The following is a 70,562-nucleotide window of genomic DNA, read 5'->3' as shown; positions in this document are numbered from 1 at the left end:
CTCACGATGCGATTTATTCAAGATTTATTTTTACAAAATGAACAACTTCCCTTGTATTACTTCTTAAATACTTCACGTTTCTTTGTATAATAAATGACGGTTTATTTCAAACAACAAAACTAAACTGCAATTTTACAACAAATTAATATTAAAACAATTATTTTTATATAATCAATCTAATACTGTCTGGGCCTTTCTTGGATTTTTAGGCATTTTTATGAAATATCAGCAAGTCCACGTATAGTTTTGCAGTAAACATGTAGGCCCCTGCTGTTTAAAAATGTATTTCCATTCAGTTCACACATCAACCGATTTGAATCGTCACACATTATAATCGATTTTCTATCGGCTTACAGTGAATCGTTGGATCCCAAAATAACGTAACAAAAATAAAAGAATATTATACACATCAGATTGATTTTCATTTCTGTCTCAATTTTTGCTTACAGATGCATCAGTCAATAGTCCTAGTAGGTGTAAAGCACTGATACCAAAGTGCACTTCTCGTTACACATTGTTTCATTGCCCTTTGGACATGGATATGGAAGCCTCAATTTCGCAAAAACAGACGTGACCTCTCTCTCTCTCTCTCTCTCTCTCTATTTATTATCCTAAATCAGATGCATCTGTTTGAGGTTGTTAGCTGCATAAAGACACCTGTCCACCCCATACAATCAGTAAGAATCCAACTACTAACATGGCCAAGACCAAAGAGCTGTCCAAAGACACTAGAGACAAAATTGTACACCTCCACAAGGCTGGAAAGGGCTACGGGGAAATTGTCAAGCAGCTTGGTGAACAAAGGTCCACTGTTGGAGCAATCATTAGAAAATGGAAGAAGCTAAACATGACTGTCAATCTCCCTCAGACTGGGGCTCCATGCAAGATCTCACCTGGTGGGGTCTCAATGATCCTAAGAAAGGTGAGAAATCAGCCCAGAACTACACAGGAGGAGCTGGTCAATGACCTGAAAAGAGCTGGGACCACCGTTTCCAAGGTTACTGTTGGTAATACACTAAGACGTCATGGTTTGAAATCATGGAAGGTTCCCCATCTTAAACCAGCACATGTCCAGGCCCGTCTTAAGTCTGCCAATGACCATTTGGATGATCCAGAGGAGTCATGGGAGAAATTCATGTGGTCAGATGAGACCAAAATAGAACTTTTTGGTCATAATTCCACTAAACGTGTTTGGAGGAAAAAGAATGATGAGTACCATCCCAGGAACACCATCCCTACTGTGAAGAATGGGGGTGGTAGCATCATGTTTTGGGGTGTTTTTCTGCACATAGGACAGGGCGACTGCACTGTATTAAGGAGAGGATGACCGGGGCCATGTATTCCGAGATTTTGGGGAACAACCTCCTTCCCTCAGTTAGAGCATTGAAGATGGGTCGAGGCTGGGTCTTCCAACATGACAATGACCCGAAGCACACAGCCAGGATAACCGAGGAGTGGCTCTGGAAGAAGAATATCAAGGTTCTGGCGTGGCCTAGCCAGTCTCCAGACCTAAACCCAATAGAGAATCATTGGAGGGTGCTCAACCTCCGTGTTTCTCAGCGAAAGGCTAGAAACCTGACTGATCTAGAGAAGATCTGTGTGGAGGAGTGGGCTAAAATCCCTCCTGCAGTGTGTGCAAACCTGGTGAAAAACTACAGGAAACGTTTGACCTCTGTAATTGCAAACAAAGGCTACTGTACCAAATATTAACATTGATTTTCTCAGGTGTTCAAATACTTATTTGCAGCTGTATCATACAAATAAATAGTTAAAAAAAACATACATTGTGATTTCTGGATTTTTAGATTATGTCTCTCACAGTGGACATGCACCTGCGATGACAATTTCAGACCCCTCCAGTGGGAGAACATGCAAAATAGCAGGGTGTTCAAATACTTATTTTCCTCACTGTATATATAGTATGTCTACATAATAAAACTTTATAATTAAACCATTGATTAACAAGCACCTGTTTATTGTAGAATGAGACATTTATAATTTTAGGCCAGAAGAGTACGTGTACAAGAAAAGGTTTTATTTAGTAATGTTTTTTCATTATTAGTGTAGATGTGCAGTAATGTATTTCAGCTACAATTATAATAAATACCTGGCCTTGACCCGAACCACCAGTATTTACGGTACTATTAAAAAGCATTTTATTAATAGAATCTTTTAGTTCATCTCGTGAAATACGTTAGAACGTGCATGTGACAAGTGTGCATGCGTGGCTGAGAGTGCATGTGTCTGACAGTGCATCTCATCTGCAGACAGATGCTATTGCTCAGAACCGCGCTCGTAGCAGAAGAAACAAAACTCATCGTATCACACCATTTAATGGAAAATTTATAGAAATAATGGGTCTGTTTAAAGAAATATTAAGTGTGTCAGCACATTTTGAGATAAAAGTCCTAATAAATGAAGCACTGTCACCACAAACTCACAGTAGCAGACGTGAATAAATAGTTGCATGTCGCGCGACTGAAAGAGATGTCATGAGCTGCTGAAGGCTAAACACACGCGCACAAATACACACTTTAGTTTGTTGAATGAGTGGTTATTCTGTGTGGAACATAAAAAAATACACTTAGTAGGAATGAATCAAATTAAATATATAGATAATAAACTGCATAAACTTGAAATCTAATTATGCATAAAATCTAATTATTTATATTCTTAACACAGGAAAAAGAGTATATTTGATAAAGGCATTCATAATGTCAGAGTTTGCATGTTCTGTTATCGATGGCATCCCATCGAACACAAGTATCCGACCAGTTGTGCCACAATCTTCTTGGTTAGAAGAGTTACTATGGTAACCATGCTGGTCTTAAGAGGGGAGCTATAAGTTTAAAGTGATAGTTCACACAAAAAAGAAAATTGTGTAATTTGCTCGCTGTCTGAACAACAGCCGTGCCTTTGACTTGCTTTTTTGTGTAATTTTCTTCACAACAGAAGTGAATGGGTACCGTGAATATTTCTTTCAAATATCTTATTTTGTGATCTAATGAAAAAAATCCCAATTATGACATGAGGGGTGAGTAAATGACAGAATGTTCATTTTTGGGTGAACTATCACTTTAAGAGAGAACCGGATTAACAAAGTCACATCTACTCACATGACGACACACGCACAGGCAACACATCACAAGACAAGAGTCTGCTGCTACATCATCATCATCTTCACACACAATCTGCACAATCACAGTTAAAGCTGAACACACAGTCAACAACCCAAACAAAGACGATCATTTAATAACACACTCCATCATGTGATACAATAATGAACTGAAGGTATGATAACAGCATTGATTACAGCATTGACTGCTTTCATTTAGTATCACTTGTTACAATTAATGTTCCAGAGCAGTTTTACAAAAGTTTACAAATCCCCCAATACACAATCGAGCAACGTCATCAGTTCAAATATTTTTGAAACGAGTATGTTGTTTCTCACAAAAATGACACGTTTCAAATAATACTTGGCCCATTCATAATTAAAGAAACAACGTTTTGCATCGAGAATGCGAAGATCAGACTGTATAGTTGGATTGTATCAAACTTGTGTGTGTGTGATCACGAGATGTGCATGTGTCTCAGAGTGTGTGTACTTTGTAGTATGGATTAGCTTCTTCACATGACTCTACATCGTAATCCCAGGAACGTACCAGCTGCAAGTTTTCCCTGGCGAAAATAAGGCATGGGTTTACTATAGTAATCATTATTAACCATGGTATTTGTAGTATTTCTGTGGAATGGCTCTGTTCACTTAAACCGGTTTAGTGTGAACGCATGGTTAAATCACTCGATTCCGTCAGTAAATAATGAAAACGCAGCTCTTTTCAGCGTAAGTGTTTAACTAGAAAAAAAGAATATGATAGGGACATCTCGAAAATTATTCATTGAGGACAAAAAATTACCTAAAATAAATAAGGCAAGTGTATGTTTTCACAAGCCCTTTTGACAAAGAACTTCCCGTTACACATCAAGCAACTGCCAACTGAATGTTTGTGTACTTACAAAGGTCTTAAATTAAAGAAATTCACACTTTTATTTGGAAAAAAAGCGCAGCCAGCTCCCCGTTCACCTGTATGTGTTTGGCGGGCAGTCTTGCCCTGTGCAACATGGCGGAATGATCGACGCGTCACAGCAACAGGCCCACGCGCTCAATGCGCCATCTGTGAGATCGGTTCACTCCTCTGCTGAAATTAAACTCCTTATAAACTACGAGGATTTTGAACACCTTACCTTGAAACAAAATGTAAAGGTGAAGCAAAGAAAAACAACGCTGTGACGTATTGTTCAGGCTGATGTTCACCCTGTGACGTGATCTTTCCTGTAGCTCAGTGGCAAGAGCATGCGTTGAGGACGCAAGGTTGTGGGTTCGATCCCAGGGGACTGTACATACTTAGAAACAAAAATGTATAGGATAATGCAATGTAAGTTGCTTTGGATAAAAGCGTCTGCTAAATGTAAATGATCTTCAAGCTTGATACCTAAAATATTGAAAACATACCTGGATATGCATCCGTTACCGTGCGGTAGGGCGGAAGAGAAGAGATGAACACGTTCCCTCTGTAAAATCGCCGGTGTGAGATACGAACTCACGCGACCGGTTGTGAAGTCGATCAGCGCATGCGTCGTCCGACACCTGTGTTCGTGCGGGGCCACGTGAAGCATACTTTTATTTCATTCAAATACACGTCGATTTATAGGTTTAAACCTTCATTGCATTGAATACTGAAAAATCACCTCAGGATAAAAGTTGGCTTTACATAGGCTGATATATGATATTAACATTTTTTTTATTTATGGTCATTTTATTTAATTATGGTATTTGTAAACGCACTGTGGTCTACCTTTAAAACCGTAGCAAAATGACGAAAGCTTTCATAAATGCTAAAGACCCTTTTAAAACCATGCTTAATTTAAATGGATTGTAGGCTATTGCTTTAAAAGTTAAACATTTGTTTAAATGTTAGACATGTTGATCTTCGTGGAGAATCGGTTTTATGGTTAATGAAATGGGAGATTAGAGAAGGAAAAATGTTTGAGATGTGATGTGGTCACGAGGAGATCCCTGCAGTCACGCGCTCACGCGGTATTTAAACTCCGTGTCCAGAACAAATTTCTCTCTAAACGGGAATGACACACATAAACCAAAATCATTTGTACAATTTTGCGGTGTATAAGGCCCGTGCCCGCGGTGTTTTGTAGCTTCTGGAGTTGAATTTGAGTACCCGCCTGTCATATTTTAAAGATGGTTTCGGTGTTCTGTGAAGCTTTGTAGTTTTTGGAGATATTTTTTAAGTCACTTTCTTTTTAAATCATTTATATCTTCCAAGAAGATGTGGAGATTTTATGCCGTTTTTCTTCTGGGTTGTGCGCTCGGGCACGTGCGCGCTCAATTCCCACGCGTGTGCGTGACTCCGGAGGGACTCAGGAGCGCGCAGTGCTGCCCTTCCCCGTCAGGTCTGGAAAATGAACCGTGCGGCGCGAACTCCGGGCGCGGGCAGTGCGTGGACGTGAGCGCGGACGCGCGTGCGCACGGGCCGCAGTACCCGTACGACGGACTTGACGACCGCGAGCGCTGGCCTCTGCGCTTCTTCACGCGCGCGTGTCGGTGTAACGGGAACTTCAGCGGGTTTGACTGCGGCCGCTGCAGACACGGATTTACCGGAGACGCGTGCGAGCAGCGCGTTCCCGTGGGTCAGACAACACTTCACTTTAAAACCAGCTGTGTCGTTTTGGAAAGACCACAGGTGTCCTCGCCACCTGATCAACCAGTTTCACCTGCAAAATTGCGCGTTGACCCATCTATCGTGTGAGGTGGTCTGAGATGATCTGAGGTGGTCTTTCCAACAGGACAATGTCTGTTTTTGTTTTTATCAATGTTGCGTTTACCCTTTGGTGTCTCACCATCACATTAATTAAACCTGTTGTTATCAATTAAACTTCAGTCAGGAGGAACGTGATGCAGCTGAGCTCGGAGGAGAAACGCGCCTTCGTGAACGCGCTGGACCAAGCCAAGCGCACTCCACACCCGGACCTGGTGATCGCGGCGCGCCGTTACGCGGAGATCTTCGGGCCGGACGGGAACACGGTACAGTTCGAGAACATCACCATCTATAATCTGTTCGTGTGGACGCATTATTACTCCGTGAGAAGAACGTTCCTCGGAACCGGAGAGGACAGTTTCGGCGGGGTGGACTTCAGTCACGAGGGGCCCGGGTTCGTCACGTGGCACCGGTACCATTTACTGCAGCTGGAGCGAGACATGCAGGTGCGCGAAAGTACTGTCATCGTCAAACGCTATTGCGCATGCGCACGAGATGAGTAGAAAGTTATTTTCACGTCAATTGTTTATTAAAATATGTGTGATTTGATTCATTAAGTGAATGATTTTTCGTTATGAAATCACGTTAAGTGTGTAACGAGCCCGGCTAATCTGTAAAATCTCTCACAAAAGACCGTCTGTCTCCGAAGCCCAAGCATCGCATCTCAAGTGGCCAATTTCTGTGGAAATATAATTCATCTGTGAAATTGTTGTTAACGTCATGTTCATTTTCTGTATGTGTCTTTCAGGACATGTTGGGAGACGCGAGCTTCGCTCTGCCCTACTGGAACTTTGCGATCGGAGGCAGCGAGTGTGACATCTGTACAGATGATCTGCTGGGAGCTCGCAGCTCCTTCGACATGAACTCCATCAGCTCCAACTCCATCTTCTCCCAGTGGAGAGTCATATGTGAGAGCGTGGAGGAGTATAACTCGCTCGGAACCATCTGCAACAGTAAGATCTTTCATCTCTGATCGGCACGGTCTTCAGTGCAACACAAAAGAAGATATTTTGAGAAATGTCTCAGCTTTTTTTGTTTATACGATGAAAGGCAATGGGGTTCAGTGTTGTTTGGTTATCGACGTTCTTCGAAATATCTTCTTTTGCGTTCTGAACAAGCATGAAACTCAGAGGTTTTAGTAAATGATGAAGGAATTTATATTTTGGGTGGACTTTTCTTTTTTCTTTTCTCTGTGTGAGGTTCGGAGAGCAGTCCCATCAGAAGAAACCCTGCGGGTAATGTTGCTCGTCCGATGGTGCAGCGTCTGCCGGAGCCGCAGGATGTGGCGGCTTGTTTGGAGGTCAACACGTTTGACACGCCGCCCTTCTACTCGACGTCCTCTGACAGTTTCAGAAACACCATTGAAGGTCACACACACACACACACACACACACACACACAGACACTGTAAAAAAAACTGTAATTTATGTATTTTTGAAATACGGTCATAAAACCATAAAATCCATAAAAAGACTGCAAATTTACAAGAAACCGGGTAAAATGTAATTTTACAGTTTATTTACATTTACATTTAGTCATTTAGCAGACGCTTTTATTCAAAGCGACTTACAGGTGGGGTAGGTAATGGAAGCTATTGGGACAGCATAAGTACAACAAAAGCATAAGTGCTATCAAAAGAGAAGACTGGTCTCATATAACCTAACACAGTATACAGAATCATTCATTCATACTTCATACATTTTTTTTTTTAGAGTAGAGAAGAAAATAGAGTTAGAACAGATCAGTCAGATGTTGACGCAAGAGATGTGTTTTCAGACGTTTCTTAAAGATGGCTACAGAATCTGCAGATCTTGTAGCAGTGTGTAGATCATTCCACATACCGTAGGTGGAACAGATCCAGAGAAGGTGCGCGAGAGAGAATTTCTTGCTCTCCAGCTGCGCTCCAACTTCCAAAAATAATCAGTTTTTATACAAGCTTTCTTTTTTACAGTTTCTTTTTTAAATACGGTCATAAAAACATAAAATCGAGAAAAAGACTGCAAATTTACAAGATAAACAGGGAAATTGTAGTTTCACAGTTGCTCTCCAGCCGCGCCCCAACAACTGCCAGAAAATTTCAGATTTTTAACAAATCTTTGTACAGTGCATTTCTGAAAAACTATAAAATTACAGAAAAAACAGGGACTATTTAACGTATTTCCTTATATGCTATAATTTTACAAGGATGTTTTTTACCTTGTATTCCTGTTTTTCCAGTTTACAGAACATTTCCGTTTTTTTACGGATTTATTTTTTACAGTGAAAAAGCGTGATTGTGAATCAGGTGAATATCACGCGTGTGTTGTTTTGTGTTTGCAGGTTACAGCGCCCCTCAGGGGAATTATGATCCAGTGGTGCGTAGTCTACATAACCTTGCCCACCTGTTTCTAAACGGGACCGGCGGACAGACACACCTGTCCCCCAACGACCCTATCTTTGTCCTGCTTCACACCTTCACCGACGCCATCTTTGATGAATGGCTGCGCAGACACAGTCCGGGTAAATCTGACTCTGTTTGTGCTGTCAAGTCTGATGAAATTTGAGGAAATGTTAATGTAGGAACGCATTTGTGTGCCTTCTCCAGATTCCTCCGTCTATCCGCTGGAAAATGCCCCCATCGGTCATAACAGAGAGTTCAATATGGTTGCCTTCTGGCCACCAGTAACAAACGCAGAGATGTTCGCCACAGCGTCTGAGAACCTCGGCTACTCCTATGAGGTGGAGTGGCCAGGTGAGCATCATCTACATCTTATGTAGAGATAGTATTTGGTTTGTGCTTTGTGTGATTGTTTATTTCATCGCAGCTCGTGCTCTCACTCTGACTGAGATCATCACCGTCGGTGTGGTCGCCGCTCTCATCGCCGTTGCGGTTATTTTCGCCGCCACCACGTCTGTGGTTCGCTCGCGCTCTGACAGGAGGGAAGGCCGACAGCCGTTGCTGGGAGACCATTATCAACGCTACGATGATAAAACACAGTCTGTAGTGTAAATGTGTCGTGTTAGTGTTGTAAACACTTATTATATTATAGGCTATATTTTATTTTATCAGACCTGTCTCTGTGAAAGTTGCCTATCTGTCATTTCGTTTCAGTTTTACATTGCAAACATGTCAATATTTAAGTATAAAAAAATGTCAAACAACTAATAAAATGTGTGTTATGTGTTTCATTGGCTGCTAAAGAGCACAGAGTCTTATATTAAATTGTATGTGTATTCCGTGTTTTCCTAAATAATATTAACATAGCAATCGTCATTAGAGTGTGCTCCAAAACATTAATTCACGTTTAGAAAACTTTTACAAACATTTAACACTCGCTTTTGCAAGAATTGGCGATTTTTATGACATCATCCCGCGCTTCCGCATCTCATTAAATCGGAGTCTTTGGAGTACACTTAATGGTCAAGTATTGACTGTTTTTGAAAGTCACGCAATATGCACTATTTATTGTTTTAGAGGAAGTGAGCTTCAGTGGATCAGATGATAATAAAAAACGAAGCACAAATGTGCAATGTGTGTGATATACCGGCAGAGGGAGCCTGCACTTCACAGGTGAACGTGTTGTACCACAGTAAAGGAAGTAATCCTGTGGAAACAGGTGCACAGAACTCACATTACAGCACAGAGAGACAGAATCGAGTCGCGAGGACGCTGTTTTCACCACCACTGTGTGTATGTGTGTTTTTAATGTCTTATGGTGAGGAAAGAGACTCAATGCGAGACACGAGGTGAAAGAAGAGGGTGTGCGCATGCGCGAGGTTGAGGGCGGGAGTCACCTGTATGTGCGCGCGCACCGTCAGTCAGTCAGTCAGTCGCAGAGAGCCGCAAGAGAAAAGTCTAGAGAGGACACAACGGGAATATTTTTGTGAATTAACATTCAACAGCTCCGTATGAGGAACTCACGGACTGATGTCTCGCGTGTACGGCGTCCGCTCGAGAGTTTTAACGCGGTGATCACCTGTGGATCTGCAGTTATTTATTATCGATGACGATGGACGAGCTGCCGGACCTCAGAGACCTCGAGCATAAACTGGGCCGTAAAGTTCCGGAGAGTCTGATGAGATCATTTACAGGCGGATCTGAGATCAGATCTACAGAAACGCACGCTCGCGATCTCCACACGCTCAACGGTAAAATCATCTTCCTCAGACAACAGATGGTGAGTTTCTCTAAATAAACTACTTTGCCTTCGTGTTAAAAGTATATTGCAGTGTTTTCAATCATTAATACTTAAGAAGACTGAAGTATACATTCATCAAGAGTTGTAATTATTACAGTACATTACTACACTATTTGTATGTGATATTATACTAATGAGAATACCGTCCGTGAGACGGTTTTATTTGATTCTGTGCTCATTGACGGACTCCACACGTCATCAAACACGAGCTTACTGTGTATCCACCTTTAATACAGTCACAGTTAAACACTGTCACGATCAACAAAATTTAGCAAACAAACATTTTAGAATATTAAAGACAGTCAAAAGATACCAGTTAACTTCACACAGGTTGTAGGTCATTCATAATATGCGTACGCGTGCGTTTTTATTTATTTATTTTTATTTATGCATTTGGCAGAAGCTTTTAACCAAAGTGACTTACATTGCTTTATCCTATACATAGGTATGTGCAATATCCTGGGATACGAACCCACAACCTCATACCACTGAACTACAGGAAAAGCGTTTGTGTGTGGGTGATTGCTTGTGTGTGTGTGTTTGCGTGCGTGCGTGCGTTTGTGTGTGTGCTTGATTTAGTGCGTGCGTGCGCGCGCGTGCGTGTGCGTATGTTCTTGAGCTTTGATGATGGTCGGTCAGTTGGGTGTTAATGGCACACACAGAGTGATTAACAGCACTAGCAGATGGTCAAAGCTACACAACATTAAACACACTGCGAGATCTGCTAACCAACAACACACTAAACAACTAAAGAAGAAATACAACAATAGTCCTGTGGCTTTTACCACAGTTAACCGGTTTAATATGATTAAACACGCTACTGATTCTGTCCTCATGACTTCATCTGAACCTGCCTGCTCCCACGGGAACTATTTTACAAAACCGCTCATTTGTATAAATGCTTGCCATGTCAATTATACAAAAATGTGTAATTATGAGAAATCAAGAATGAAGACAAGTCAAAGTTGTGGTGAGAGTGTGTCGATAAGAAGAAAAAATATTTAGGACATTATGACTCATTTTAAATGAGTGACACCCAAATAAATCATGCTCATTAGTTTCAAAGTCATAATACTAGGACACTATATTTAAGCAGTTTCACAGTGAAATGATCGTCTATAAGCTGATTTTTGTAGACGCCTTTCATTGTCCCGTTTCAAAGGGTCACAGATAAACACAACCTGTGATGAGAGTCGGCTAATTCACAAGAAATTACCGTTTTAATAACACACGCCAAATTACTTCATTTTACTAAAAGTTTGGTCGTTGCCATCTTCGTAAGAATGTGAACAAGGGGACAAGTTTCAGGGGATATTTTCAAGTAGGAGGTCACCACTGAGAGAGAGAGAGAGAGATTGTTTTATTAATTGAGATTTTATATCCGTACCTTTATTAAAGCAATAATCCGTGTGAAGCAGTGAGTTACATTGCATTTTATAAATCGGGGTATTTTATAACGGTTTAGAACTCTGCTCAATTAATCAGAATCAAGGACCAGAACTGACTGTTTCATAATTTTACTTTTGTATAGGTAGTAGGGATGAGTCACGAATTTTGAATATTCGAATAGTATATTTAACTCTAGAATTTCGAATAGTGTGTGCGATCTTAAAAAACTTGCCGTGTTTTTACGTGTAACGCGTTCATGTAACCAAAGGGTGACGCTGCCAATAACGACGCACCTAAAACTTAAAGGCTGTCAATCAAGAGACAGTAGAGCAAAACATTTTCCCACAAGAATTGGTAACTAAGTTACGCACACTGTAGACCCGCGTGGCATAACGGAAACGATCAATTGAGACGATGTCAAAAATGTGTTCTGTGTGAAGGTGCTTTAATAAAATGAATGAGAATAAAGTGCAGCGCAAACTCTGCAATGTAAAGCTGGTTTATCATGAATCAACAACTACGATGCACAATCATCTGAGGGCGAAGCACCCAGCAGGTCCATCCACAGGTCAGCAGTCAGGTGCTAGTTTATGGTCAGAACAACCAATCTGGATCCCAAACGGGCGGAGCAAATAACGGCTCTAACTAGCAAGATGATCGCTAAGGATATGCTTCCGATCGGCTTTGTCGGAGGAGAGGGTTTTAAAAATCTAATGGAGTTTGTTCAGCCCGAGTTTACTGTTAGTCTAGAAAAACCATCACTGCCAGACTGGAGAAACTTTTTCATGACAATAGAAACTGAAGCCTTATGAACTATTAATGCATGAAATCGTTCCGAACTGTTAATAAATGACGTCACTCGGTTAATATGTTTTAACGCGTGTTAAGGCTTTAATATATTTTTTTGATAAATCGCACTGTTTTTAGTTGCTATAAATGTGCATGCTCATATTTTACAAGGAAATGTTCTAGCATTATGAGCGGTTGATTCTGATCGACATACTGTTAATAAGTGCCGTCATTCGGTTTTTAATATATGAATGTTTCAGCACGTTATCTTAATGTATTGCTTGATGTAAGATTTCCTATTCCATAATACATAAAGCAGTGTGCGGTTATACGGATTTAAAGCGTAAATGTTGTCTCTCTCTCTCCGTTTGTGTGTGTGTAATACTGTAAATGCGTCTATGTGGGGGAGGGGTGCGAATTTCGAATAATTTTCGAATAGTTCTCATCGATCTTCGAATATTATGTTTGCTTTAAATGCCCATCCCTAATAGGTAGTAGGGGTGGAAAAAACACCCGGACCGTTCGGTTTGCTTGTCTCTGTTCGGTTCGTGTGTGCGTCGCACGGTTCGATGCATGCGCAATGTAGCCCCGTGCTCAGAAAGTTTCGTGTGAACATACATATAGTAAAAGTGTAGTAGGGAGTGTTGCAGAAATGGCAAGAGGAGGAGATAATGAAGGCCGCCCGGAGTTGGCGGAAGTGCCCGCGCCGTCAAATCCGGTTTGTGGGAAGAATTTCGATTTCATGTTACATACGATGGCAACGGAAATAAAACAGTAGATAGAACTGCAACGGTGTGCAAGCATTGTATAAAATGCATTCAATATGTTAATAAACAATTCTAATATGAAAGTTCATTTGAGATGACATCACTCCAATGTGTCGATAAGCACAAACAGGAGAGAGCCGGTTAGGAAACAACTTCTACTGTCCGCGGCATTTAAGCGACCTCTCAGTGATAAGTCGGATTAAAGCATTGGGGATGTTTATAGCAAAATATATGCAACTGCGCAGCGTGATTGAGTGTGAAGGATTTCATCAGCTGATGTACTCGAGCTGCGGTATAATATTCCCTCTCGCCGACACTTCGGCAGTGGGGACATAGTCACTGCATGTAGGTCTCGCCTCTTTGCAGAAAATGTGAACAAACTGATATTTTTGAAGTGAACAGAGGGGTGTTTTTTTATGCATATTTTATAGCAATTTGATAGCCAGCATTTTTGTTTTTAATATGTATATATATACACAGTGGCACTTTAATGTCTAGTTTCCAAATACTGCAGTTAATTTCAAGTGAAAGAAATGTATCCTCACTCTCAGGGAATAGAAGCATTGTTTATACTGTTTTTGTGTTAAGATGGTTTAACTCATGCTTGAGTTTATGATTATGGCCTTTGCTATTGTTATAGCCTCGTTATATTATATTATGTTATTACATTATATTATTTATTTATGTTTAAAGTATTTTGACTTGTTTAAAAGACAGTGCTTGTAAGAGTTACTCTCTTTTTCTTTTAAAATATATTTTTTTGTAAGACCTACACTGAAGTTGGCAGTTTGATAAATGCAAGTTAATTTCAATCTTTGGTGTGCTAAAAAGGCACAAGTTCCTGTAGAGATAACACAACACATTCTCCTTTTTTTGCCAAATAAACAAAAAGCATGTCATCATCAATGTCTTCTCTCTTGCTGTATCAAAATCTCACCTAGCTTTTACTCAGAGATGGTCCCAATAATGTGGTTAAATTCAGTAAGTGCATGATTACATTACAAAAATGTTAATACTGTATCCTAAATTGTGGATAAATAAGCTATATATCATATGCTGAAGGACATTTCTGGAGTGTTAAAGACTAAAAGAAAAAATAACAACAAGAACCGTACAGAACCGAAAACCGTGACCCTAAAACCGTGATACGAACCGAACTGCGGGTTTCGTGAACCGTGCCACCTAGGGCTGCACGATTTGAGGAAAAAATCGAATTGTGATTTTTCTGACCAAAATTCCGATTTGCGATTTAAATGCGATTTGACAAAGCTAGGTTTTGTTGTGTTGGTTTTAACAGCATGCATCAAAGAAAGACCAAGCAAAATCACAAACTATTGAAACGTTATCCCACTGTTTATTTAAAACCACTTACACTGTGGTCTTTTTTTTAAATAAAGTTGTCATGCAAAAATGTCATGACAAATTAAGAGAATAACAGCAGTATCTTAAATACCTAAATTAACAAGTATAAATAAAACCTTACACTTTTAAGATCCCAAACACACTGTAAACAATTACAGTTATGTATGGCGTCTGTTATTTTGGCCTACCTTTGTGAAAATTTGTCGTAGAGTGTGCTTATTTCAAACGCGTGAGCAATCGTGTCGCGAGGTCGACACGGACTTTCAAAACAATTCCAAACATAAGCATTACTTTTTCTGTTAGGTACCAAGTCGTCTGCTGCTGCAGGACTTTGCGCTTCAGCAGACATAACGTTACTTTGTTGCGAATTTGAACTGCTGCTCCCGGTCGCGCTCATCTTTATCAAACGATGTTCTTTGCTAATTCAAAGCATGTAGGCTACAGTAGAGATGCGCTGATAAGCTAAAATGTCACCCGCATCCGCTGCTTCGATAAATTATCCACCCGCCCGCACGCACGTATAGTTTTCTCTGATATAGATATCCGGACCCGATCGTTACTTTAATTACTCAGCAAATTTTCTAGCACTGTATTTGTCTGTAAATGCTTTAATCTAATCTTTCGAGTGATGTACCATATAAGAGGTACCAGGCTTATGGCTTTCATATACAGACAGTGTCTCACTGTCGTTGCATATTACATACCCAGCACTTGATTCGTTAAACCACTTTGCTGAAACGCTCCCACATGGTACTTATCTTTCCTACCTTTTGTTTTGTTTTTAATTCTCCCTTTTTAAATTTCTCTCGGATCCGTTTTGCCTCCATTTCTGCTTTAAGAAATAGACCGTCATCTACCGCTGCCACGCGCGCATTTGTTTTAAATTACTGCAAATTAGCGCTTGATTAAAAATGCATTTAAAACATGTTCGTATTTTTTGAGAAATTTTGTTAATATTGTATATGATATCATCCACCCACGACCCACCCGCAATTAATCAGAATGTATTTTTTATTACCCGACCCGCGGATCATCCATCCACAGCGCCCACGGATATAACCGCCATCCGCGCATCACTAAAGTGTTAAAACGCTCCCTATTGGATAAACGTAAAATTGCTGTCAAATACTACGTAGGTGCATTATCTTATTTAAAGCCCTTTTAATCGAAATAATCGCAACTTTTGCGATTTGAACATCGCACTCCTTCAAATTGCGATTTCGGTTTAAAAACGATAATTCGTGCAGGCCCAGTGCCACCCCTAATAGGTAGAGGTTGTTAAAGATGGGGTATCATGCTATGTCATGGATTCTTCTAAACTTCTAAACACTGCAGGGCTCTAGACTACGACTAAAATGGTCACAAATGCAATCGTTTTTCTATAATGTGCGAGGTAAAATGACACAAGGGTCCCAATGGTGCTAGTGCCAACAAAAATGTTTGCCCAGCCAAAGATTTATTTTAAAGCGGCTGCGCAACAGTGTTTCATGCATTCTGAGATCGTTACAATGTTGAACGTGTTGTCTTCTCATGCTTGACATGGTCAACTTGTCAAAAAACGAGTCAGACGTATTACGTAATATTTTTAGGTTTCGGAAACTTTATTTCGAACATGAAAATCTGTTTCGTAACAACTTTTCTTAGTCCCTTATTGGACAATTCTCCTGGAGAAGCTAAAGTTTATACTCAAGCTTCGGTTTTCATTTATACTTCTATGTTGTTGCTCGCTTCGACAGGCAATGACCACTAGGCGTCAGTGTCCACGCACATGTTGCTTGTATAACCAAGACAAGATACTAAGAAGAAGCAGCTAGTTTTAGAAGCATTATCTGTGATTGCGGCATATAAACAGTCACTTTTTTTGAAGATTTGAGATGTTTAATACTGAAGCACAAATATTTTACTTGCACTAATCATTCGGAAATGCGTTTGAGAAAACTCAACTCTAACGCAGTTTTTATTTTGAGGGAGGGGTTCAAACAGACCAATCCCAGCGTGTGCAGCTCGCGTTTTTCTGGAAATAATCGCACAGCTAGATCTCTCTTTTATAAATGCATTCAAAGTAAATACTCTTTGAAGATACGACCGACATATGCAATACTGCAGTATAGGCACTCAAGATTCATGTGAGATTGGCAGAAACTGCGTGTGTAAGCCCATCTTTAAAGAGAGAGATTTCCGTGCGTCTATTTATGTGAAAATATGTTTTGGATTTTGCTGTAGGAATGTAACGACTCTTAATGCCGACGGAAGTATTTGAATCTTGGTTTTTATATACCTTTTTATACCTAAATAAGGTGGTTAACAAAGCCTATTAGGGCTGAAACGATTAATCGACATTTGCGACAACGTCGACAATAAAAAATTGTCGGCAAATATTCTTACCGTCGAGTAGTTGTTTGATCACATGACTTAATTTAAAGGCCGGCAATATCACAATTTGACCGCTACGGCACTGTAGCGCTAGATTGTAATAAAACCTTCCCGAATGCTATCGCAGTAGAAGGAATTATGTCGTAGCGAGAATTATGTCAGAGTACAAACGAATGCGAACAAGTAAAGTGTGGGAAAGATTTACCAAATTGAAGACAAAAAATGTGGTTGTGTGAAATGCATGCAAGGCGGAACTTGCCTTTCACATCAGAACAGCCTGCATGCTGGAGTATTTAAAAGGAAACATCCCGGAGAATGAGCAGAAAAGAGGTGACTGTTCTCCATCTAGAGCTAACTAACTAACTTAGCGGTAAATTTTATGAGAGAATGTTATAATAATAGTAATGATAATAACAACATTAATCATATAATTACAGTTATGTTATTATTTGTTTTGCAAAGTATAAAGCTTTGATCGAGCTTATGAGTCATGCCTGTTTTGATTATTTTAACACTATTAGGTATTACATGAGAGGAAAATGATTATAAGAGAGGGACGTTAAGTGATAGGAGTCTTATATCTTGCCTTTGTTTTTTTAAATATTTTCTTTTTCATTAACACTTTCACCACAATTGACGAGTTATCTCGTCATTTAAAAAATAAATACTGTTCCCTGCCAAAGACGAGTTATTACGGCAATCAGTGTTTATACTGTTATACACCAGGTGGCGCTGTTACACACCTTTGGGAAAAAGTACCAAATCCCAGAACCTAGAACGTATATTTCTTATCGATTTTTAATGATTGTTCTAAGTGTAATCTGGGCGGAATCTTTGACAAAAAAACATTAATCATCTCAGCTTTTTTTATCAAAGTGATGCATTTTTGAAGATACCAACCCACATCTACGGAGTGATAAAAAAAGAACAAATGAAGATTGAAGAATACGGTTTCTTTTGTTTAAAGCAGAGACTCTGTTCTTTCATTGGACATATTGTTTGTCCATATATTCTTTACAGAAAATGTACTTTGAGCCATTAAAATGTGGTGTAAATGTTAATAAACGCTGTTGTAGGCTGGCAACTTTTTTTAAAAAAGGCTGGCGGGGAAAGAGTTAAACTTTAGACTCTAGACTAATTTTTTGTACTGGTTGCACTGGTGCGGCAAACTTTTTTTCTTAGTTGTACCAGCACAAAAGTAAGGTACACCCAAATTTTCAACCGCATCGCATTTAACTGGTTTTACCACTTCACTTTTTTTTTTAAATGTCCATACAGGCAAAATTTACTTGCAAACGATTAACTAACAATCTGGTCAACACAAAGTTCTTTATTTGAAGCACAAATCTAGAAGAAAGGTAACTTACTGAAAAAGGGTTGGTGATTAAAGTACTTCACTGAACTGAAATTAAAGGTTCTGTGTGTAAGTTTCAGAGGCCACTATTGGCGATGTAGGAAATTGCAACCTTCAGCTCCTCTACCCCCCTCTCCCTCCCATTGGAGAAGCTATGGTTGCCATCACAGGACAAAAGGGTTCCGTAAATGATAGCGGCCATTATCAGTGGTGTTGATCATTGCAATCTACGTCTTACAGGCGAACAACAGAAGCTACGGACACAGGACAGAGATGTCGTCGTCTGAGACAGCAGAGAGTAACCTTTGCAAGTCAAGTGACGAGGTTTATTTACATAGAAAAATAAATAAATGAAATTGACTTAATTCATTATTTACTTAATTCATTAATCGTTATAGTGAATATTATTGTTACTTGTTTAGCATTGTGTCAGTGATGTATTCGCTTATTTTGCATAGCATTTTTTGCCACGGTAACTTGGTTCGTAACTTACAGCCTATTGAAACGGCTTGCTAATGCTAAAGGCGTGTAATCTAACAAGTCAATCAGAGGACTTAACACAGGTAGTTAGAGGGAGAGGTAGAGGTAGGGGTGTTGGAGATGCAGGCAGGGCGAGGAGAGGCAGAGGAGCTAACGTTACCCGGGAGGACCCCACAAGAGAGGATGTGGAAGCTAAGCAGTATTATAATATAATTTACACCCGATTTATACAAATTATGATTGTAAAAATGATTTCTAACTTGATTTCCACACGGCCATGCAACAAGAACTTATGATACAATTACGAAGTGCTAAAAATGTACAAGGAAAAACTCTACTTCTCTTGATGCTCATGCTCATCTATAAGCTAAAGCTATCAAACAAACAGTTCACTTATATAGCGGAAATTAGATCAATTTACCGGTCCAGCAGAAAGCTGGCAACTTCGGCGTCACTTAGCAAACCCTTGTCCTGCTTCAGTGCCCTCCATTTGGGAAAAGCCACGCTGATGTTTATTCGGGTTTTCTGCCGTTTTGTGTCTCGACTTGGCCTTGCTGCATCGCATTTTCTCTTTTTTGACGACACAGATTGACGCTCTTTCGGCTCTTGTTCAGAGTATGTGTGGTCCGCCATTAGCGCAAATTTCAGTTCTTACTGCAACAAAGAACCGTTTCTATTTCTAATAAAAACACGACAAGTAAATTTTGTTATTGTTCTTCCTCTTCTTCTGCTAATCCTTCTATGTAGTGGCTTTTACGAAACGCGCTCAGTTTGTCCGTGTAGTGCTACTATAGAAACATGGCTGTGCAATTTGATAAATTACATTTAAGGGTGTGCCCGTGGTGTATATACATAAAATGGCTCATTGTAAGATAATATAAACATTTTGGTTCATTTTGTTAGGTATTTCTTCACCACTCACAACAAAGTTTTGTATTATATATTACATTTTGGTAAATAAATCATTCAAAATGCTACACACTACACTGTACATTTAAACTTAAAAGATCTCAAGATAAATGGACCAGGGATTGGCGGCTCCGTGTCAGAGCATTGCTTATGGTTTTTGGACGGATCAGGCCTTAACTAAACATTATTCACGGAAAAGTTGTCAATCGTTCTTTTCATCTACACTAATCATCCACTCTGTTTAACTGACGGCTGCTCACCTCTCTGTCTGACTGTAGCACACACATTTTCAAAGGTACACACCAGAGGTCGCGCTACACATTTTTATTGTGCATCATTTTGACTGACAGGCCCGTAAAAATCTGTCATAATCTATAATTACCCGTCACTATGGTGCAAGGTGGCGTTAGATGGTAATTAGTATGTTTGTGACGTCATCATGCTGTACTTGCGTCTCGGAACTTGTTGTATTTTAATACAGCTGAATGTCCAATAAAGCCATTGTTATTTATATTCATTTATTTATTAAATCTTTTAATGTTTATGTTCTTATGTGATTAGATCTGAGAAAACCCAACACATGGTGCAAATTTATACCGTATTCAAGCGCTTTCAGTTTTTATTTTGCTCATATATTGTGTATGTAACTAAAGTTATGACTGAGGTCGTCTGAAGCGCTATGATGTTCAGGAACGAAATTTGGAGAAAAATGTGTTTAAAGTGATGAAAATAAAAGCCCAACAGTCCAATATCACAAGTTAAAGTCACTTTACAGTGGTAAGAAACTTACTCTCATAACTATTTAATAAAAAAAAATCCTAGTGTTGAAGTCTATAAAAATACTGTACAAACCGTTTGAATAAAACAAAAGTAATACATTAAACGTCATTGCAAATGTAAATCTCACAAATAGTGCAACTAGGACAAAAAACTCACTTAAAACTTACTAGGGAACACATTTTCAATCAAGTTTGAGAAAGTTGTCGGAGGTTTGGTGGTGTCGTTAATATCGAGAGACAGGGGCCGCTGATATTAGCTTTTAGCTTCTGCCGATTGTATTTAGGCTTCAAAATCCATTATGATTATTTGGATAAACAAAACGTGTGAACATCATAAACCTTCGTTTATCACAGCTCTTGTTTTTTGTGATCCTCCAAAAGTCCGTGGGAAAAATGCATAAGCTTTTAGTCGAGGGAACCAACACCGCGCTAACTTCCGGGTTAGCCTACGAAAATACGCCATCCCTACACCACATCAGACATTGTCAAATAATCAGTCTTAATCGGTCCACCTGAATTAAAGGGCTAGTTCTGCCAAAAATCTGAATTCTGTCATTTATTCTCTCTCCTGTGGTCATAAATCTGTATTGAAAGTCTTTCAAAAGTGAAACATAACATAAGATATTTTGAGAAATGTCTGTTCATACCATTCATGGTGTTCAGTGCTGGATTATCAACATTGTTTTGTGTTGTGGAGAAGAAAGTCATGCAGGTCTGAATAAATATTTTATTTTATTATCTGGACGGTTAAAGTTACAGGGCGAGAGAACATGATTCGCTCTCAAGTTTGTGGTTGGAGTCTTAAAGAGACAGACGCCGTTTCTCGTGTCATTAATGAAGACTGGATGGCTTTTTCCAGGTCAACAGACACGTTCACACAGCACGCACACACGCACGCACACACACACACACACACACACACACACTAGTCCTACTCCTTCACACACACTACACTTCGAGCTCAACATTCCCACACAAACCCATCACATGTTCATCTTCAGTTTGGTCTAAAGCTTCCAACAAAAGTAATACAAACTATCGTTACCAAACTGCCGTTACCATGGGGATGAGTGTCAGTATTATGGTGTTTCTGCAGGAGGAATAATTGATGATGTGCCAGTGACGGCTTCATGTTACCGGTGCCTGTTCCTCTCGTCTCGTTTGCACAACATCACGACTTGTGTTTTGCATGAACGTGTGAGGTGTGTAACGCAGATGACATGCAAATGATGGAGCTGGTTCGGCAAACAAAACTAGCTTCTCTCGCCTTCTGGATTTGTGTCGCATTGTATTTAATGTGTGCATTCGGTTTTCTTTACTTTATTGTTTTATTCCTTTTGAGGATTTGGTACTAAAAAATAATAATGTCTGGGTTCAGATTCACAAGCTTTGGGTTTATTTGGAATAAACTTTGCCTATTATATTCATAATATTTAAGGGGTCATATGACACAGCTAAAAGGAATATTATGGTATGTTTTAAATGTAATGCAATGTGTATACATGGTATGTGGAAAAAACATCGTTTGTATCTCCTCTCTGAAACGCGAGGTGTGTTATGATTGGCCAGTTCACCAGTGTGTAGTGATTGGTGGAATACTGCAAGCATGTGAGGGAAATGTTACAGCTTTGACCATATTTGGAACATCAGGTTCCACTTCAATTGTTCAGACAGGTACACCACCTTACTTACGTATACATTTGGGCATTCTTAGTCAAATCAGACCACAAACTAAAGTAGATTTGTGGGGGTGTGGTTACACGAGGCAGTTCCAGCAGGACTGGGTGAACATTCGCTTTTAGATAGAATTTATTTTTTGTTCCCACATTTACATTTTTGAAATTTTACACGTTTACTTCATGCATGGGCAACTTATTTTCAAAGATACAGAAAAAACACGAATTCCTGCAATAGGTCTGCTGTGCCTTTAACAACTAGGATAACTTCCGATACCGCTATTGGTAAATTTCATAATAGTTTATAAAACTAGCTAGTTTTTAAAGCATTAAATGAATTTTACTGAACATGATTGGATCCATTTAACATTTTAAGGTTATGACACACTGGTTATGATAAAAACATGACAATTTTCGAAGGTGATTTTTGCTATCCAATATTTCTGTTATTAATAACATTAATTTCGCACATCCTTGCAAAGCTTTTATTTGGATATACTGATGTAATTTCTAGTCATTCAGAGCAAAGGCTAGCGTAATATCATTTGGGTTTAAGCAAGTGCTTTTCTCATTGTGTGTCACTATTGAAAATTTCATTAGTGAAGAGATTACACACATTCGGTGTCTGAAATAGTCAGATTTTATGAGCTCTGGAGGAGGTTTTTGACTAATTTACACCCTTGAGAGTATAGTGTGTGCGTGTGTTTATTTATGACCGTGTGAATGTGTGTTCTGACCTGGAAATACCCCTCCTCTTAATTCATGACCCGAGAAACAGCGTCTTTCTCTTCAAATGTCCAGAATAAAACCTGCCATTGGTTTGTGTGACTGAACCCATGACCCGCGACGGATTTCATGTGCTAAGCCTGTTTTCTGCGAGGTCACATTCATTTCTACACGCTGACCGTAACAGAACGCATTCTTTCACTTAACACAGAAAGGGCTGATTTTCAGGTTCTGGCAGAAGACTGTATGTTAGTTTGTTTATAATGAGATCATTTCGGAGAGACTCGACTTAATTCCAGTTAATGCGGGATTGTGTTTCCATTCCTTTCATGCCACCTGTTACTCTGATTCTGGCACACTTTATTTCCTTCTGTAATTATACAGAAACGATCAGAGTAAGTAAACATTCTTCGACAGCCTTTATGCCGTCATCACAAAAAAAAAGTATATAAATAACTAATTAAAAGTCTTCACGTTGTTGACCAATTAAAACCGGCCTTTTATTAGTGCAGTGCAATTTGACGAAAATATATAATTGCGTTTTTTTGGGGGGGGACAGACATTGCGATTGTTATTTAATTTTCAAGCATCAGTACAATATTGTCAAATAAAGCACAGTATGGGTATAGGTACCCTGCTAAAATAAAATATTAAAAACCATTACAGAAATTCTAATTGTTTCCATTAAAAGCATTATAAAATTCCCTTTGTAGTTTGTTTTGGGCACTATTCAAATAGGGATTACTTTTGTTCTATTGGTTCTCAACTGCCAGATTACATCACATCAATAGAATTCAAATACAGTGTACACAATTTAAGTTTCCATTGATGCAAATACAACTCCCATTATAACCCCTAAATTCTTAAAGTTTTCTATTGCGTTAAATACTATTACTATTTTAATAGTACATAGGTTACATAGGCTGATTTACTTGTTTATAAAATCCCAAATACTTAAAAAACAACTAGAAAATGTGCTGAATGTTTCATTAAATTCCAAGTGAAATTAGCAAAACCGTTAGATAGTTTGATACGGTTTTCTCAATTGGAATATTCCATAGTATTTATTTGCCTTATATGATCGATGTTACAATGCAGATGCCATAATCCCTCTCTCTCTCCCACTTTCTGTTTGTTTGTATTTTTCTAATAACCGGCGTTCACGCAGTTGTCGTACTGAGGTGCACTCGCTCAATCTCAAAGCAGGCTTGGAACAGACGCGTTTCATATTTGTCAGATTCGATTTTTGATTAATCGCTCAACCCTACCTTTTATTATTTCTCAAATGCTGCACGTCTTTGTAAAATAAAAATATCTTTGATGTCAAATAACAAAACTAAACTGTAATTTTAAAATGAATTCAATTAAAATAATGAATAAATAAAATATCTCTTTAAAAAGACTGTCCGTGCTTGTCTTGGATTTTTGTATCATTGACGAAATATCAGCATATCCATGTTTTCCAAGTTTTATAGTAATCACAGCGCCCCAGCTGTTCAAAACATGTATTGCGAGTCAAATAACATCTCAACCGGCTTGAATCATCACCATATTCGAATCAGATTTCCAACCGGCTTGCGGTGAATCATAACATCCAATACCGTTTTGCATGTTTACAAGCTTTACCTTAAGTTTAAGTTTGTATTGTTTTTTTTCCAAACACAGGCTCACCTACGCGCCATTGACGTCAAACTGATGCAACAGCTGCTGTCCATCAACGAGGGAATCGAGTCCATTCGCTGGGTCATGGAGGAGAGAGGGGGTGCAGCCAGCCGGGAGAGCAGCTCAACGGGCAGCTTGTACAGCCTATCAGACAGCCAGGACTCCTCCCTGCACGGAAGCTGCAGCGACGAATTGGACGGTATTTCAGTGGGCAGTTATCTGGACACGCTGGGCGAAGATGACCCGGATCGTTCCTCGCCCTCAAACCTGCTGGACGGTTCCAACTGCAAAGCCGCTATCGAAGAGGAGATGTTTACGAAACCTCCTCTACAACCTCGCGTCGACACGGATGAGTACTACTGCTTTGCGTAACACGGAGCGTCGTCACCGAAAGACCGAAGGAAGTTCTCAATGGTTCATAGAGTTGTGATGTAGCTCATAAAAACCTTCTCGTGTTTGGGTTTGGATTATTGGACCTTTGAGAAGATGGAACGAGATTTTGAAAGAGAATCTCACAATTAGTCGTATTTTAACCGTGAGGAGGATTTCTGCCTCCCGCGACTAATTGCGTATAATCATGATCACGTTACTGTGTTATCGACAGGAACAAAACATCATTAAAAGAAATGAAGTAAAAATCGTTCTAAACTTACAGGATTGTTGCGATTATTAAACGCGCTTAAAATTGTGAGCGAAATAACCGTGATTATTATTCAACCATCATTGTGCTGCCTTATTTCCGACTTAGCTCGTCTTAGTTTGGTTATAAGGAAGGAAGTATAAGTTTACATGTTTTATATTTCCGATGTTCATGGATCATGAGTACTAATGTTCAAACGCTACGGTTAATTCTTCTCTTTCGTTTGTTTAATTTGATCGTGTGAACCTGCGCTGCACGTGTGCAGTAGATAGTTTGGCACGTGTGAGTTCTAACATAGAACTGATATACAGTTTATATTCTTGAACTTTTTTCGTGTGTTTAAGTGCAATTTATGGTCCTGCTAAAGGCTCGTCGATATTGAGATTTAAAAGATAATTTCGTCATAAATTGAACCTTTGATGTTTTCAGCCGTTCCGTTTGTAACTTTGTAAATGTAAATATATCTTCTCGCTAAAGCCGCAGCAGGTTTAACTGCTGTTAGTACTTTGTGTTGTTGTTGAAATCGAATTTTGTTCTGGACTGTAGTGATGCTGCTATTTTTACTCATTTGTTTTTGTTTTTTGTGTGTTAAGGTGCAATCCGTAATATTTTGTCTCCCTCTCTTTTTGAATTGTAAAATTGCATAAAAACAATATGTGTAATACTGCTTTCAATTCATGTTGTAAAAAATTGAAAAACGATTTTGCGTTTTTCTGAGCAAAAAATAAATATGATACATTTTTCCCCGGTTTACATACAATGCACACTAAAATCTAAAATAGTGTAACAATGTTGTCAGGCATATTTACAACAAAAATCAATTTATGACATATTGAAAGACTTATGACTTTCACCCCGAATGCTAAACATTTGTTGTTTTTTAATTTGTCACTATCCAACGTTTTGTCTAAGAATGTAGATTACATACATACAATGTAATATTCTCCCTTATTGTTTTATATATTTTAATATGTGCAAGTCAGAATAAGCATGTTGTTTGAATTTGTACAGAAATATTGGTGTACACCGTTATTTCAAGCAAATTCTGACATTTTATTCTACAAAAAGTAAGTCAAAACGATTAAGTAGAAATTTAACGTTTTTATGGACATAAAATCAGTTTTGTATATTTCTTTGATGGCGACATCTTACGTCTTTGACATACTTATGTGTACAAATGACATCAAACTATCATTAAAGCTCAAAGTATTAATCGTGATTATAAGTGGAAGCTGACTTGTGCATCAGGATGACTAGATTTAAGTTTGTCGTTGTACTTGTTTAATGACTGAGTTTTGAATAAAACCTCAAAGTTACGGATTGCAGCTTTGATTGATTGCTCCTAATTTATTTAATTAGGTCTTAATATGTGTTGTTTCTTTCTTTTAAGTGTGTCAACATCTTTTAAATTAACCAAATGAACTAAAGGGAATTTGAATAAAAAGATGAAAGATTTGCGTGCACTGTCTATTCTGCTGTTATGTGTCAATTAAGCCAATGAGATTTCACGATGGGTGGAGCTTTCCACAGTCACATCGGAATAAATATAACCAATAATATTCCGTACTGGACCAGAGAGACAGTAAATGTTTAAGTGACTTTAAAGGAGTAGTTTACTTTCAAAATCAATTGTCATGATAATCTCGTATTTATGTATGTTGTGAAGTCATGAACGCGCATCGCAGAACAGAACAAGGCGAGCATTTGTGTTTATAAAGCTTATACATTTTACTTTTTTTTTTAAATAAGCGATGGTTTCGCTAGATAAGACCTTTATTCATCGTCTGGTGTTGTTTAAAGTCCTTTGAAGCTGCACTGAAACTGTCATTTTGGCCTTCAAGTGTTTGGAGTCCATTGAAGTCCACTATATGGAGAAAAATCCTGGAATGTTTTCATCAAAAACCTTCATTTCTTTTTCACTAAATAAACAAATACATAAACATCTTGGATGACATGAGGGTGAGTAAATGATCATGAACATTTATTTTACAAGTGAACTACTCCTTTAACTTTCCGTACAGTGCTTATTCTTGGGTAGAATGTTGTGATTTGGATATATGTATCAACACTGTTTTTTTTAGTGGTCAATTCAAAATGAAACCTTTTACCTTTAAGGTTTAAGTGCCGCCTGTGTTGTGACTGATCTGTGTAATATTTGCTGTAAGTTTGGCACATTTGTTGATTTACATTGACAGTCAGACGGAATGTTGATGGTCTGTGGATTATACATGCTCCGTCCTCCGCTTCCACCCGTGCCGTCTGCAGGCACACAGAGGATCATTCATTCATCAGACAAAGAGTCGGTTTCACAATCTCTCGTTCACGAACACAAGCGGTGGATTGACAACAGCTGTCTATTCATGTGTGCGTCCCCACGCTAACAGACTGAAAGAGCTCATAGTCTTTTGATCAGACGTGTCCTAAACTTTCAAGAAATCTCTCTTCATGATAATATCGCTGTGATTTCATTGGGCTAAAAATCACTCTTGAATGTAGAACAGTCGGTCACTTGATAACCAGATTAAATTGGTCAACCGAAATGTTGACCCTTCCAAGATGGCCGACGAGTATATATTCACAGAGCCCTTCTCCAATCTATTGTGCATGTAGCTGTATAATTCTATGGAAAGCTTTCTTGTGGTTTTAAAGTGTGTTTACACAGATTCTTAAGTGCACATAGAGGCAGAGAACTTAGATTTACAGGAGAATCACTTTGAATGATGTATAACACACTTAAAGCTGAACATTGTGCCAAACCCAGTCGAAGACAGAAATGACTTGAGTTTACGTCTCTTTAAACGCGTTCGGACACTTTTCTGTGTTGTAATAATAATAGTGTTTAAAATCAGATGTCGTTACTGTAACCGCTCTCAATTTCTGTGGTAAAACATTTACCGCCCATTATTCATCAGATTGGTGTAATTATTTCCAATCAAGTAGCCACAAAAACACAAATACAGAAGAACATGAGACACCGTGTTCTAACAGGTCGAAAGAACACGTGAGGCGTCGAGTCAGGCGGTCATATCGCAACATAAAGCCAAACAGGAAAATCTGGATCCAGATGCTACATTATACAACCAAACACATACAGTGAGGGAAATAACTATTTGATCCCCCCAAGTTGGAAATGAAGGGTCTAACATTTTTATGGTAGCTTTATTTTAACTGATACAGAATATTTAAAAAAATCTGGATTTTTTATATAAAGGTTATACATTGATTTGCATTTCATTGAAATAAGTATTTGATCCCTGATCAGATGAACTGTACTTTTAAGAGAAACCCTTGTTGGCAAGCACAGAGGTAAAACATTTCTGATAGTTGGTCAGCAGGTTTGCACATGTGTCAGGAGACATAGTTGTCCACTCCTCTGTCAGTCTTAAAGGTTTCTTGGCTGTCTCTCAGCAAACTGGAGTTTTCGTCTCCTTCACAGACGTTGTACAGGAACTATAGGGTCTAGAGACTGGCGAGGAGATTTAATGTGCTTCTCCTTGAGCCACTCTTTGGTTGTCTTGGCAATATGTTTTGGGTCTTTGTCATGTTGAAGGCACAACCATGACCCATCTTCAGTGTTCTGGTTAAGGGGAGGAAGTTCTCGACCAAGATTTAACGGTACACTGGCCCGTCCCTCAGCCTCTCAATGCGGTGGAGTCATCCTGTACCCATAGCAAAGATAAAAAGCCCTAAAGCAGAATATTTCCAACACTGTTCTTCTCTGTAGGGATGGTGTTCTTGGGGTCATAGTCAACATTTCTCTCCCTCCAAAAACAGGAGTCAATTTTGGCCTTACGGCACTGTCTCTCTTTTCTGGATCATTTTGATGTTTATTGTCAAACTCAGATGAGTCAGACGGGCCGGAGGACCTTGCGGGTCCTTCAGGATTTCAATCTATTGTGGGGTAGCATGTCACCAATGGTTTGCTTGCTAACTGTGGTCCCAACTGTCTTGAACTCATGAAGAAGCTTCTTCCGTGTAGTTCTGGGCTGATCTTTAACCTTTCTCATGATCATCTTTAAATGTTGCAGGGAGCTGCAGAACAAGGGCATTTGATAGTTATTTTGTATTTCTTCTAATTCCAAATAATCACACAACAGTTGTCTCCTTCTCACCAAGCTTCTGTCTTTAGCCTATTCAAGGTTTGTGGAGATCTAAATTCTTGTCCCTGACATCTTATTTGGTCTGGACCAAGTAGTACTGTCTTGAAGTGACAGGACTAATCTGTGGTCCATATAACAGGATTTCGGAGGGTATCCTTTGCGCAGATTTCTGTGTGGCGCCGCTGCCTTATGAGTGCTGGATGATGACGCATAAGGGCACTTCGAGAGACAGTTGTTTGGTCCCCTTTGACCCTTTGAAGCCCTCACTCCGGAGGGTAAACCCTTTGAAGGGCAAAGGGTGTCGGGATGAGCCCTTCAAAATAGAATGTCAGTCATAATGATGTATTCATACTACTCCCACTCATACTATATCAGATCGTACTGTTTTCACAGTCGATAGGTGGCTACTTATTCTTATTCACTATGTTCTGTCACAGTATGAGATCCGTCCTTGCGGAACACATTCATCTTTCTAAACAAGATAAAATCTAATCTGACGACAACAGTCGCGTCACAAATCCTGAGAAAGAGAAAATGAGCGATAGATACAATAGTCCCTTTGTTCAGTGTCCTGGTGAAAACATGATTACAGTCAAGTAAAGGTAATTAGCATAATCAATCATCAGCCAATCAGAGTGAAGCGTTCAACAGTCCTGTGGTGTAAACGGTATTAATGCACACACGGAGAAGAGTTGCGCGCATGGACATGTTCATATCACACTATACAGAGTTTAATCCCGACATGACGCTGAGCAAACATCACAGAACATTCTGTGAACTCATCCGTCAGGTTCCTGAAATCAAACAAAACATCACCTCTGTGATTTCACAAATGAGCTTTGTGCTTGCGTCTGTGCTCTGTGTGACTGTGTTTCTAGATTTGTGTGTGTTTGTGTGTCTGTGCTCGCAACTTTGTGTCTCTGTGTGTATTTGTGTATCTCTCTGTGTGTGAGATTGTGTTTCTGAATGTCAGTGTGTGACTCTGTTTGTGTGTGACATTGAGTGCTTGTGTGTGTGCGCGCAGAAGTATGTATGTGTGTGCGTGTGTGTGTGTGTGTGTGCTTGAGTTTGTGCCTTTTTGTGTGACTGTGTTTCTATATTTGCATGTGTGTGCATGTTTATGTTCAGTTGTGTGTGTGCTTGCCTGTTTGTGCGGATGTGTGTCCAGTCTGTGTGTTTGTGAGAAGGTTTTGTTGTGTGTTGTTCTTTAGACACACTGTAAGTGCTGCATCAAACCGACAAAACAGAATAATGTGAGGATACATGAACACACGTTCACTAGTGCACACAAACACGCATCCAAACAAACTTTTTCCACCGATAATCTTTAAAGTGGTATTTCAGTAGTTTTGTGTGTGTGTGTGCGTGTTTGATGGCAGAAGGCAGCAGATATCTAAAGCTCTGATAAGGTTGTGTGATTGTTTCAGCGCTCCGTGACGATACTGTGATCCAGTTTAACATGTTTCCTCAGAGCACCCGGTGCTGTGTGTTCCACCGATCCATCACAACTTTCACATTTCATCATGAAGCCAACATGAGTTCTGCTTTTACAACGTATATCTTTCTGTTTTGCCGTTTCTGATCTGACTCTTTTAAACAGTGTGTATGCGATGTAGAAAAACAACCTTTGACCTCTAGAGATGATGTCATCAACAGGAAATATCAGAACACCATCAGACATTCAGAACACATCAGAGAACAAAGCACTGGATTGAGTTTAATGAAGTGTGTGCGTGCTTCTGTGTTTGTGATCATGTCTATGTGTGTTCATTGGCGATCATGTGTGTGTGACTGTTCGTAATCATGTGTGTGTGTATTTGTGTTTTTGATCATGTGTGTGTGTATTTGTGTTTTTGATCATGTGTGTGTGTCTGTGATCATGTTTGTGATAATGTGTGTGTCTGTTTTTGATCATGTGTGTGTTTGTGATAATGTGTGTGTTTTCCATCATGTGTGTGTGTGTGTGTGTTTACCGATTATATGTGTGTGTGTTTGTTATCATGTGTGTCTGTTTGTGATCATGTGTGTGTGTGTGTCTGTCTGTGATCATGTGTGTGTGTGTGTGTGTGTGTGTCTGTTTGTGATCATGTGTGTGTCTGTTTGTGATCATGTGTATGTGTGTTTGTGATCATGTGTGTGTGTGTTTGTGATCATGTGTGTGTGTGTGTGTGATCATGTGTGTGTGCGTGTGTTTGCGATCTTGTGTGTGTGTTTATTTGTGTGCGTGTGTATGATTACGATCATGTGTGTGTATTTGTTTGTGATCGTGTGTGTGTGTTTGTGATCATGTGTGTGTGTGTTTGTGATCATGTGTGTGTCTGTTTGTGATCATCTGTGTGTGTTTGTGATCGTGTGTGTGTGTGTCTGTTTGTGATCATGTGTGTTTGTTTGTGATCATGTGTGTGTGTTTGTGATCGTGTGTGTGTGTGTGTCTGTCTGTTTGTGATCATGTGTGTGTGTTTGTGATCATGTGTGTGTGTGTGTCTGTTTGTGATCATGTGTGTGTGTGTGTGATCATGTGTGTGTGTGTGTGTCTGTTTGTGATCATGTGTGTGTGTTTGTGATCATGTGTGTGTGTGATCATGTGTGTGTGTTTGTGATCATGTGTGTGTGTGTGTGTGTGTGTCTGTTTGTGATCATGTGTGTGTGTTTGTGATCATGTGTGTGTGTCTATTTGTGTGCGTGTGTATGATTACGATCATGTGTGTGTATTTGTTTGTGATTGTGTGTATGTGTGTGTGTGTGTGTGTGTGTGTCTGTTTGTGATCATGTGTGTGTGTTTGTGATCATGTGTGTGTGTGTGTGTGTGTGTGTGTGTCTGTTTGTGATCATGTGTGTGTGTTTGTGATCATGTGTGTGCACTGTTTATGTGTGTGCGTGTGTGTGTGTCTGTTTGTGATCAAGTGTGTGTTTGTGTTTATGTGTGTGCGTGTGTGTGTGTCTGTTTGTGATCAAGTGTGTGTTTGTGTTTATGTGTGTGCGTGTGTGTGTGTCTGTTTGTGATCAAGTGTGTGTTTGTGTTTATGTGTGTGTGTGTGTGTGTGTCTGTTTGTGATCATGTGTGTGTCTGTTTGTGATCATGTGTATGTGTGTTTGTGATCATGTGTGTGTGTGTTTGTGATCATGTGTGTGTGTGTGTGTGATCATGTGTGTGTGCGTGTGTTTGCGATCTTGTGTGTGTGTTTATTTGTGTGCGTGTGTATGATTACGATCATGTGTGTGTATTTGTTTGTGATCGTGTGTGTGTGTTTGTGATCATGTGTGTGTGTGTTTGTGATCATGTGTGTGTCTGTTTGTGATCATCTGTGTGTGTTTGTGATCGTGTGTGTGTGTGTGTCTGTTTGTGATCATGTGTGTTTGTTTGTGATCATGTGTGTGTGTTTGTGATCGTGTGTGTGTGTGTGTCTGTCTGTTTGTGATCATGTGTGTGTGTTTGTGATCATGTGTGTGTGTGTGTCTGTTTGTGATCATGTGTGTGTGTGTGTGATCATGTGTGTGTGTGTGTGTCTGTTTGTGATCATGTGTGTGTGTTTGTGATCATGTGTGTGTGTGATCATGTGTGTGTGTTTGTGATCATGTGTGTGTGTGTGTGTGTGTGTCTGTTTGTGATCATGTGTGTGTGTTTGTGATCATGTGTGTGTGTCTATTTGTGTGCGTGTGTATGATTACGATCATGTGTGTGTATTTGTTTGTGATTGTGTGTATGTGTGTGTGTGTGTGTGTGTGTGTGTGTGTGTCTGTTTGTGATCATGTGTGTGTGTTTGTGATCATGTGTGTGTGTGTGTGTGTGTGTGTCTGTTTGTGATCATGTGTGTGTGTTTGTGATCATGTGTGTGCACTGTTTATGTGTGTGCGTGTGTGTGTGTCTGTTTGTGATCAAGTGTGTGTTTGTGTTTATGTGTGTGCGTGTGTGTGTGTCTGTTTGTGATCAAGTGTGTGTTTGTGTTTATGTGTGTGCGTGTGTGTGTGTCTGTTTGTGATCAAGTGTGTGTTTGTGTTTATGTGTGTCACTTCTGAACTTGAAATGAACTGTGTGTTTCCAGAACAAGTCTTGTGTGTGTACTCACACCTTTATGACGTAACGTTGTGAGCTCAAGGGTGTTTATTTCACGCAGCGGCCTGCAGAGGGCATCGCTGTCACGGATTACCTTCACACAGGTCAAAGGTCACAAACAACCAGGAGTCAGTTTGAGCCTGTGAGGTCACTCTTACCTGAGCTACACAAACACCGACCGCCGCACGTCAATGACTGATGAATAAAAATCAACATCCGAGTATGTGACCTGCTTCATCCCTGACGGGTCACTCACTTCACTTCAACATGACACATCACAGAGATGTTTGTTCCATTTCTTCAACTTTAATTGTGTAACAAGCACCTTGCGCCTCACGGTCTTAAGCGTGTTATGTGTTACAGTAAACGCCATTAACAAGTTTTAGTATCGTTTTTGCACAATGTAAAATAATATATAAATAAATTTGAGATTTAAAAAGATAAAAAACAGAGAGTACAACAATACTGTGCAGGGAGAGGCAACCCCCCCCCCCAAAGGGCTTTTCTTAAGCTAAAGTAAACAAACATAAGATCAAATTAAGCCTAATTACATAACACAATTACTAAAAATCTAACAAAAAACACTTTTTTACAGGGAGCATCCAAAAATAAAAACCCTTGAAATATTTTTGGAAACAAGATAAAACACTTTTTTTTGCCAAGTAATTCAACTCCATTCCATTCCATTTTCTACCGCTTATCCGAACTACCTCGGGTCACGGGGAGCCTGCGTCTATCTCAGGAGTCATCGGGCATCAAGGCAGGATACACCCTGGATGGAGTGCCAACCCATCGCAGGGAGTAATTCAACTACACTTACTAATTTCTTCATAACCAGAGACTGATCCTGACAACCATGACTTTACCGTAACTTAAGTCAATTCAAATACATTCTCTTTGATAAGCTCCAGTCATTGGTTCCTCACAGATCACATGACTTTCTTAAGAGCAGCTGCTTAACGTCATGTTTAAATGTAACGTTTTTCTCTGTGTTGTGCGTTGTGTGGATGTTGCAGGCAGGAATGTGCAGTTGTGTGACCTGCAGACAGATGTAAGTCAAGCGGTGAGTGCTGAGAGGAGAGCTGAGGTCAAAGGTCAATGATGACTCGCTCAACCTTTCAGTAAATGATCAACACACACACAACACATTCTGTCTGCTGCTCGTTCACAGCGTACAGACGTGTTTAAACATGTATGAATGTTGAGAAATCCACACGCTAATATCACGCACACGTACTCTCTCTCTCTCGTCGTCGCTCTCTGTCTCTCTCTATGTCTCTCTCTCTCTACAGTTACATACATTTACATTTAGCAGAAGCTTTTATCCAAAGTGACTTACATTGCTTTATCCTATACATTTATACATAGGTATTTGGAATCCCCTGGGATCAAACACACAACCTTGCGTTGTTAACACAATGCTCTTACCACTGAACTACAGGAAAGTCTCTCTCTCGCTCTCTATCTATCTGTCTGTGTGTGTCTGTGTAGTGTGTGTTTGTTTATTCATGTTGCGGTTTCAGATATAGCTGTTGTTGCAGTTATCTTTTCAGTTGTGAATAAAACATTTGATGATGTTTTCAGTTCATGTGCTGCACTCATATCAATAATAAATGACCTTGACCTTGACCTTGAGTGTGACCTTGAGTGTGTGAGGTCGATGTTCAAAATGTTGTTACAGAAATAATAAAGCAACCGAAAACATGCTGGATGTGAAGTGTGTTGTTGTATTAGACAGCTAAAGATTCCACAGATCTGACTGAACACATGTGTGAAGAGACCCACAGGAGAGCCACACAATACACCCCTGTGACACTCACACAACTGCTCTCACAGGTGCTGCCCTGCAGGGGCACACACGCACGCACACACACACACACACACACCAACATGAACACAAATTCAGACATATTATCACAAGCACACACAGCTGATCGAAAACACACACACACGATTGAAAGCAACCACACATACACACACATGATCGCTAAACAAAAACACACACACACAAACAAAAACACACACACATGATGTCATTCCTGTGAATGAGTAGCTCAGACTATAAAAGCCGAGTTGTGTCTATGGTTAAGTAACAACCCAGCGTAAGTTGATTATAAGCCAACGCTTGATTCTGTTCATATTTGACCCTCCACAGCGTTTCTTAAGAGTGTTCAGTTCAATGTCAGGTGGAAATGATCAAAATGTGTGTGATGGTACCGTTGAATATCCATATTTATCTTTTCAAAGTGACTCACTGAGAAATAAACATGATGGTGCGGTTCTCTCATGACATAGCGCCCTCTCGTGGTCTTTGACTTCATAGGAAATGACAACAAATATCACTTTTTTGTAATAGCCAAAAATACAGTGCAAAATCTTTTATGCCAAAACTCATCAAAATATTAAGTAAAGTTCATGTTCCATGAAATAACTAATTGTGTCCTACCATTAATAAATCAAAACTTTATTTTTGTGGGCAATATACTATACTATGGACTTGATTTGGACAATTTTAAAGGCGATTTTCTAACACATGCACACACACACACACATTCATTCACTCACGCACGCACAAACACACACACACTTGTCAAAAAACTGACACTGGTTTTGTTGTCTGGGGTCACTCACACCTGTTAAAACCACAGAATTTCTGATCTCCGTGCAGCTCCTTTCATCAAAACTCAGGTAACGAGCAAAAGCCACAGCCGAAACACAAATAAATTCAGAAGATCTACATAAAAACCACCACCGTCACAGCAGAAAGGGTTTGTTACACTTTATTTACTGAAAATCCAGATGTTATGGTTTATTTCTCCACGTTTTATATCAACAGTGTGTGGAGGAACCAAATGATGAACTAGAAAAGAACTAGTCAATGTCAATCCTTCTGTGGGTTATAAGCAGAAAACAGTGAGAGCAAACGAAACAACACAAAGTCAAAAGAAACGCTGTGATATGTGTGTGTGTCCTCCGTTCATCTCAAATACTTTGGAAATGGTGACGGTACGGACATGGAAAGCAGACGTTAGGCCACACTAAAGACAGAACAGAAGAGTGTGAAATCAAATCAAAAGGAAAAGAATATTTGTTTTTTTTAACTACATCATTTGTATTTTTGTCAAGAGAAACTGCAGCGAGTCTTCATGGCCGATACATCTTCCCGTCTTCCATTCATCGCTTTTTAGGGGGCGTGGCTGTCCGGGGCGGAGTCACGGGACGGCCCGAGTTCATTCCCCCGTACTGGTACTTGGCTTTCTTTTCAGACGGCTTCAGAATCTGAGAACGCAAGAACAAAGAGTGTGAACAGAAGAGCTCATAAAGTTAAAATAGACACTACACCACTTTATTAAATCTGAACGGATCAAATAAACTAGACATCACATACTAGCAGACTTTTCTGAAGTTTCACACACTACACGATAAAATCTGCAGACTTTCTGCCTCAAATTCAGACTGAAAATCTGTAGTATAATCCAGTGTTAAGAATGAAAGTGGTGTCTTGTGTGCCTTTGACCTGGAAGGAGCACATCAGGGTCTCGTCAACGCTCATCATCCCCCCGGCGTTGTCAAACTCGCCGCAGTAGTTTGGCGCCGAGAACAAAGTCACCAGCTGCCGCTTCGCAAAGAACTCATAACCGTCCTCAACCACCTGCCAAAGAAAACAGAGGAAGTGAGGTCACGCTGCATTTCTGGAGATTCACAAACAAATAAATAAAAGAGAAGAGAGAGCATGCGAGAGAGAGAGAGTGAGTGGGCAAGAAAGAGAGAGAGAGAGTGAGCGGGCGACAAAGAGGGAGGGAGAGAGACCAGAGAGAGAGATAGCGAGAGAGAGAGAGAGTGAGCGGGCGAGAGAGAGTGAGCGGTGAGAAAGAGGGAGGGAGATAGCGTGAGAGAGAGTGAGCGAAAGAGAGAGTGAGAGGGACAGAGAGAGAGAGGGAGCGAAAGAGAGAGGGAGGTTATTTTAGATTTAAGTTATATTTAGGGATGCACCGATCCGATACTCTGGATCGGAATTGGGGCCGATCCGGGTCTTTTTTGCTGGATCGGGTATCGGACTGACGGGTTCTCTTCAGTCCGATCCGTTGCGATACCCGTAGATGTTACTCTAAAGCTTCAGAAAGGACTAACTATCAGGAAATTACCATAAACGTTGTCATGCACTGTATTCGATGTCATGTATCTTGATAGCTTTATGCGAGGAATAAACCAATATAGCATAAATAAATAAAAATTGACCTCCGCTGGTGCGGTCATCTGTCAATCTCAATCCAGCATGCGTGTGTCCGGGAACAGTCAGGACGTTACTCGTTCCAAAGTTTTCAATATTCTTCATAATCACTAGATAATAGATTGTGGTTTTGTTTAAAACACATTTTGCCGGAGACTGTACTCGCTGAGTGTAACGTTTTGAGATTCAAGCACTGGAAGCGGTCTATGTTATGCGTCATTCATACATAACTTTTAACTTTAGGATGGATTCAATGTTCTATGATTTAAACACATAACATATCTCTTCTCTTTGTGTTATAACTGTTTTGAACTTGGGAATCAAATATCAAATAACAGGATCATCTCTATCCGGGATGCGCGTGAGTGAAGCGGGTGCATTAAGCGCATCATTCTGCGTCCAATGCGCATGACTTTAAATAACGTACAAGCGAATGTATTAAGCGCATCATTTTGTGTCCAGGATGTGCATGAGCGAGTTTGGAGACTTTTATATTGTGATAGCTTTGTGTAATAAACAGAGATTTATTTGTTAAACATTTTGTAAGTATCTGTGCTTTATGAGACCACATTTTTGTTTTGTTTGTATTTTTAAGTTTAATACAGCACTTAATTACATTTAAAAAAATCATACTTTTAAGTAAAAATACTTAAGTAAAGGAAAATGGTAGATTTCAATGTACTCATGGATTTAAAGTAAAAAAAAAACATTTATTTATGGACTGTAGTGGAATAAGTATGATGTGCTTCATACTGTAGGAAAGCATTTTTTGTCCAAAGTACTCTGATAAAGTACAGATATTTTAAAATGTACTTGAAAGTAAACATGCTTAACTATCCACCTCTGGCAATAAAAGTTAAAATATGCAAGTCTACTTTGATCATGAAAAACAGTGCAAGTATCGGATCAGAATCGGAATCGGCAGATACGCAGAATTCAGATATCGAAATCGGATCGGAAAGGAAAAAGTAGTATCGGTGCATCCCTAGTTATATTAACATTCTATTGCGTATTAATTGTATTAAATGAAATTAAAACTACCCAACAGTTATTGATTCTTTGCGGAGATGTACCGCAAGTTAAGTTTGGGCCACTTAACCTTTGTTTACGGCGTTGCCGTTAAAAAACGTCTACTATAAAAAGGGGGGATTACGATCGTCCTTACGATTAATCATTACACATCAGCGCAACGTGTCAGCATTCATTTCTGGAACATTGCAGATTTTCTACAGTGGATGGAAGTGAAGACACGTCGACCATCCATTTTTGCAGTCAAAACATTATAACAATTATTTAAAAATCTACAAAATTAAAAAAAGGTAAATTCGTCATTTTTATGTGATCGGCTTCTGAACACGTCAGGCAGATAAGAGATCGTTTTGAATTGTGGAATTAAATATTACGAGTGCACAAGGTACAATTAGCGAATATTAGCGGACAATGAAAAATTATGTTCTTGAGCAATTATCCTTTTTAATGTTAGTTTATGTCAATATACTTATTCACGTTAGTTCGCGGTGCATTAACTAGTGTTAACAGTGACAACATTTGAGTTCAATAATGTTTTGTTAAATGCTAAAATTAACATGAATTACTATTAATAAATGCTGAATTAGTATCGTTCCTTGTTAGTTCATGTTAGCTAATGTAGCAAACTGCAATATTTCATAAGAGTGTATAAGCAGTTTATGTCACGAGGACGTTAAAGTTTATTTTCCTGACGTTACCTGATGTGCCCGGCAGATGAGATCCAGGTCGTGGCGGTTCAGGAACTTGCTCACCACATCGGCACCGAACGTGAACGAAACCCCACGATCATTCTCGCCCCAGCCCTGAACGTCCTTATCAGGATCTGACCACAGCAGGTCACATAAGAGTCCTAAAAACACACAATTCAGGTTACGTCACATACAGACAACACTAGACAGCATGCAGTGTACACTCTGCTGTACGCATGTCACCTGTGTCAGGAACATCTGTAGGTCTCATGATGCGTCTGATCTGCTCCATCGACTGAAGATCAGGAGAGAGACCTTTGAAAGGAAAAAAAGAAGAACGCTGAGTGAGATCGTCTTGGCAAACAGGAGTTGTTTGATGGAGCGATGTCACGTAAACCTGCCTCCATGGCAACAGAAGATCTTCTCATCCACGATAGCGGCGATGGGCAGACAGTTGAAGCAGTCCGTGAAGGTTTTCCACAGTTTGATGTTGAATCTGCGTTTACCTGTGGACGAAAAGCACACCGTTAACACAAGCCAACTGACGGGCTGAGCGTTAAGAAGAAGTTGGGTGTTTGCGTGCTCACATTCGTCATAGAAGCCGTAGATTCGGTTGATGGAGGCACATTCGTGGTTCCCACGCAGCAGGAAGAAGTTCTCAGGGTACTTGATCTTGTATGCCAGCAGGAGGCAGATGGTCTCCAGCGACTGTTTACCTCGATCCACGTAGTCGCCCAGAAACAGGTAGTTTGCCTCTGGAGGAAACCCGCCGTACTCAAAGAGCCTCAGAAGGTCTGTGTACTGCCCGTGAATGTCACCTATGAGACGGGCAAGATTGAGGGAGACGGGGGCAAGATTGAGGTAAACAGTGGGGGCGTAGAGGTTGGGCAGGTGTAGCTAAGGGCTCTTTGGTGGGCTGAAGATCATGTGTGTATGTGGTGGGTGTAAGACTCACCGCAGATTTTGAGAGGAGCCTCCAGCTCCAGAAGGATGGGCTGACTGAGGAAAATCTCGCGGGATTTGATACACAGGCCTCGAACCTCCGCCTCCGACATCTGAACGATCTTCCCTGGACGGCATCCTCGCACTGACACACAAATATTATTGTCATGATGAATCGGTTTGTGTACAATATATAACTTTGGCCGTCTTTTATTTTCAATGTTAAGGATATATATTTAAAACCCAAACTATATTTACGGCTTAAGCTTGACGAGGCAAAATACAATTATTAAACACTTACACCATCTTAATAGGGCTTTGAACAAAACTTTTATGAGAACATTCAAACATTGAATCTCCTTAACAAACTGCAGTCTGGGCCCTTTCACTGAGTGACCCCTTAATAGTCAGCAATCTGAGGCGCTGCTGAACACTGCAGGAACGTTAACAGGTGCCTTTGAGGACCAAATGTCAAAGTTAAAGTGTCAACTATCATCACCCTTTCGGGTCCATCTCCGATCAAAGTCTTGCTCTATTTGATGTCACACAATCCATGCGAATCACAGACGCACAACAAGAACACAATCTGTGTGAACATCCTGTTAAGACAAGGATTACTTTTAAATATGGAGCAGAAGCGTAACTGAGAAACACACACACAAACACACAAGTCATATATGGAGTTCTGTGTGTGCGTTCCTTCAGAGACCTACAGCAGACCCAAATATGGCCTGACAAAGAGACAGAAGTGAGATATTAGAAACAAATGAACATAGAGAGTCTGAGAGCGTCTGAGAGCGTCTGAGAGAGTCAGAGAGAGTCTGAGAGAGTCTGAGGAGAGAGTCAGAGAGAGTCTGAGAGCGTCTGAGAGAGTCTGAGAGAGTCTGAGAGAGTCTGAGAGAGTCTGAGAGAGTCAGAGAGAGTCAGAGAGAGTCAGAGAGAGTCTGAGAGAGTCAGAGAGAGTCTGAGAGAGTCAGAGAGAGTCAGAGAGAGTCTGAGAGCGTCTGAGAGAGTCTGAGAGCGTCTGAGAGCGTCTGAGAGAGTCTGAGAGCGTCTGAGAGAGTCAGAGAGAGTCAGAGAGAGTCTGAGAGAGTCTGAGAGAGTCTGAGAGAGTCAGAGAGAGTCAGAGAGCGTCAGAGAGAGTCAGAGAGAGTCAGAGAGAGTCAGAGAGAGTCTGAGAGAGTCTGAGAGAGTCTGAGAGAGTCTGAGGAGAGAGTCAGAGAGAGTCTGAGAGCGTCTGAGAGCGTCTGAGAGCGTCTGAGAGCGTCTGAGAGAGTCTGAGAGCGTCTGAGAGAGTCAGAGAGAGTCAGAGAGAGTCAGAGAGAGTCTGAGAGAGTCAGAGAGAGTCAGAGAGAGTCAGAGAGCGTCAGAGAGAGTCAGAGAGAGTCAGAGAGAGTCAGAGAGAGTCAGAGAGAGTCTGAGAGAGTCTGAGAGAGTCTGAGAGAGTCTGAGGAGAGAGTCAGAGAGAGTCTGAGAGCGTCTGAGAGAGTCTGAGAGCGTCTGAGAGAGTCAGAGAGAGTCTGAGAGAGTCAGAGAGAGTCAGAGAGAGTCAGAGAGAGTCTGAGAGAGTCAGAGAGAGTCAGAGAGAGTCAGAGAGAGTCTGAGAGAGTCAGAGAGAGTCTGAGAGAGTCTGAGAGAGTCTGAGAGAGTCAGAGAGAGTCTGAGAGAGTCTGAGAGAGTCAGAGAGAGTCTGAGAGAGTCTGAGAGAGTCAGAGAGAGTCTGAGAGAGTCTGAGAGAGTCAGAGAGAGTCAGAGAGAGTCTGAGAGAGTCAGAGAGAGTCAGAGAGAGTCAGAGAGAGTCTGAGAGAGTCAGAGAGAGTCAGAGAGAGTCTGAGCGTCTGAGAGAGTCTGAGAGCGTCTGAGAGCGTCTGAGAGCGTCTGAGAGAGTCAGAGAGAGTCAGAGAGAGTCTGAGAGAGTCTGAGAGAGTCTGAGAGAGTCTGAGAGAGTCTGAGAGAGTCAGAGAGAGTCAGAGAGAGTCAGAGAGAGTCTGAGAGCGTCTGAGAGAGTCAGAGAGAGTCTGAGAGAGTCTGAGGAGAGAGTCAGAGAGAGTCTGAGAGCGTCTGAGAGAGTCTGAGAGCGTCTGAGAGAGTCAGAGAGAGTCTGAGAGAGTCAGAGAGAGTCAGAGAGAGTCTGAGAGAGTCAGAGAGAGTCTGAGAGAGTCAGAGAGAGTCAGAGAGAGTCTGAGAGCGTCTGAGAGAGTCTGAGAGCGTCTGAGAGAGTCAGAGAGAGTCTGAGAGCGTCTGAGAGAGTCAGAGAGAGTCAGAGAGAGTCTGAGAGAGTCTGAGAGAGTCAGAGAGAGTCAGAGAGAGTCAGAGAGAGTCTGAGAGAGTCTGAGAGAGTCAGAGAGAGTCAGAGAGAGTCAGAGAGAGTCAGAGAGAGTCAGAGAGAGTCAGAGAGAGTCAGAGAGAGTCTGAGAGCGTCTGAGAGCGTCTGAGAGAGTCAGAGAGAGTCAGAGAGAGTCTGAGAGAGTCTGAGAGAGTCTGAGAGAGTCTGAGAGAGTCAGAGAGCGTCTGAGAGCGTCTGAGAGCGTCTGAGAGCGTCTGAGAGAGTCAGAGAGAGTCAGAGAGAGTCAGAGAGAGTCTGAGAGAGTCTGAGAGAGTCTGAGAGCGTGTGAGAGAGTCAGAGAGAGTCAGAGAGAGTCAGAGAGAGTCTGAGAGCGTCAGAGAGAGTCAGAGAGAGTCAGAGAGAGTCTGAGAGCGTCAGAGAGAGTCAGAGAGAGTCTGAGAGAGTCAGAGAGAGTCTGAGAGCGTCTGAGAGAGTCAGAGAGAGTCTGAGAGAGTCTGAGAGAGTCAGAGAGCGTCAGAGAGAGTCAGAGAGAGTCTGAGAGCGTCTGAGAGAGTCTGAGAGAGTCTGAGAGCGTCTGAGAGAGTCAGAGAGTGTCAGAGAGAGTCAGAGAGAGTCAGAGAGAGTCTGAGAGAGTCTGAGAGAGTCTGAGAGAGTCTGAGAGAGTCTGAGAGAGTCTGAGAGCGTCTGAGAGCGTCTGAGAGCGTCTGAGAGAGTCTGAGAGAGTCTGAGAGAGTCAGAGAGAGTCAGAGAGAGTCTGAGAGCGTCTGAGAGAGTCTGACAGAGTCTGAGAGAGTCTGAGAGAGTCTGAGAGCGTCTGAGAGAGTCTGAGAGAGTCTGAGAGAGTCAGAGAGAGTCAGAGAGAGTCTGAGAGAGTCAGAGAGAGTCAGAGAGAGTCTGAGAGCGTCTGAGAGAGTCTGAGAGAGTCTGAGAGAGTCTGAGAGAGTCAGAGAGAGTCTGAGAGCGTCAGAGAGAGTCAGAGAGAGTCTGAGAGAGTCTGAGAGAGTCTGAGAGAGTCAGAGAGAGTCTGAGAGCGTCAGAGAGAGTCAGAGAGAGTCTGAGAGCGTCAGAGAGAGTCTGAGAGAGTCTGAGAGAGTCAGAGAGAGTCAGAGAGAGTCTGAGAGCGTCAGAGAGAGTCAGAGAGAGTCTGAGAGAGTCAGAGAGAGTCTGAGAGCGTCTGAGAGAGTCAGAGAGAGTCTGAGAGAGTCTGAGAGAGTCAGAGAGCGTCAGAGAGAGTCAGAGAGAGTCTGAGAGCGTCTGAGAGAGTCAGAGAGAGTCAGAGAGAGTCAGAGAGAGTCAGAGAGAGTCAGAGAGAGTCAGAGAGAGTCTGAGAGAGTCTGAGAGAGTCTGAGAGCGTCTGAGAGCGTCTGAGAGCGTCTGAGAGAGTCTGAGAGAGTCTGAGAGAGTCAGAGAGAGTCAGAGAGAGTCTGAGAGAGTCAGAGAGAGTCAGAGAGAGTCTGAGAGCGTCTGAGAGAGTCAGAGAGAGTCTGAGAGAGTCTGAGAGAGTCTGAGAGAGTCTGAGAGCGTCTGAGAGAGTCAGAGAGAGTCTGAGAGAGTCTGAGAGAGTCTGAGAGAGTCTGAGAGAGTCAGAGAGAGTCAGAGAGAGTCTGAGAGCGTCAGAGAGAGTCAGAGAGAGTCTGAGAGCGTCAGAGAGAGTCTGAGAGAGTCTGAGAGAGTCAGAGAGAGTCAGAGAGAGTCTGAGAGAGTCTGAGAGAGTCTGAGAGAGAGTCTGAGAGAGTCTGAGAGCGTCTGAGAGAGTCAGAGAGAGTCAGAGAGCGTCAGAGAGAGTCAGAGAGAGTCTGAGAGCGTCAGAGAGAGTCTGAGAGAGTCTGAGAGAGTCAGAGAGAGTCAGAGAGAGTCTGAGAGCGTCAGAGAGAGTCAGAGAGAGTCTGAGAGAGTCAGAGAGAGTCTGAGAGCGTCTGAGAGAGTCAGAGAGAGTCTGAGAGAGTCTGAGAGAGTCAGAGAGCGTCAGAGAGAGTCAGAGAGAGTCTGAGAGCGTCTGAGAGAGTCTGAGAGAGTCTGAGAGCGTCAGAGAGAGTCAGAGAGAGTCAGAGAGAGTCAGAGAGAGTCAGAGAGAGTCTGAGAGAGTCTGAGAGAGTCTGAGAGAGTCTGAGAGAGTCAGAGAGAGTCAGAGAGAGTCTGAGAGCGTCAGAGAGAGTCAGAGAGAGTCTGAGAGCGTCAGAGAGAGTCTGAGAGAGTCTGAGAGAGTCAGAGAGAGTCAGAGAGAGTCTGAGAGCGTCAGAGAGAGTCAGAGAGAGTCTGAGAGAGTCAGAGAGAGTCTGAGAGCGTCTGAGAGAGTCAGAGAGAGTCTGAGAGAGTCTGAGAGAGTCAGAGAGAGTCAGAGAGAGTCTGAGAGCGTCTGAGAGAGTCAGAGAGAGTCAGAGAGAGTCAGAGAGAGTCAGAGAGAGTCAGAGAGAGTCTGAGAGAGTCTGAGAGAGTCTGAGAGCGTCTGAGAGCGTCTGAGAGCGTCTGAGAGAGTCAGAGAGAGTCTGAGAGAGTCAGAGAGAGTCAGAGAGAGTCTGAGAGAGTCAGAGAGAGTCAGAGAGAGTCTGAGAGCGTCTGAGAGAGTCAGAGAGAGTCTGAGAGAGTCTGAGAGAGTCTGAGAGAGTCTGAGAGAGTCTGAGAGCGTCTGAGAGAGTCAGAGAGAGTCTGAGAGAGTCTGAGAGAGTCTGAGAGAGTCTGAGAGAGTCAGAGAGAGTCAGAGAGAGTCTGAGAGCGTCAGAGAGAGTCAGAGAGAGTCTGAGAGCGTCAGAGAGAGTCTGAGAGAGTCTGAGAGAGTCAGAGAGAGTCTGAGAGAGTCAGAGAGAGTCTGAGAGAGTCTGAGAGAGTCTGAGAGAGAGTCTGAGAGAGAGTCTGAGAGAGTCTGAGAGCGTCTGAGAGCGTCAGAGAGAGTCAGAGAGCGTCAGAGAGAGTCAGAGAGAGTCAGAGAGAGTCAGAGAGAGTCAGAGAGAGTCAGAGAGAGTCTGAGAGAGTCAGAGAGAGTCAGAGAGAGTCTGAGAGAGTCTGAGAGAGAGTCTGAGAGAGTCTGAGAGAGAGTCTGAGAGAGTCTGAGAGCGTCTGAGAGCGTCAGAGAGAGTCAGAGAGCGTCAGAGAGAGTCAGAGAGAGTCTGAGAGAGTCAGAGAGAGTCTGAGAGAGTCTGAGAGAGTCTGAGAGTCTGAGAGAGTCTGAGAGCGTCAGAGAGAGTCAGAGAGAGTCTGAGAGAGTCAGAGAGAGTCAGAGAGAGTCAGAGAGAGTCTGAGAGAGTCAGAGAGAGTCAGAGAGAGTCTGAGAGCGTCAGAGAGAGTCAGAGAGAGTCAGAGAGAGTCAGAGAGAGTCTGAGAGAGTCAGAGAGAGTCAGAGAGAGTCAGAGAGAGTCAGAGAGAGTCAGAGAGAGTCAGAGAGAGTCAGAGAGAGTCTGAGAGAGTCTGAGAGAGTCAGAGAGAGTCTGAGAGAGTCAGAGAGAGTCAGAGAGAGTCTGAGAGCGTCAGAGAGAGTCAGAGAGAGTCAGAGAGAGTCAGAGAGAGTCTGAGAGAGTCTGAGAGAGTCAGAGAGAGTCAGAGAGAGTCTGAGAGAGTCTGAGAGAGTCTGAGAGAGTCTGAGAGAGTCTGAGAGCGTCTGAGAGAGTCAGAGAGAGTCAGAGAGAGTCTGAGAGAGTCTGAGAGAGTCTGAGAGAGTCTGAGAGCGTCTGAGAGCGTCTGAGAGAGTCTGAGAGAGTCAGAGAGAGTCAGAGAGAGTCTGAGAGAGTCAGAGAGAGTCAGAGAGAGTCTGAGAGCGTCTGAGAGAGTCTGAGAGAGTCTGAGAGAGTCTGAGAGAGTCTGAGAGAGTCTGAGAGAGTCTGAGAGCGTCTGAGAGAGTCAGAGAGAGTCTGAGAGAGTCTGAGAGAGTCTGAGAGAGTCTGAGAGAGTCTGAGAGAGTCAGAGAGAGTCAGAGAGAGTCTGAGAGCGTCAGAGAGAGTCAGAGAGAGTCTGAGAGCGTCAGAGAGAGTCTGAGAGAGTCTGAGAGAGTCAGAGAGAGTCAGAGAGAGTCTGAGAGAGTCTGAGAGAGTCTGAGAGAGAGTCTGAGAGAGTCTGAGAGCGTCTGAGAGAGTCAGAGAGAGTCAGAGAGAGTCAGAGAGAGTCTGAGAGAGTCTGAGAGAGTCTGAGAGCGTGTGAGAGAGTCAGAGAGAGTCAGAGAGAGTCTGAGAGCGTCTGAGAGAGTCTGAGAGAGTCTGAGAGAGTCTGAGAGAGTCTGAGAGCGTCAGAGAGAGTCTGAGAGAGTCTGAGAGAGTCTGAGAGAGTCTGAGAGAGTCTGAGAGAGTCTGAGAGAGTCTGAGAGAGTCAGAGAGAGTCTGAGAGAGTCAGAGAGAGTCAGAGAGAGTCTGAGAGAGTCAGAGAGAGTCAGAGAGAGTCAGAGAGAGTCTGAGAGAGTCTGAGAGAGTCAGAGAGAGGTCTGAGAGAGTCTGAGAGAGTCTGAGAGAGTCAGAGAGAGTCAGAGAGAGTCAGAGAGAGTCAGAGAGAGTCAGAGAGAGTCAGAGAGAGTCAGAGAGAGTCTGAGAGAGTCAGAGAGAGTCAGAGAGAGTCAGAGAGAGTCAGAGAGAGTCTGAGAGAGTCAGAGAGAGTCAGAGAGAGTCTGAGAGAGGTCTGAGAGAGTCAGAGAGAGTCTGAGAGAGTCAGAGAGAGTCAGAGAGTCTGAGAGAGTCTGAGAGAGTCTGAGAGAGTCAGAGAGAGTCTGAGAGAGTCAGAGAGAGTCAGAGAGAGTCAGAGAGAGTCTGAGAGAGTCAGAGAGAGTCAGAGAGAGTCTGAGAGAGTCTGAGAGAGTCTGAGAGAGTCTGAGAGAGTCTGAGAGAGTCTGAGAGAGTCTGAGAGAGTCAGAGAGAGTCAGAGAGAGTCTGAGAGAGTCTGAGAGCGTCAGAGAGAGTCTGAGAGAGTCTGAGAGAGTCAGAGAGAGTCAGAGAGAGTCTGAGAGAGTCAGAGAGAGTCAGAGAGAGTCTGAGAGAGTCTGAGAGAGTCTGAGAGAGTCTGAGAGCGTCAGAGAGAGTCAGAGAGAGTCTGAGAGAGTCTGAGAGAGTCAGAGAGAGTCTGAGAGAGTCAGAGAGAGTCTGAGAGAGTCTGAGAGAGTCTGAGAGAGTCTGAGAGAGTCAGAGAGAGTCAGAGAGAGTCAGAGAGAGTCAGAGAGAGTCTGAGAGAGTCTGAGAGCGTCAGAGAGAGTCAGAGAGAGTCAGAGAGAGTCAGAGAGAGTCTGAGAGAGTCTGAGAGAGTCTGAGAGAGTCAGAGAGAGTCTGAGAGAGTCTGAGAGAGTCTGAGAGCGTCTGAGAGCGTCAGAGAGCGTCAGAGAGAGTCTGAGAGAGTCTGAGAGAGTCTGAGAGAGTCTGAGAGAGTCAGAGAGAGTCAGAGAGAGTCTGAGAGAGTCTGAGAGAGTCTGAGAGAGTCTGAGAGAGTCTGAGAGAGTCTGAGAGAGTCAGAGAGAGTCAGAGAGAGTCCTGAGAGCGTCTGAGAGAGTCTGAGAGAGTCAGAGAGCGTCAGAGAGAGTCTGAGAGCGTCTGAGAGAGTCTGAGAGCGTCTGAGAGAGTCAGAGAGAGTCAGAGAGAGTCTGAGAGAGTCTGAGAGAGTCAGAGAGAGTCTGAGAGCGTCTGAGAGAGTCAGAGAGGAGTCAGAGAGAGTCAGAGAGAGTCTGAGAGAGTCAGAGAGAGTCTGAGAGCGATCTGAGAGAGTCAGAGAGAGTCAGAGAGAGTCAGAGAGAGTCAGAGAGAGTCAGAGAGAGTCTGAGAGAGTCTGAGAGAGTCAGAGAGAGTCAGAGAGAGTCAGAGAGAGTCGAGAGAGTCTGAGAGTCTGAGAGAGTCTGAGGGAGTCAGAGAGAGTCAGAGAGAGTCTGAGAGCGTCAGAGAGAGTCAGAGAGAGTCTGAGAGCGTCAGAGAGAGTCTGAGAGAGTCTGAGAGAGTCAGAGAGAGTCAGAGAGAGTCTGAGAGCGTCAGAGAGAGTCAGAGAGAGTCTGAGAGAGTCAGAGAGAGTCAGAGAGCGTCTGAGAGAGTCAGAGAGAGTCTGAGAGAGTCTAGAGAGTCAGAGAGAGTCAGAGAGAGTCTGAGAGCGTCTGAGAGAGTCAGAGAGAGTCTGAGAGAGTCAGAGAGAGTCAGAGAGAGTCAGAGAGAGTCAGAGAGAGTCTGAGAGAGTCTGAGAGCGTCTGAGAGCGTCTGAGAGCGTCTGAGAGAGTCAGAGAGAGTCTGAGAGAGTCTGAGAGAGTCAGAGAGAGTCAGAGAGAGTCTGAGAGAGTCAGAGAGAGTCAGAGAGAGTCTGAGAGCGTCTGAGAGAGTCAGAGAGAGTCTGAGAGAGTCTGAGAGAGTCTGAGAGAGTCTGAGAGAGTCTGAGAGCGTCTGAGAGAGTCAGAGAGAGTCTGAGAGAGTCTGAGAGAGTCTGAGAGAGTCTGAGAGAGTCAGAGAGAGTCAGAGAGAGTCTGAGAGCGTCAGAGAGAGTCAGAGAGAGTCTGAGAGCGTCAGAGAGAGTCTGAGAGAGTCTGAGAGAGTCAGAGAGAGTCTGAGAGAGTCAGAGAGAGTCTGAGAGAGTCTGAGAGAGTCTGAGAGAGAGTCTGAGAGAGAGTCTGAGAGAGTCTGAGAGCGTCTGAGAGCGTCAGAGAGAGTCAGAGAGCGTCAGAGAGAGTCAGAGAGAGTCTGAGAGAGTCAGAGAGAGTCAGAGAGAGTCTGAGAGAGTCAGAGAGAGTCAGAGAGAGTCTGAGAGAGTCTGAGAGAGAGTCTGAGAGAGTCTGAGAGAGAGTCTGAGAGAGTCTGAGAGCGTCTGAGAGCGTCAGAGAGAGTCAGAGAGCGTCAGAGAGAGTCAGAGAGAGTCTGAGAGAGTCAGAGAGAGTCAGAGAGAGTCTGAGAGAGTCTGAGAGAGAGTCTGAGAGAGTCTGAGAGCGTCTGAGAGCGTCAGAGAGAGTCAGAGAGAGTCTGAGAGAGTCAGAGAGAGTCAGAGAGAGTCAGAGAGAGTCTGAGAGAGTCTGAGAGAGTCTGAGAGAGTCTGAGAGCGTCAGAGAGAGTCAGAGAGAGTCAGAGAGAGTCAGAGAGAGTCAGAGAGAGTCTGAGAGAGTCAGAGAGAGTCAGAGAGAGTCAGAGAGAGTCAGAGAGAGTCTGAGAGAGTCTGAGAGAGTCAGAGAGAGTCTGAGAGAGTCTGAGAGCGTCTGAGAGCGTCAGAGAGCGTCAGAGAGAGTCAGAGAGAGTCAGAGAGAGTCTGAGAGAGTCTGAGAGAGTCAGAGAGAGTCAGAGAGAGTCTGAGAGAGTCTGAGAGAGTCAGAGAGAGTCAGAGAGAGTCTGAGAGAGTCTGAGAGAGTCAGAGAGAGTCAGAGAGAGTCTGAGAGAGTCTGAGAGAGTCAGAGAGAGTCAGAGAGAGTCTGAGAGAGTCTGAGAGCGTCTGAGAGAGTCTGAGAGAGTCAGAGAGCGTCAGAGAGAGTCAGAGAGAGTCAGAGAGAGTCTGAGAGCGTCAGAGAGAGTCAGAGAGAGTCAGAGAGAGTCGGGATTGGCGGCTCCGTGTCAGAGCATTGCTTATGATTTTCGGACGGATCAGGCCTTAACTAAACATAATTCACGGAAAAGTTGTCAATCGTTCTTTTTCATCTACACTAATCATCCACTCTGTTTAACTGACGGCTGCTCACCTCTCTGTCTGACTGTAGCACACACATTTTCAAAGGTACACACCAGAGGTCGCGCTACACATTTTTATTGTGCGTCATTTTGACTGACAGGCCCGTAAAAATCTGTCATAATCTATAATTACCCGTCACTATGGTGCAAGGTGGCGTTAGATGGTAATTAGTATGTTTGTGACGTCATCATGCTGTACTTGCGTCTCGGAACTTGTTGTATTTTAATACAGCTGAATGTCCAATAAAGCCATTGTTATTTATATTCATTTATTTATTAAATCTTTTAATGTTTATGTTCTTATGTGATTAGATCTGAGAAAACCCAACACATGGTGCAAATTTATACCGTATTCAAGCGCTTTCAGTTTTTATTTTGCTCATATATTGTGTATGTAACTAAAGTTATGACTGAGGTCGTCTGAAGCGCTATGATGTTCAGGAACGAAATTTGGAGAAAAATGTGTTTAAAGTGATGAAAATAAAAGCCCAACAGTCCAATATCACAAGTTAAAGTCACTTTACAGTGGTAAGAAACTTACTCTCATAACAATTTAATAAAAAAAAATCCTAGTGTTGAAGTCTATAAAAATACTGTACAAACCGTTTGAATAAAATGAAAGTAAGGAAAATGTTGCAGCGCACACTTAAGGAACAAGAGCTCTGCCATTATCACTACACAAGGAAACTAACAAACATTACGGACAACAACTAATAAGCAGTGAAGCAAGTTTTAAGTTGTTTATCATGTGCATAGTGTCTGGACTTTTGATCATCACTTGTATATTTTGTGATCTCATGAGCAGTAGAGCAGGATTAACTCCTGTGCTGTACACTGAGAGCTCTGTCATCTCACTAAAACATTGTATAAAAAACTTTGCGTGCCATAGTCTACACAGGACTGACAGGTCCTGATACTCCTTCATTCTTCATGTTATGTGGTTTACTTTGATATGTGTCTTTCCCGTGTCCCAGCGCCACATCCTACAGGTTTCTCCAGATCGCAGTCAGTAACATGACAGGTGAAAACACGCAGGTCGCTTCGCGAGCATATCACGCTGAAGGGTAACGGGGTTTGACAAATTGCCCTCATTGTCATTTTTCCTTCACCGGTAAAAAAATCTGTCAATGTCAGATAATTTTCGGTTAACGCGACCTCTGGTACTCAAACGTACAGGAATATCTGGACCACAGCCAATCAGAGGGGGGGGCCATCCTTCACTATCTCCGATTGGTTTAGACCGTGATATGGGCCTATTGTGTGTCTATTGTTGAATCACAGAGAGACTTTCAGAGTTGCGGAGACTTTTTTCTCCCTCAAACGGCTGTGCGACGTCTGATTATTTTTAGTCACACCATTGAGAAATAAAGTCGCATTTGCCACCAAATTGGTCACACTCTAGAGCCCTGACAGACAGACAGAGAGAGAGAGTCTGAGAGATAGACAGATATTGTGAGATCGACAGAGATTGTGAGAGACAGACAGAGTCTAAGAGAGCGAGACAGACAGAGTCAGACAGACGGACAGATATTGTGAGAGACAGACAGAGTCTGAGAGAGCGAGACAGACAGAGTCAGACAGATATTGTGAGAGACAGACAGAGTCTGAGAGAGCGAGACAGACAGAGTCAGACAGATATTGTGAGAGACAGACAGAGTCAGACAGATATTGTGAGAGACAGACAGAGTCTGAGAGATGGATAGAGATTGTGAGAGACAGACAGTGAGTCTGTGAGTCAAATGGAGAGAGTCAGACAGACAGAGTTTCACAATGGCTGATGAATGCAGTCTGTATACAAGTGTTGTCATAAAGCAGTGATTCTGATGTGTGTGATGCTGAAGTCTCGTTGTGTCACAATGATCTCAGATGATCTCGAGCAGCCCTTCTCAAAGTCTGGACTCCACATCCATACACTTCATATTTCAGGTGCAGTCTCATAAGACCTCCGTGGCACACAGACACACAGAGGGGCTCGTGAACCAATGAATGACTGATGGATATATTCCGTCACATAGCAACTAGGGACATTTTGTATGAACCTTATCTTTCATTCAGTAGAAAAATGTTGTTGGGTTCGCCCCGCGAGCTGCGCAGCTCGTCTCGATGAGTCACAGATAAGATAAACAGCATATCTAAAGTTGAATTATTACATCAAATTATAAGCAGTTTTATTAAAACCAGTTCTGTAATAAAAATGATTCCGGAGCTTTTGACCTTGATGAGGATTCAGATTTGCACCCTTCAGTGTAAACTTTGAGAACTGGTGATCTAGAGAATATGGTCAGACCGCAGTCACACACACAGAACCTGTTTGAGAACAAACCTGTGTGTGTTAATACATACTGCTCACCGCCGGACACAGACAACACCGTATATGGACATAACACACAAACACACACCTCAGAACAGATCTCAATGACATTATCAATAAAAAAAACTTTAAGCTAACAGCGAAAAAAGGGATCTTCTTCGGGTCACACCTTCATTCCACCTTTATCACTGATGCTATATAAGAGGATAAACATCCCAGCCATTGTGTGTGTGTGTGTGTTAAGGGGGCTGAGTGTGTGTTCTGATGAAAAACAGCCCTGGATATTTCCAGTGCCCCTTTTTTCCCCTGCAGTGGACGTGACCATATAAGGACTCGAGTGAAATTTTCAGCCCTGCTTTCCGGACAATTCCCAGCGCAAATATCAATGACACACACATACACATGAAACGATGACAAATAGCGACAAAAATGTGACGCGAATGACATACATCACACATGTAGTTATAACTGTTCTCACCCCATCAAAAAAAGTATTAATGAAAACTAAATGTGTAGCTTAATATTTAAAAATATTACTAATAAAATAACACAAATAAAGTAATACAAGAATACAAGTAAAAGAATAAATAAATAAATGAATATCCATGCTGCAAACATTTTTACGGCAAATTCATCTCCTGTAATTTTGGCTCCAAATATCATGTGTAAATTGTCTACAAAACAGTAGATTACATTACATATCACGGCTTTCTTCATTGTGTAAGTAAAAAAAGCTTTTTTTTGCTGAGGAGGTTTCACAAATGTGTTTGATTTGACACAGAATGACCTAATAAATAAATATATCACATAAATCAAGATGATGTCACTCTTCGCTCTCTCTCATTTTAACACATGCTACTAAAGACACAAAAAACATCAACGTACGCCAAAACAAGCGAATTAGTCTGTATATTAGCAATCTCACATACACCACATGACCGGATTAAGAACCTGGACTGAATTCTGCACATCATGATTGATTTATTTGCCTTATTCTGAGTAAACTAATATTAGGATTAAGGGGTTTACATGAGTTGCTTTAAGAATATACCTTTCATGTTCCTGTTTTAAATCTTACACTACATAGTTGGATTAATGGCATACGTCATTACGTCCCTAAAGCCCATTGAGTCCTAAATTTCCGCACGTTAAAAAATAAATACGATCTCACGTTGTTGTCAATCACATTTACACACTGCATTCGATATTTTTTGTCCGTCATGAAAAATTATTGACTGGGTTCAATTTTATGCACTTTTCACTTCCGTAGTAAGCATTTTAAGAGGTGTTATGACAATTCAAAGACACCGTACAAACGAACGCCAAATTCAGAAAAAGGCATACATTACGGACTGTATGTGTAAAGACCTTTAGCAACGCTGTACAACGTTCCCTCCATAATTTCATGCATTAACAAACAGTTGGTCTTCGCCATGGTATAACATACAGTGTTTGGCGTTTCATTTGTTTTCTAGAATTGTTGGAATCTTTCTTGTTTCACATTCGGACCAAAAATGTGCTTTCTTGCTTGAAGCCATGTTGTTTGCCGTAAAATGAAACGTCTGCATAACCAGTCGCAAAGTGATGTGAAAGTTCCAATAATAGTGCGATTAAGGTGTGTACATGTCTATACTGCACTTCGATAATGCAACTAGAATAAGAGTACAACACCCGTCTTAATTCCAGTTGTGTTTAGTACGATTTATACGGATTAAGATAATCAAAAAACTCTGTTTACACGGTCCATTCTTAATCGGATAATTGTGTTAACATCGGATAATTGTTGTCCATGTTAACGTGGTCACTGTTAAGTGGACCACTTTCCATCAGAGCTCATCGCCATAGCAACAAACACAACAGAGATCACCTGTTGCAGACCACCTTGAATGCATCCCATCATCTCATATTTTAAAGAAGGAAATAATAGTAAGTATCTAGCACATGAGTTATGTTGAGCGGGAACTGGAACGAAGTAAGAGCGGATTTCTTATGGTTTTATCAATCCTGCAACTGTCAGTCATTCGCATTTACTCACATTTGTGTATGAAACACTTGATTTTGTTATAAATGTAATAAGTGTTTATCCCACAGTTACTACAATTATATCACGTCAAAAAAACAATAACAACACAGAATAAAATACCATAACACATATATCACTTTCTATGACACAAAGTCATGCACTCTTTCAATACAAACATAAGACAATAAACAATAACCACAAACACACACACACACACAAACACACACACACACACACACAAACTTCAAATAGCACACACTTAAGACAATAACAAACAAACAAAACACCCGTCAATAAATCACGACAACACACAAACACGCAACACTTTTATTGTACCTGAGAGAATGATCTGTGTGTTCGTGAGCGATATTGTGTTATTGTATATAGCGATGTGTGTGTTATTGTGTATCGCGATGTGCGTGTGTTATTGTTGAAGGCGCCTGAAGGCCGAGCGAACACGCATCTAATCACAAACACACATATTCGGTGTGATAATGGCCCATATAAGTAATCGATGAACTCATATAACACACAGACACACCTACAGATGTTTAATATCCGTCAATCACTCACCCTCGAGCAGTCTAGAGATCAGAGAATCCACGTCCAGCTCCCCCTCCGCCATGACTGACCGAACGAAGATCCGCCCGCCTGCGCGCGCACCTGCCCGAGATTCGGCGCGCTCCCGACGCGCGGGCCTCGAAACCCTGACGAATGTGCGCTGATCTCACCACTAAAGAAGACAGGATGTTATCCAAAGGGACTTTTATTGAAATATTATCACTTAAAATCGACTAAATTAAACAATTATTTAGAAAAATGTAACGGGTCTTCTTATTTAAATATTGAATTTTTCAATTGTTTTAAGAAAAACACTTTGAACGTTTTCTTCACTTTTTTATTGAACATTTTTGTTATAACAAAACAATGTTACAACATAAACATAACATGACATTAAAAACACTGAGATTAATGAAAATAGAGAAAATAAAACATTACCATGGATCGAAACAAGCAAGACAAAAAACAAACACAAAAAATCAGGAGAGGGAATTACACAAACAAATATTTACATTTACATTTAGACATTTATCAGACGCTTTTATCCAAAGCGACTTACAAGAGTTTAGGAGCAATAAGCGATAGTTCATACAGGAGCCATAATACATTAAGTGCCAATACAAAGTTACTGGTTTCAACAAAAGCTAGACCACTACCTGTTGAGAGAAAGGGTTAGTGTATTTTGTTTTTGATATAAAATCAAATTACAAATTAAATAGTTAAAAAGCTTATAAACTGAGAAAATTTTACAAGTTTTTGTACTTTCATATTAGAATAATACAAAATTGTTCTTAATACAGTTTCATCTCTTGTAAGAAGACTATAAAAATAGGTTAGCAATTAGAAAATGTACATTTATGTATCAAATCCGCCGAGAACTTTTATGTTTTGTGACGAGAACACATTTCCGGTTTCGCTGCGGCTCCGCTTCCGTGATTGGAGGCGACGCGTAACGTCATCGGCGCTCGACGGCGGCAGTGTCGCAGGAATGGAAAGATGCAGGAGGAAGGCAAGAAAAGAGAGAAAGAAAAGAAGAAGAGGAGATCAGAACGGGCACCTGCTGATGGAGAGGTGAAGATGAGGAAGAGTGCTGAGTCCCGCGTGGAGGTGAGAGAGATATTAAGCGCGGTGACGTCACCGTACAGTTTCGTGATGATGATTAAAGAGCAGATACGACCCCCCCCCCACACACAGCGAGAAATCTGACAGTAGAAATGATCAAGTTTGTCTGATTTAGATCAATAACAGTGACGTGGCAAGCGATATTATTATTTATCGTTGTCGTCATCATGCATTGATTAACTCTCAGGACTCATGTTGTCATAGAGCTAACAGCTGTTTGTCATTGAGCTTGTGTTTATTCGTATTTAATGTTATTCACCCACGTCGTTCAAACAGACATTCGTTCTCTGTTTCTTAAAGGACGTGAGCGAGAAGCCGGAAGCGCACGAGGTTCTTCAGGAACCCAGTGATGTGGAGGAAGGTGGACTAGACCTGAATAAGTCCATCAAACCCGTCAGCGCTTACGTGCAGGACCGTGAAGAGATGCTGGAACAGTGCTTTCATGTGCTGGGAGAGACGAAACTCAAAAACATGCTGCCTGACGAGCTCAAGGTGCATTTCTGACATTCACACTAGATCTCTAAACCACATGCACACTCACACAACTTCCACCTTTTTCACTGATGCTATATAAGAGCATAAAGATTCCAGCCATTGTGTTAAGGGGGCCGAGTGTGTGTCTGTTCTGATGAAAAACAATCCTGGACATTTCCAGTGCCCCTTTTTTTCCCCAGTAGTGGACATGACCATATAAGGAATGGAGTGAAGTTTTTAGCACTGCTTTCCAGGCAATTCCTGACACAACGATGACAAATGCCGACAAACGTGTGACGCCAATGACATACATCACGCATGTAATCACGGATCCGAACCGAGGACGGAACAGTGTTCTCGACCCCGTAAAAAGTATTAATGAAAACTAAATATGTGATATGTATATCATCTTAATATCTAAAAATATTACAAATAAATAAATAAATAGGAAGAGAAATAATAATTAGAAATAATTAAATATCACAAATAAATAAATAAAAAGAAAATAATAATCATGTTATTACGCCAATTTCATCTGTAATTTCGGCTCCAAATCTCAAGTGTAAATTTTCTACAAAACTGTAGGTTACATAAAATATCACGGCTTTCTTCAACATGTTTGTAGAAAAGCCATGAAGATCAAGCTTTTTAGATGGGGAGGTTTCACAAATGTGTTTGATTTGACACAGAATGACCTAATAAATAAATATATCACATAAATCAAGATGATGTCACTCTTCGCTCTCTCTCATTTTAACACATTCTACTAAAGACACAAAAAACATCAACGTACGCCAAAACAAGCGAATTAGTCTGTATATTAGCAATCTCACATACACCACATGACCGGATTAAGGATTATCGGACACTGTTAAAGTTGAGGGCATTCCATCGGAGTTCATCACCATAGCAACAATCACGGCACAGATCACCTGTTGCAGAGCACCTTAAATGCATCCCGTCATCTGATATTTTAGTGAAGGAAATTAGCACCTAGCACTTGAGTTGTGTTCTGTTGAGCGTGCACTCGAACGAAGTGAGAGATGATTTCTTATGTTTTATCAAATCCTGAACGTGTCAGATCTTCTGAGATCCTTCTTGTCTGCAGGAGTGTCCTTCAACGGAGATCAAGAAACTGTGCTGGGATCAGTTACGGCAGCTTTCCGACGTTCATCTGCTGGAGATTTTGGAAGGTGAGAATGAAATGCACGCTGTGTTAATTTCGTGTGCTCTGTGACTTTCTCCGTCCGTAACAATCACGATTTGAAGAATGACGGATTTTGTCGTTTGTGAAGGTAAAAAGTTTACTGTCACGGCGGCTCCTGAAGAGAAGAACTCGACAGACGGCCAGTATGTTCAATGCTTTTCTGTATCATGAATATCTGGCAGCCAATCTCATGCAATATAGGAATGATTTTTGATTTATGCACGTACAGGCAGGACAGCATCGTGGACTCCACCTCCTGTCTGAAAGAAACGGATGAAAAGCAAGGTAAAGATTCAATCATTTAAGTGGTTTGTTCTCAAATCATCTGACTCTGTGTTTGATTTACTTGCATCGCAGGTTCAGGATCTGAAGAGGACAGCGATGTTCTGAGCATCAACGCCGACATCGACGACAGCGACATTGAGGGGCACAAAGACGTCAAACCTGAAGAAGCACCGCTCGAGACTCCTCCTCCTGCCCCGCCCGTTCAATCGTCTGAGCCCAAGGTGGAGCTCCAGCAGGACATCGACAGAAGCGTCAGCGAGATTCTGGCTCCGACGCCCCCTGTCACCAAGAAAGATGTGATGCCGGCCGTCCCGGACCGAGGACGGACGGAGCAGCCGTCTGCTCAGCAGCTGGAGTTGTTGGAGCTGGAGATGAGGGCGAGGGCCATTAAAGCGCTCATGAAAGCCGGCGAGATGAAGAAACGGGTTTGATGTTGAATGCTGGGTTTAATTCTGGGACCACGGGTGATGTGCTGTTTGGTTTTGTTCGAGCAAAGGATTTTGTTTCCGTTTCATTTTAGTACTGACTAAGAAACTGCTTGAGTTATGTCCAGAAACCATATGGTGAAATAAAGTCTGATTTTCTTTAGGTTGTGAGAGTTCATTTGAAGGTTAGAAGGGGATAAAGGACGGTCAAACATGAGTCGTTTTTCATTTTATCTGCCTATTCCTTCCTCGTAAGCCTTTTTTAATGATTTCCTTGTTTATTTTGTTTTTGCACACAAGTCCGAACTTGATCTAAACTATACATTACAACACGAGCATTGATCACTCATTTATATTTCAGAGAGACGTGAAAACAATTCATCATGAAGAAAAAAGAAACATTTCTTTTAACGTGTACTGGAAACAATGGCACAGATTGAACGAGAAGAGACCGTATAAGTGCAGTGAGAAATAATCGGAGAATGAGCGCGGTGCATTTATATTTGGGCTGTCAAAAGATTAACCGTGTCCAGAACAAAAGTTTGTTTACACAATATATGTCTGTGTACTGTACATATTATTTATTAACAAACTCAAACATGTATACATATTTAGGAAATATTTACATGTATTTTTTTATATTTACCAATAATTAAATATATATATATTTATGTTTGCATAACTAAATACATCAATAATATGCAAATTATACAGACATATCTTATTATTACATAGACTTTTATTCTGGACCCGATTAATTGTTTGACAGCCCTAATTTATATATGCACGCCTTGCAGAATAAAAGGCGGATCATTTAAGGCAAACCTGAGGAATCATAGAGGAAACAAAAGATTGTTTTGAATTTAGTATCTGCCCAAAAAAGTTATTTTACTTAACAGATATGTACAGATGTGTACACACAACACACACACACAAAAAGCTTGTTTTCTAATACCGGATGATGTTACATTGATGTGTGGCTTTATGGATTGATTTGAAATTTGTAAAGTCCATTTTTACATTATCTGTCACGTTATTTGTAGGCTATTAGTTGTTAATAAAGCGAACAAAAGAAATGTTTGCCACGTTTATTTACTTTTACATTTATTATGTTTAATAAAATGAATTAATATATTTAAAGTAAAACACTGGTATAGCATTTATCTAATCAGTTTATTCTCAAAAAGTAGAAAATAACGTTGTCACTTCTTTAGATCATACTCAAACATGCATAAATTTGATAATTACGCTTGTTTTGTAAATGTATACCTATTTCAGATAGCATGGTTAATATTCAAATAGTTATATATTAATATTTATGTATAATATATATGGGTCATTCTAGAATTGGGGGTACATATTGCGTCTCATAGATGAACCTTTTATTATTTAAAAAAAAAATATATATATATATCAAAACAGTTTTGAATAATTACACAAATTATATCAAGCTATCACTAAAAATAATGTTAATATGTGTATTTTGGAACATTTTGTCTTGAAAATATAATTATAAGACTCCCTCTATACCTATTTTTGACCGTCTATGCCTCCTGAATCATACATTCAGCTTCAATTATCATGAAATAATTACGTCAAATTTTAATATTTTTTGTGTGTTTACTAATTTATGTAAACAGTTGCATAAAACATATATTTTTGTAGTATTTGTAATTTTAATAATTAAAAAATACATTGTGTGTCTGTCCCTACGTTCTGGTCAACACTGTTAACTCTGTTATAAAAAGGCATAAAAATCTTTGCACTGATAGAAAAGCATGTAACTTGCTCCAAGTGATGTCACTTCCTCTGGCGGAAAAATCTGGAAGGTACTGAGGTATGTTATTATTCCTCTCTCATTAATTTGTACAAAATGTTTAGGAGACAGCAATAATAGATTAATTATTTGTGAAATTTACTATTGTGATATTTCACTTTGATTTTCAGAATAATAAAAAAAATTCTTACAAGTTTAAGATCAGCAAATATTTAAAATGTAAAATTTGAAGTGTGTTCTACGAAAATAAAAAAGTTTAACACAAAAACAAAATCCTATCTTTTTCTATTTTAAATGTACCCGCAATTCTAGAGTGACACGGAGATGCACAGCAGCAGTCCTGGATGAAACAGCAGGTGGGATGGCATGATTGGCTTCAGTGCAAATGCCTGTAGTGGCATTGTCTCGCTAAGCCCCCCACCACATCTCACGTAGCTAGGCAAAGTTATGATACAAAATCTTGTCACTCACATCACGTTCCTCTTATGAATCTTGCCGGGTGCAGCATGCTCTCTGGCCTTCACATGTTCTGCAGTGATTGCTGGTCAAAAGCAGGTGTCACACTCCGGTGTCTTTCATTGAAGTACTGGTGAGCGGTGTAGGGCGTGACAAGATTGGAGGCTCTTGGCTGGCCCTGGGGATGTTGTGGTGGTGCCTTCTGACCTCAGGCTGTGGTAAGAGCCGTGTTCTGCTGGTGCTTGGCTACCCCCCCTTTCATTCTGGTCCCGCTGTGAGTGTAGACCAGTGTTAAGGCAGTGTTTGGCAAGTCATTCACATGAGGCAGTTCTTTTTAACAGTTCACGAACCATGTAGGTGGCGTTCTGTGAGCCCAGGATGCAGCTAGCTTGGGATGTAATGTCATGTGGTTCTGTGAGTGGGGCCACGTAGTTGACCTTAATCAAAATATTTGGTAAATGTACTTACTTGTACAGTATGCACGCTGCAAAAAGATGACTTATTCAGTAAATAGGGGGTATGGCTTCCAGAGTGGGCCATGCTCCACGTATTCCATTGAACATGTGTGGTTGAAGGCTTGGTCACACTGTGTGTTGAGCTGAACAGTGACTGATCTAGTAGAAAGATTCTTGAGAGGGCCCCCCATGGGGCTGTGAGATTGGCGAGAACCAGGAAGTAGCAGGTTCAGCATTGGTTATTCCATTTCAACTTCAAGCCTTAGGTGTCCTGGGCCAATGCCCTGGTTGACAGGCATGAGTCCAATGGAAACTGTGCGCACTTGGCAGAAGAAGAAATGTCTGAAGCTGGTGTTGTTGTGGAGAGCGTGTGAACAGTGTAAAGCTGATGTCGGAGATTTCTGCCCATAGTTCCTGTAGGGTGCCTGCTAACATCATGTCACTTGGTGATGTGCCTTTGGCATTTAAGAGCAGGAAACGTTTGTGTCATCGGCTGGTTCGACCTTGAGATTGAGTTCTCGCGACCAGCTGAGATGTCATGACTTACATTTGTGACATGGCAATGTTCGTCCAACGCCCGGTACTGCATCCCTCTTACCACAGAGACTGCGTGCCCGAACTGGAACAAGTGGGGGCACAGGAACCGGAGCCGATGTCGAAGGGGTCCTGGGCTGCCGGGAAGCAGACGTCACTCGGGATCTTGGTGGCCTCTTGGGCGCCAGAGTTGCGGCGCGGTAAAATGTGTCTAATCGCCACTGTCTGCTTCTTCACCGTCAAAAACTGCTGGGCGGAGTCCTCGACTGTGTTAGCAACAACTCACCCTGCGAGACGGGTGTATCAAAAAAGCGGACTCTGTGTAACTCATCTGCGCAAGGTTCAGCCGGAGGTGTCTCTCCTGGACCACTACCGTGGACATCGTCCGACCCAGAGCCCGTGCCGCTACCTTAGTCGCCCGTAGAGCGCTGTCAGTGGCGGCACGGAGATCCTGCATTATACCCGGGTCAGCCTTACCCTCGTTGAGCTCTCTCAACACCTTGGCCTGGTGGACCTGCAGGATGGCCATGGCGTAGAGAGAGGAGGCAGCCTGGCCCGCGGCAGCGCAAGCCTTCAATACCAGTGATGCCGAAGTCCTACATGCTTGGACGGTAGGCGTGGCCCATTCCCCCAGGTGGCAGCCGTCTGATGGCACAGGTGCACTGCAAACGCACGTTCCACCTGGGGGATCTCGACGTAGCCTTTGGCTGCCCCACCATCGAGGGAAGTGAGGGAGCCAGAGCTGGTTTGACTGGAGCGTGCCTGAGGATCCGAGTGCGTGCCTGAGGTTCCGTACGGTATGCCACCACCGGTTGGGGAACGTTCAGAAGAGCGAATCGGGGTATGATCGGCCGATGAGCACTTGGCTGGCGGTTTAACGTTCGCAGAGGCCCCCACATCACTAACGCTGCTAACACTGGCAGGCATCGGGGCCTTAGCCACCGACGTCACGGCCTGAGTAGCATCGAAATGGTGGCTGGTTCCTGTAGGAAGACAGCCACCCGTGACCGCAACATCTGTATAACCATCTGCCCGCAGTGTGGGCAAGATATGTCAACGAAAGCTGCCTCAGTGTGCTGGACACCCAGACACTCAACGCAGCTTTGATATCCACCCCCCTCCTTGATGAGAGTACCGCACCCAAGAGAACAGCGGGACATGCCGCACTGGAGAATGCTCAGTCCTGAAAAGGACTTTTTAGAAAAAATCTCTAACACCTCCGGAACCGCCGAGACGCCCAGGGGAAGGTCTCTACAGGTAGGGACGATCCGCTGCTCTACGTCATAGATCCGGCAATGTAGAAGAAGAATTCGTTGAATTCGTCTTGTTCGTAGTCATGAGCGAAGGCTCTGAAGAACAAAAGGTAAATGAATGCTGCTTCGTTTTATACCGTACATCAGGGGAAAGAGACCGACATGCAAATTTCATTAGCCAAATTTCATTGGCCTTTTCTATAGTAGTCAGAGTTGATTGCTTCTCAAGGGTGAACCCCATCTGTCATTCTCAACACAACGTCGAGAGACCGACAGAAAGGGAAGAACAGTTAAATCACATAAGTTCCTATTGTCAGAGAAGTTTCTCTGGTTAGCCTCACCAATGCTTTGAAGTTTAGGAGTCATAAATATCCGACAGGGTAACCAAAGGGTTATCAAGACTCTCATTGTGCTAACAAAACCTACAAGCAGACTTCTGGAGCCAGGTTTTGCTAAGGTCTTTTGATGAATAAACAAGAAACCAGGACAAAAACGAGAGTGGGGAAGTTTATGGTTTTCCTCTCAATGATCAAGTCACTACATTATATAGGCGCTTTTCACAATGTGCATTGTTCCAAAGCAGCTTTACAGGGGCAAACAGGAAAAACAGAAAAGGTAAAACACAGCACAGTGCATGGTGTTTATAGAAAAAGCAAGATCATTCTAATGATTAATATCTTATAAATAAAAAATAAATAAATGCAGTCTCCCGGTGAGCAAGCCAACACTGCCCTGCTGTGGCGAGGAACCCAAACTCCAATGATTGATTAATGGAGAAAAAAAACTTGGGAGAAACCAGGCTAAGCCGGGAGAGCAAGAACCCCTCTGACGTGTCATAGCCGCACTCAGTGACCCTGACCAAAAGCCACCAAGCAAATATCCACGAGGAAGAGGGAGAGCCCACCATCCGCAACCCAGAAAGTCCCACTCGCCGAAAACTGTGCTGGTTCAACCCGTTCTCACTCCACGATCGACACCAGAAAACAGAGGAACAACCTGGGAAAATGGTAATAGCATGTTGTAACTTTATTCCTCTGTTGTCCGACATTGACAGGGCCAAACCGGACCCACACAGCCCCAGCAGATGAATCCCCACAACCAACGAGCCCCCCCACTCCCCACAAACACCCCCCAACCACTGAATGCAGCTATAACTTCAAACTGCTGACATGTGATGTAAGTTTAGCATTAAATACCAAATATTGTAACTTCAGCATTAATGTGACAAGTAGTCCTTCCTGGTCTTGGTTGGGGATGTAGTGGTCTGAGCTGGGATGGTCCGATGGTCGTATTGCTCTTGGGTGGTGGTGGAATTGCCTTAGATGGAGCTGGGATGGTCAGTCAGTCTGCAGCTGTAGCTGGCGTAATCTCTTGGTGGTGATGGGCATATGTCGATCATCTGGACCTGGCGGAATTTCTTCCTACCTCGGGATGGACATCCCGAGGCGAAGGCAGAAGGAGAATAATTAGCGTAGCTGCTGTTCATTAACTTTGCATTAAGTGAAAGCTTGGATGAAAAGATGTGTCTTTAATCTAGATTTAAATTGGGAGAGTGTGTCTGACCCTCAAATAGTATCAGGAAGGCTATTCCAGAGTTTAGGTGCTACGTATGAAAGAGCACGACCCCCTTTAGTGGATTTAGTTATCAAAAGTCCTGACTTTTGAGATCGTAGAGAGCGTGATGGGTTGTAATGTGATAAAAGCTTGGTTAAGTAAGTAGGGGCTTAACCATTTAAAGCTTTGTAAGTAATTAAGAGAATTTTAAAATCAATACGATACTTAATGGGTAGCCAGTGAAGCGATGATAAAACTGGGGTTATGTGATCGTATTTTCTTGACCTAGTAAGAACTCTGGCAGCTGCATTCGGAACTAACTGTAGTTTGATTATTGATGATACAGGACAACCACTAAGTTTTACATTTACATTTATGCATTTGGCAGACGCTTTTATCCAAAGCGACTAACATTCCATTATCCTATACATTTATATTTGGGTATATACAATCCCCTGGGATCAAACCCACAACCCAATGCTCTTACCACTGAGCTACAGGAAAGCTAAGAAGAGCATTACGATAGTCAAGTCTTGAGGTCACAAATGCATGAATAAGCTTTTCTGCGTCAGCAACAGTTCCGTAAATTGGCAACATTTCTAAGGTGGAAGAAGGCTGTTTTTGTGATATTTGAGATGTGATTTTTAAATGACAGGTTGCCGTCTAATATAACGCCTAGATCTTAAACTGTATTTGTTGGAGAAACAGTGCAGCTTTCAATTTGCAGGCTGTAATCGGAGATATTCTGTTTATTCTGTTTATAAGTAATATTTCCGTTTTAGTAGAGTTTTGCTGGAGAGAAGGAAATTACTAGTCATCCAATGTTTTATGTCCTAAATATCTGTCTGTTAAGTAAGATCTGAAGCAGGACTAAGAGTGAGATGTTACCTTTATCTGATGTAATAAGGAGGTCATTTGGAGGTCATTTAGATTAATTGACGAGTTGATTATGTTACAAATGGGCTCAATTGCAACAGGTAGTAACTCTTTTAATAAAGTAGTCGGAATGGGGTCTAATAAGCATGTTGTCGGTTTGGATGTTGTAATAATTTTAATTAAATCTTCTTGATTTATAGGAGAAAAACACTCTAGCTTTTCTTTTTGGGTGACGGTTGAAACTAATTCTTCCGACACACTTGGAGGTTTAGTTTTAGCTATGTTGTCTCGTATTATTTCGATTTTCTCAGTAAAAAACTTCATGAATTCATTGCTACCAAGGTGCGGCGGAATACCCAGGTCAGGTGGAGTCTGTTTGTTTGTTAGTTTAGCAATTGTACTAAATAAAAACCTTGGATTGTTTTTGTTATTTTCTATGAGGTTACGGAAGTGCTCGGCTTTTGCTGCTTTTAGTGCCTTTTTGTAACAGCTTGCACTCTCTTTCCATGCAGTTTTAAAGACCTCTAATTGGGTTTGTTTCCATTTTCGCTCCAGTTTACGCGTTTCTCTTTTTAGGGCGCGAGTGGTGTTATCATACCATGGTGCTATGTTCTTTTCATTTATCCTTTTTGACTTCATAGGTGCGACCGCTTCTAATGTGTTAGAGAAAATAGTGCCCATGTTGCTGGTCATGTCGTCGAGCGATTCTATATTAGTTGGAAATGTTATTAGAGGAGTCAGATCTGGCAGGTTCTTTATGAAACTATCTTTAGTAGTTGAGGTGATTGTTCTACCCTGTCGATAACGAGATATACAACTGATTTCTGCAGTGCGCAGTGTACATGTTATAAGATGGTGATCGGAAACATCGTCGCTTTGAGGTATAACATCGATATTGGTTAGATCGGCTCCGTGAGATATAATCAAGTCTAGGGTATGATCAAGGCGATGAGTAGGACTATTGATGTATTGTGTTACACCACAAGAGTCTAGTAGTTCTTTAAACGCCACAGATAATGGATCGTTAGCAATATCTACGTGGATATTAAAATCTCCAACAATCAGTACTTTATCGACGTTAACCAATAGATCCGATAAGAAGTCTGCGAACTCTATCAGAAAATTAGTGTAAGGCCCAGGGGGTCTATACACAGTAACCAATGTAAGAGAAAGCACTGGTTTTTTACTTTTATTTGGAAAAGTTATGTTGAACGCAAGCACTTCAAATGATTTAATCGTATGCATTGTTCTCCGAGTTACGGTAAGAAAGTCTCTAAAGATTGTTGCGACACCACCACCTCGACCAACCGGACGTGGCTCATGAATATAACCGTAGCTTGGTGGAGTAGACTCATTTAGACCAAAATAATCATTTGGCTTAAGCCAGGTTTCAGTGAGGCAAAGTATATCAAAACTGTTGTCTGTGATCATTTCATTAACAATAACTGCCTTTGGATTTAGTGATCTAATATCAAGTAGCCCAAACTTTAGGCGTTGGTTTTGCTCATTAAATATATTGTCTTTTGGTTTAATCACGATAAGGTTTTTTTATCTGACTTTTACATAAATTATTAATCGGTTGTATTATTCAGGGGACAGTCACAGTCTCTATGCATTTGAAAGCAGTAACATTCTTAACAGTTGAGGAACACAGACTATAGTTAAAGTTTGTAGTTACTACACACAGATGTATACATATTTATGAAACATTTACATGTATTTATTTAAATTACATTATGTATTAATTTATATATATATATATATATATATAAAATATATATGTGTTTATAAATACAAAATGAATATGCAGAGAACACATACATGTATTATGTAAACACAAACTTTTATTCTGAATGTGTTTAATCGCGATGAATCATTTGACAGCCCTAATTTATTTATAAATATAGCTGAATACAAGCTACACACATCACAGATTAAACATTTTTAATTGTTTTCCTTTATATGTCGTGATTTTCTTTGTCGAAAACAACAACTGTTCGCAATCGTGAGTGTTTTATATTTGTAACATACAATTACAATAGATGCAAAGAAAGCACAATCAACACCCGCCAAAAAAAACAAAGCAAGCCGAACTCCATAGATTTACGCACATAAAACTCAAAACAACAAACACAGAACTGAAGATGTCTCTGAGCTTCAACATTTAAAGATGAAAGAAACTGTTGCTTAAAAACACGCCAATGTTTGTATATTAACGACATTTCACACTCGTCCGAACACGACATTCAGCTTTAACAGATACCGGAAGCTCTTAAATGGAGAAAGTGGGCGGCCCTTAAAAGGGCCTTTGTGTTGAACAGCAGATCAGATGAGGATTTATTTGCTGCTGGTGTATTTAGTGACGGCTTTTGTTCCCTCAGACACCGCGTGTTTGGCGAGTTCACCGGGCAGCAGGAGACGCACGGCGGTCTGAATCTCTCTGGATGTGATGGTGGAGCGCTTGTTGTAATGCGCGAGACGCGCCGCCTCGCCGCCGATGCGCTCAAAGATGTCGTTGACGAAAGAGTTCATGATGCCCATCGCCTTCGAAGAAATGCCGGTGTCGGGGTGGACCTGCTTCAGCACTTTGTACACGTAGATGGCGTAACTCTCCTTCCTGGACTTTCTGCGCTTCTTTCCTCCCTTTGCAGCGCTCTTCACGACGGCTTTCTTTGATCCTTTCTTAGGAGCTGTTTTCGCGGGCTCAGGCATGACTGCAATCTGAGAAATTTCAAACTTGTGAATCTCTTCGCTCGTGGAGAGGCATTTATACACTGATCTATGCTAATTTTCCACAGAGTTCGCGTCCAATCCCACCGCGCGTCTCCTTCATACAACACTTTATTGGACAGCTCGAACTGTGACGGGAGGGTATGAGGGCCAATTACAGTCTTCTGCTAAACATCAGCTCCACCCATCGTCTCAAAGTCACAATCTCTTTCACTCTTTTGTCTGTCTTTCCGTTTACTTTCAATCTCATTTTTTCTGTATAAAATATCATTATTAATCGAGTTAATGAAATGATTCTGTATTACCTCGAAAAAGATGAATAAATCACCTCTTCATCTCCTTGGATTTGTGTTTTTTATTCTTTATATGAAGACTTTTTAACGCATACAGCTAAAACAATAGACACTAGACGTGCACGTGCTGCCTTATTTTTTACATGCTGAAAAATAAAATTTGGCAACATTACTGTAGTTATAGTAATAGTTAGTGTGTCATGGCCCCCACCAGTCTGACGCATCACAACTATATCCTGAGGAAAATATATATGCGAGTTAAAATAGATGAAGACTAAAGAAATGTATTTAAAAAAAATTGTTGATACTTCAAACGACGCGGTTTGATGACATATTTTTCGAAGTTACTTTTGCAATTACTCACTAAATTTACAAATCATTTTTAACACATAACTTCTTTCCTCCCAAACAGACACGTGTATAACATAGACTGTATAAAATATGGACGTAGTATCTGTGACGTCACCCGTAGGTTTCTGAAGAGCAGTTTAGATGCTTAAGTGGGCGGAGCCGCCCGTCGCCATCTTAGATACGCGTCACTCACGGATAATCGAAGATGGGCAAAAAGGCGGGACGTGGTTGGAGCCGAGGCGCCTGGTTGGCTGAAACCACTTGTCACTCTAGTGGCCACGCACCTAATTTGCAGAATTTTAAGCCTTAATATATGTTAAACGGGTGAGTTGTAAAAAAATCACCCTCCTCACAGTTGTCAAGGTAAAATTAGCTATATACACCAAAATATTTTTGTAGCAGGCAGTAAACATGTTTTTATTGCTGTGAAGTTGGACATTTTAACATGGCGCTCAATGATATTCTGCTCTCTTTTGAAGCCAGCCTCTAGCGGCCAGTCGATGAATAGCAGTTTAAGTCACTTCCGCGTCTGCTCAGAAAAAGAGCGAGACATAAAGAAAGAGTCTAAGAAATGTGTTGACTTTTATTATCTTGTGTTTGTGTGTCTGCTTTTAATCTGACAGTTGAATAATGTGTGGATGATTTCAACATATGAGTCACACATGTGTTCTGATCATGTCAAAGGCCTGTGATGTAGAACTGATTTGACATCAGTCAGATTTTAATCAAACTCAGCATCATCTGCTTTGATACTTTACATTTATGCATGAGAGATTCGAAATTCAATCAGGACTCAAACCTACACTCGCCTACACAACGCTTTACCCATTGAGCCACTGTCACATGAATGTTTGAGTCACGATTCAGTTTGCGTTTCACTTTTAAGTTTGGACTTTTATTGTGTATTTCATTTCCTGTTCCCGTTTTATGTTGTTTAGAATTGAAAATATAATTCTTATGGGTTTGAGAGCCATCAAGTGGTCATTTTATATGTTGGTAACTGCAGTCATCATTATATCTTTGTGATGTGATTTGACTTTTGCATATGGCTGCAAGTGGACTGATCAAAATGATCCCCCCTATTAAAAAACATAACATAATCCAGCAGCCCCGACACATGTGGACGTCTTCCTTTATGTAACTACTAATGTAAATGTTCATGTTTATTATGTAATAAATTGATTATTTTGGTTTTCCTTTCTGGACTGTGAAGATGAAGCACGATCTGGAATAAACCTGATGAACCCATGCCAGGACACCTTTTTGAAATTGGAGTAACTCCTGACGGTAGGTCTACTGTTAATGTAACCTTTTAAAAAGACAATAAAACTTAAAGCTGCACTATGAATGTTAGTAATTACAGACGTGTTCAGGGCAGGACTTCAATCAAACATGGACAGTTTGGGGTGGTTTGGAAGTTGTGTGTTAGAGTTAGAGCAACTTCCTGTTTCATGGCAGATTGAATTTCGTAGGCCACCACAGTGTGAATATTATGATCCAAAAAGTAATTAATTTAGGAGAATAGCAATAATGGTTAATAATAATAATAAAATACTAAAACGTAGCTGCAAGCAGTGATGATGGGGCCCAAGCACTACGGCAGTGTCTCACCATGGCAACACAGATCGATCCAGATATCAGAAGTCTTTTCACAATTTAACACTTGGTTTGGTAGCAATCACATGAATCCAATAAGACAAGTTTTTAAAAGTTCACCGCATGCACTTTTAACACAATCCTATTGGACGGAACAAATGCGTGTGCTTATAATAATAATAATTGTCCCTTATTGTAACTATTGTATTTTATGATGAGTTATTCCAGTGGAGTCTCTGGCCCTAAAGATCTGTACAGTAATGTTTTTAATAGTTTTTTTTGATAAATTACTAAAATATGTTTTTTTTAGTACTGTTTGCAACTATTCACAAGAAATTAATGTCAACGAAGTAATAATATTCTCATTGTTTTTTTACTTTTTGGATTGTGAAGATGGAGCTTTCGCAGGACCATCAGGAATAAATCCAGCACCTCGTCCTGTT

General features: G+C 41.4%; 5 protein-coding genes across 5 annotated transcripts; 3 read left to right on the top strand and 2 right to left on the bottom strand.

The window, feature by feature from the left end:
* The first annotated feature begins 4,849 nt into the window (after nucleotides 1–4,849).
* Nucleotides 4,850–8,973, top strand: tyrp1a (tyrosinase-related protein 1a). Its single transcript, XM_056752150.1, has 7 exons — nucleotides 4,850–5,706; nucleotides 5,958–6,280; nucleotides 6,583–6,787; nucleotides 7,034–7,201; nucleotides 8,154–8,333; nucleotides 8,419–8,565; nucleotides 8,639–8,973. Exons 1-7 carry the CDS (start codon nucleotides 5,346–5,348, stop codon nucleotides 8,821–8,823), a joined length of 1,569 nt encoding a protein of 522 aa, XP_056608128.1. The 5' UTR covers nucleotides 4,850–5,345; the 3' UTR covers nucleotides 8,824–8,973.
* Nucleotides 8,974–9,452: 479 nt separating this feature from the next.
* Nucleotides 9,453–26,386, top strand: LOC130425777 (leucine rich adaptor protein 1-like). The gene is made up of 2 exons (XM_056752161.1): nucleotides 9,453–9,991; nucleotides 24,282–26,386. The coding sequence occupies exons 1-2, from the start codon at nucleotides 9,818–9,820 to the stop codon at nucleotides 24,648–24,650; spliced, it is 543 nt and encodes a 180-aa protein (XP_056608139.1). The 5' UTR covers nucleotides 9,453–9,817; the 3' UTR covers nucleotides 24,651–26,386.
* Nucleotides 26,387–35,836: 9,450 nt separating this feature from the next.
* LOC130422551 (serine/threonine-protein phosphatase PP1-beta catalytic subunit) lies at nucleotides 35,837–54,885 on the bottom strand. Its single transcript, XM_056749507.1, has 8 exons — nucleotides 54,744–54,885; nucleotides 39,977–40,108; nucleotides 39,609–39,839; nucleotides 39,423–39,527; nucleotides 39,265–39,336; nucleotides 39,031–39,182; nucleotides 36,590–36,724; nucleotides 35,837–36,351 (listed from the first exon to the last, which is right to left on the bottom strand). Exons 1-8 carry the CDS (start codon nucleotides 54,793–54,795, stop codon nucleotides 36,247–36,249), a joined length of 984 nt encoding a protein of 327 aa, XP_056605485.1. The 5' UTR covers nucleotides 54,796–54,885; the 3' UTR covers nucleotides 35,837–36,246.
* A 791-nt stretch (nucleotides 54,886–55,676) lies between these two features.
* On the top strand, nucleotides 55,677–58,407 carry LOC130421286 (caspase activity and apoptosis inhibitor 1). Its single transcript, XM_056749092.1, has 6 exons — nucleotides 55,677–55,838; nucleotides 56,154–56,345; nucleotides 57,436–57,520; nucleotides 57,623–57,677; nucleotides 57,764–57,819; nucleotides 57,892–58,407. The coding sequence occupies exons 1-6, from the start codon at nucleotides 55,728–55,730 to the stop codon at nucleotides 58,248–58,250; spliced, it is 858 nt and encodes a 285-aa protein (XP_056605070.1). The 5' UTR covers nucleotides 55,677–55,727; the 3' UTR covers nucleotides 58,251–58,407.
* An 8,566-nt stretch (nucleotides 58,408–66,973) lies between these two features.
* Nucleotides 66,974–67,992, bottom strand: LOC130425085 (histone H2B-like). The gene has a single exon (XM_056751147.1). It carries the CDS (start codon nucleotides 67,859–67,861, stop codon nucleotides 67,487–67,489), a length of 375 nt encoding a protein of 124 aa, XP_056607125.1. The 5' UTR covers nucleotides 67,862–67,992; the 3' UTR covers nucleotides 66,974–67,486.
* Nucleotides 67,993–70,562: the final 2,570 nt, after the last annotated feature.

This window comes from Triplophysa dalaica, chromosome 1 (assembly GCF_015846415.1).
Source record: "Triplophysa dalaica isolate WHDGS20190420 chromosome 1, ASM1584641v1, whole genome shotgun sequence".
NCBI lineage: Eukaryota > Metazoa > Chordata > Actinopteri > Cypriniformes > Nemacheilidae > Triplophysa > Triplophysa dalaica.
This window is presented reverse-complemented; position numbering and strand designations above follow the sequence as displayed.

Excerpts from the sequence above, each read along its gene's own strand:
- LOC130422551 (XM_056749507.1), bottom strand. The coding sequence starts at position 54,795 with ATGGCGGAGGGGGAGCTGGACGTGGATTCTCTGATCTCTAGACTGCTC. Across the intron at positions 36,725-39,030 it reads TCATCTGCCGGGCACATCAG|GTGGTTGAGGACGGTTATGA; the intron begins GTAACGTCAGGA and ends TTTCTTTGGCAG. Across the intron at positions 36,352-36,589 it reads CCCTGATGTGCTCCTTCCAG|ATTCTGAAGCCGTCTGAAAA; the intron begins GTCAAAGGCACA and ends TTGCGTTCTCAG.
- LOC130421286 (XM_056749092.1), top strand. The coding sequence starts at position 55,728 with ATGCAGGAGGAAGGCAAGAAAAGAGAGAAAGAAAAGAAGAAGAGGAGA. Across the intron at positions 56,346-57,435 it reads TGCTGCCTGACGAGCTCAAG|GAGTGTCCTTCAACGGAGAT; the intron begins GTGCATTTCTGA and ends TCTTGTCTGCAG. Across the intron at positions 57,678-57,763 it reads AAGAACTCGACAGACGGCCA|GCAGGACAGCATCGTGGACT; the intron begins GTATGTTCAATG and ends ATGCACGTACAG.
- tyrp1a (XM_056752150.1), top strand. The coding sequence starts at position 5,346 with ATGTGGAGATTTTATGCCGTTTTTCTTCTGGGTTGTGCGCTCGGGCAC. Across the intron at positions 5,707-5,957 it reads CGAGCAGCGCGTTCCCGTGG|TCAGGAGGAACGTGATGCAG; the intron begins GTCAGACAACAC and ends ATTAAACTTCAG. Across the intron at positions 7,202-8,153 it reads TTTCAGAAACACCATTGAAG|GTTACAGCGCCCCTCAGGGG; the intron begins GTCACACACACA and ends TTGTGTTTGCAG.
- LOC130425085 (XM_056751147.1), bottom strand. The coding sequence starts at position 67,861 with ATGCCTGAGCCCGCGAAAACAGCTCCTAAGAAAGGATCAAAGAAAGCC.
- LOC130425777 (XM_056752161.1), top strand. The coding sequence starts at position 9,818 with ATGACGATGGACGAGCTGCCGGACCTCAGAGACCTCGAGCATAAACTG. Across the intron at positions 9,992-24,281 it reads TCTTCCTCAGACAACAGATG|GCTCACCTACGCGCCATTGA; the intron begins GTGAGTTTCTCT and ends TTCCAAACACAG.